We start from the raw sequence: 72,089 nt of genomic DNA, 5'->3' as shown, positions 1-72,089 counted from the left end.
GTATATATATTTAGTGTGTATATATATATATATATATATATATATATATATATATATATATATATAGTACTTTAACATTTAGAAACTGTAGTGTTTTATTCTTTCAAATAACTCTTTCTTCCTAAACAGGGCCAGACTTGAAGTAGAAAAGAAGTGTGAAATTCAGCCATTTTGATAGACACGTGGAATCCAGAATATTTTTCTCTGTAACATTTTAAGACTTGGACAGCCAAACTTGAATATAAGTTAACTGTGTAGTCATGTATAGCTTTTCTTTTATGGATATCAAGGGTGTCGTCACCTGAATGATGTCAAGGTCAGGTTGAGATGTGGATATCTTGGGAAGGCTAGATGTGCAGTAAAACCCTAATGCTGGAGAACTCACTGTAAGCAAAATTTACAAAGACTTTTCCAAGAAAATCTCACTGAGGGGAACAGGGTTAAGGCAATAGCATATTTTCTTAAAAGACAAACATTTGTGCCTCTGTTTGGAATTCATGACTCCTACTTTTTTTTTTTTTCTAAACAGATCACAACACCATCAAAAAACTACATTCTCAAAAATTGGTTCATTAAATTCATAATTAAATGAGAACCCTCATTTTCACTTTAAGTGCAGAGTATTCCATAGGGTCAATAGGGCTTTCTCATGGTGGAAGTGGGGAAATTGAAAGGTATCAAGGTTTTGCCCCGCTGTGTTCTTTCCAACTTTTCATTTACCCATCTGGACTCTCTTGATACTCTTTGGAATGGCTTGTCATGAAGAAAGCTTTAGGAAACCAAAATACACAAAGGTATCTTCTCCCAAACACCCTGTTATATTTAACAGAAAAAGATGGCAAGAGGAGAGATTAAAGTGAATATACCTGCATAGGGAAAATTTAATTCTGTATTTTAGAAGTAAAACTTTCTCTGGAAGTGTGTGTGTGTGTGTAAAGAGAAACATTCAGAAAAAATTTTGTGTAAGCATATAACACCTCCTAGTGACTGTCTTCCATGGTCTCCTTTCGTGAGGGAGGTGGGATTGACTGATACTGACCACTGTCTGCTCTCCCTCAGGGAGACTCACCAAGGACCTGTGTGGAAGGGCTGTATCTGCCTTGCAAATCAGCAGCTTTAAGTCCGCTTGCTCAGAATTTTGCTCTGTGGACTCTCATATCTTTTACACACATTAGAAAGAAACTCATTTTCAACATTAGAAAAAAGATGAAACAGGGTAACAAAACATATGTCATTAGAATTTCCACTGGAGATAATAGAAAAGTCAAGAATGGTTTTCCTAAATCCATCTCTTTCCCTCCCTATGCTGGTTCTTCTGATGGTCCTTGCAGAGGCTCAGTTACATCCAGGCAACTGCTAGGTCATGTGCCTGATTGAATGAGTATTGTTAAGGGCCTAAGTCTCTTAAGACACTTAAAACATATGACCATCACGGCAAAGACCAAGGTAATATGGGTATCCTCTAGGTGTCATTGGTGTCACATTTGAGAAAGAGTAAAAGATGACTGCAACATTTTGACCAGTCAATATTGCTTAAATATCCTGAAATTTCCTTTTAACTGCATTTTAAAAAAGGAATGATACCATCTTGCCCACAGAGGTGAGGCACCCCTAATCTAGACTGGCCCTTACATATTATCCACTAAGAGTATACTCAGTCCGTCCTGAAGCTGTGTTATACACATCAAGTAACTGCAATCTTAATAAGGCAATAACAATATGGAAAAAAACAAAGAAAATATTAGACAACAAACAAAAAGCCCGAGAGTATTACCAGACAATAATTCATATTTTATGAAAGAGACATTTAAAAAAAATCTCTTTGATTGGAAGTTGGAAGAAATGGTACCTCAGCTCAATTTTATAGTAATAGTCAGTTTAGTCACTGCAAATAGTAGTCTGAAGAAATGTCCCTTGGGCTTCCGTGGTGGCGCAGTGGTTGAGAGTCCGCCTGCTGATGCAACGGACACGGGTTCGTGCCCCGGTCCGGGAAGATCCCACATGCCGTGGAGCGGCTGGGCCCCTGAGCCATGGCTGCTGAGCCTGTGCGTCCGGAGCCTGTGCTCCGCAACGGGAGAGGCCACAACAGTGAGAGGCCCACGTACCACAAAAAAAAGAAAAAAAAGAAAAAAAGAAATGTCCCACCTGAAATCATCACATTTCCCTCTAGCATAAGTAGCAGCCCCTATCTCTGTATTCACATAATATTTGCTAACTTTTTTATGGCATATATCAAAATATTACATTGTTGTAGTTATTTTCTATTTGATGTTATAGGCCATCACTGTTTTTTATTATTCTCCACTGTAGATGGCCTTAAACATAATAAGTACAACATAACATTTTGTTGAACTTAGTAGAATTACCACTAGACTGGGTTTTCTCCAGTCAAAGTGAAGTGGAGACATAAGAACCAATAAAATCCTTTTGAGTTCTAGTATATCTAAGATATATGCTAATATTTCATCTTAAGCAATAAATCTTTCCGTATAAGATTGGTACATAGATTTTCAAATAAAAGCTTTCACCTGTCTGATGAGACCATGATGGTAATGGTGGTAAATGGAAAAATCTGAATCTGGAGCAGGTGGGCTATCTAGCATGTGTCTAGAGTCTGTCTAACCAGTGTGCTTTACTGTAATCAAAAGAAGAAAGTGGCAAGATTTAAAATCAATAAAAAAATTAAAATAGCTTTTGTGGGAAACTGAATTGAGGCTGTTTAGCAGAAAGACAGGGAAATAATGCTCCAATCTAATAAGGGACACAATTAGATAAAATCCTCTGTGGGGATTTATTAACCAGAACAGGCTGGGCAGAAGGAGAGGCCGAGCTGCACTATCAAATTTTGAAACCAAATGAGTGAGAATAAAGTAGGATATAATGGAGATCTGAGGCCAGTAGTTTCCAAATGAGCTGCTACTACTGATCAGTTGAGTATTCTTAGAAAAATTATCTGTTTTTCATGGATTCAGTTTAATTGTTCACAAAATATCAAGTTCATGTACTTGAAGATGGACTCCAAAATAACTTTCAGCTTTAAAATTCTTTGAGTGTATAACAAAGGCAAGACGATTTCTACAGTTTTAAAATCCATTCTGAGAAATAGTGCCATCTAAGATTAGTCAATTGGTTGAGTTTCTGAGAGAAAAATTTATTTCTGGGGACTAATTTGCAAATTGTACTTTATAAGAAAATGAAAGTTATGCATCATAATGTGTTTCCCTTTTTACTTTAGTTTCTAAGGAACTTAGGAATTAGATCTTAGAAATTTTATAGCAAAATGAAGCTTCCAATGACAGTAACAACTTCTCGAGAGCTTTCTTTTGCTTCTGGATATAGCATATTACACTAGAAGTGTATATATTTTTAATTTTCAATGTTGTTTAGCTTTAAAGTATCTCAACGTTTATGGAAAATGCATAATATAAATAAATGAATAATTAGTGTTTAATAGTTGGTTATTATAAAATGAATAAATAAAAAAGTCACATCACTAACATTGCTTTCTGCAGGTTTTTAAATTTTACCATTTTTCATTGAGATGAATTATTTAATGTACTAATAATGTTATGTTTTTGTAAGGGATCTTAAATCCACTCTGATCCAAATGATTTATTTTCAAAACACCACGAGCTTTCAAATCAAAGCTATAAATCTACAATGCCATGAATTACTTGATGGTAACTTCTTAGAAGTATAGCTATTCAAAATAAAAGATAAACAATTTTTGGATGGGTAGTTTGTAAATCTAAACTATTTTGATGATGAGAAAATTTGCTATTTGCTACAACCCTAGGTCTTTGCAAATAGCCCTTTTCAGCATATTGCATCACTAGCATCTGTAGCTCTACTTGGTTATTTTAGTTAAGAATTGAAATTAACATGTTCAAAAGGGACTGGCGGGCCCTATTGTCAATTCTTATGCTAGAGTTGTATATATCTTCTTTTCTTTTTTTTTTTTTTTGTTTTTGTTTTTGACAATTTGGCTGGCAACCTCCATAGAGATTCTACTCATTTAGGAACTAAATGGAAGTGGAAGTGATTACTATCATTGATATATGAGTGACTTGGAGAAATTCCATGCCAAGGAGATTATTTTGCTGGATTAGATTATTTCATTATCTACTAATTTCTTGTCAGAATTTTGAGTCAAGTTGTTTTGAATACAATGATATGTATACAAACTTTGTTGTCTGTGACCATTTATTATTTTGATCATTTTTAAATGCATAAGTTATTTTTAAAGTTAGCTTTCTCAGAAAATATTATTTCCATGAAATTATTTATTCAATGTATTTTCATCTAAATGATATATGTACACATATACAGGCAATTGAATTTATTAAACACCTAATGATTGGCCTTATTAGACATGGCACAGGAGCCAATGTCCTAACACTAAAGGAGGTCTAAGTGGAAAAGAACACGGCCATGTCAGGGATGAGGTCAGATTAAACTTATTATTTCATATATTTAGCGTGGCTTTTTAAATGGCACAATTAGAGTAGACTTTATATAATTTCAACATGTAAGAAGGAACACTGGAAACAGAAGCATTCTTCTCCAGTCTCTGGAGGGAATAAGGGAAGCCTCAATCTACAATTTTTAACCTGAATAAAACTTTTAAAACTCAACTCACAAGTAGTGCATTTGGCCTTGAAATATCAAGTGACTGATTAAAAAGACTTTAAAAATCAATAAAACTGGTTGATTAATCAAATCAATCAAAAGTGTTGATCTGGAATCACCCAAATGCCTTATCTAACCTACAATATGTTCCCATCTTCTAAATTTCAGTTTCCCCTACAAAAGGCAAAACCACCTAGAGTGCATTAATGACTGGACAACTTGAAATGCCTATATCTATGGCATTTTTCTCCCCAAATAGAAGAGTGCCAGGTAAAATAAAACTTTTTTCCAACTGTTGCTTTCAAGAATATTCACTGGATTTTCATGTTTCTCGGATTTAAGGGGGATTTATGAAAAAGAAACTGAAGGCGCTTGTTTTCAACACCGTTGATATTATTGATTAGCTGATAGTCCCGAGGCATTATTTTCATTGTGCAAAATAAGCATAAAAATACTACAAGCAATTAATTGCCTGCTTTTCGTATCGTGCTTTGCAATGGCCTATCAGCCTTTTATTAATATTAATGAGGAGAATTAGCACAGAAGATCAGGGAGCCACGATAACGCTGAGAACCTGTAAGGACCCTACGGCTCCCTTGCTTTATTATTTTTTAATCAAAGTAGCTGACTTGAAGGCACAAAATTAAAGAACAGAGTCTTTTATGACTCCACAATGACTCGAATTAAAATGATCTATACTTGCAAAATTCCCGGGAACCATTTTGTGCTTGTTAAAAACAGTCAAAAATTGCATAAATTCATGATTTAAGGGCTGTGGTTTCCTTTTCTTAATGAACAGTCCACTTTATGTGTTTCTCCCAACTTGCACATGTGGACATAGTAAAGCAAAAGAGGGCGGGCAGAATGAGCAAGAGAGAGTTTAAACTTACGATTTACACTGAGTAAAAGAGAAATGCTCATTTGTTACTTCTTCTAGGCGCACTACAAGTTCATGGCATTTACACACAGTTTCATTGAATGTCCTTGAAAAACCTGTGTAAAAGAAAAGAACTGGGAAAGCCACTTTTTGGATAGTAACACAGAGCTATATAACAGATGGCAATGGTTTTGTAATAGAGCGCTGCAGTGCCCAGCCCTTACCACTAGGCCATTGCTGCCGGAGGTTACCCCACACCCACTGTTACCAGGCAGCGGTTACCGGGAGACCATTAATGCGAGACAGAGCCACGTTACAGGTCCTGCTTAGCCATTGGTCAGTGCCGCAGTGGGCCCCGCTCCCAAACTAGCGTCAATGAATATCGTTAGAAGGGCATTGAGCCAATGTTCGGGGAATGGTCTTCAGGTGGAGAGTGAGGTAAGAGGCAGATCCCAACCTTCTCCCTGGGGCCCTCCAGCTCATCCTGCCAGGGCCCAGGCCCTGAAGCGGCAGTGAACCTTTCCCCCATTCCTGCCTCTATGACCTAATGACAGCGACAGTCTGCATGGGACACAGTCTAGGGGACCTGGCCCCCACTGTTTGGGCAGCCTGAGGAGCCTGAGGGCCAGTTGGGTCCTGGGCACCTGGCTCCCTCAGCGATGACAGCTGGGCAGGGTCTGGGGACCTGGACCTGAGGGAGCCACCAACTGAGATCTGAGTCTTCAGCTAGGCCTGGGCACTAGCGTGAGGACCCAGACTGGGTGCTGGATGAATGATCTGGGGCAGGGTAACTGCCCTCCGCACCCCCTACAGGGACCCCCTACTCTTGGCCACGCCTGGACCTCGAAGGGTGAAAGTTGTGCCTTGGGACCGTCCCCTTTCTTGTCAGTACAGAGAGTAACATTTGTTTGGTGGAGATTTACAGGAACATCTTACCTGACTTTGACCTGACCTCAAGAACAAAGGATCTGACACCAAGAAGTTTGCAACAACTAACCACACCCCTCCCTCACCTTTCCTATAAAAGGGCTTTGTTCAAAGCTTTCTGGGAGTTTTTTTTTTAAGGCAGGAGACACCCATCTCCTTGCATGGCCCTGCAATAAACCTTTCTGTTTTCCAAACTCCAGTGTTTTGGTATTGTTTGGCCTCACTGTGCATAGAGCACACTTGCATTTCAGTAAGTTTAAAATCCATTCAACCTGGAAACTGAAGTCTCAATTGAGGTGCTTAAGTGCATCTATAAAACTTATTTTCCTTTTGACAACCAAAAATTACAGTCTCTAAATAATCTGTATGTTGTTTCAAATATTGATGTTCCCATCAAATTTTGTGTTAAAATTATCATGCTGTACAAAACTTTTAAAACGAGTGACTTACATTAGACAAATGTGTAACTAGAAACACAGACAAATGACTCTTTCAAAATCATAATAACAATATGGATATGAACACAATGAAATATTGTATATTAATTTTAAGATGGCATAGGTCCAATCTCAATGAATGGAATTCAGAATTCTAAAACATTCATGAGCAAAGTCTCTTTTACATCATAGTGGCACAAATAACAAATTTCAAGGAGATAGAGTTCTCATATTGGTAAAAAGGTGGGAGCTGATGTTGAGTTTAGGAAATTCCTGTATGTCCAGAGAAGGCAAGGAGATCTCCATCAGATGAAGAGGGGTCCAGGACACAAGCTGAGTTGGAAGTGTTGGGAGTTAAGTATCAGAGTAATCTTAAAAAAATATATTGTCCTGAAAAGTATTTCTCAAATTGTGGTCTGGGATCACCTTTATCAATGTCAATCCAAGAGCTTACTTAAACAAAAGAACAAAGCAAAACAGATTCTTGGACACCCACCTCAGACCTATGAACTATATGTAATCTCCAGAAGTGATGCCTTCGCAATTTCAAAATGGTTCTGCTATGGGAAATCAGAATAATGGTGTTCACTGTTTTGTTTTGTTTTTTAATAGTAGATTTTTTGTTTTGTTTTGTTTTTCTTATTTTTCTTAATCATAAGAGGACTCCTTATCTATAACAAAAAGAAAAAGAAAACTGGAGTTGCTCTGCTGAAAGTATACTGTGAGAGCATTGATCTCCTCAATCTTGGTACAACATTGTCTTCAAACAGCTGTATCCCCCCAAACACTGAGACACTTCCCAGGAGTCATAATCATTCTCTACCTCAAGGATTTTTTTCTTCCTCCCCTTAAAACCCTTCCAGTCCTCTCTATCTTGTAGCAGCAGTCCTTAGAGAACATAGCTGAAATGTCTGATAAATCCTAACTTGATTTAAATTTGTTTTATGTTATTATTTGCACCAGCATTATAGATGCCATTCAAAATATTCTTGGGTAGAAGTTCAGAATGTGGACACTATATTGGCAAAGAGGTTTGTGTTATCCAAGTCACACAGTTTACTGGTTAAACATCTCCAGGGATAATCTACCTCTCACCTGGAGTTTCTTCTCTGCCTTTTGCCAAAATTGTGTCTGTTTTACCAGAAGCCCAGTTGTTCTTGATGAGTTTCTCCATAAAATAAAATAACTTTATTTTTGGTGTCTTACATTTATTTAAGAAAAAATAAGGATACATATGACATCTTATCCTGTAAGAAATTCTTACATTTAATTAAATCCAACTGAGAAAATTCCTCATTCTGATTTGAGTCCTTACCCAATCCTTCTTCAACCAACATCCTCCAGAAATTTATTATATCTTTTCTTGTTCCAAGTGTCAGCATCCACTTTCTGATTTGGATTGCTCTTCAACTGTGCTGATTGAGAAGATGTAATTTGTCTAATTCTTCATACCTTGTACACTAAAATTATTAACTTAAAGCAAACAAAAACAAGATTTTCACTACTAATAGGAAAACCATGTTTGCAAATGGATGTAAATGAGTTCATGTGAGTGGTTGTGAATGACACAGAGACCAAGGGAAGCTACTGGGAATGAAGAGCAGATAACAATCTGCCCAGATATAGAAGGAGTTTGTGTCTATAAAACAAGCTTATTACAGTACCTAGTACATGGCATATGCTCAACAAGCATCACCCACTGTTATTATTTACCTGTATTATGACAGATGCTTTCACATGTGTCCTCCACCTTCTAAATTAACCAATGCTTTTCATTCCGCATAAAACCTATAAGCTAATGCCCACTGTCTGCAGAACTGCTGTGGCCAGTTGGTTTATCTCTTATACTATCTGCCTTTCTGATCCCACCAGGTGAGTTTTACACTTACCAAGATTAATTTATGTTGATCTACAAAATTGTTAATGCCATCTATAATTTATTAATTTATTTAAAGTTTATGTAATATGTGTTTGAAAAGAAAACTCTAATTAGGAACTTCGGAAGAACTTTATCAAGTTTAGAGATTAAAAACTTTTTAGAAGTTGCGATAACATTTCCAAATGTTTTAAATATATATTTAAAATATATTTCCAGCTATAACTATCTTTTGTAATTAACTGATGAACAACCATAATGAGAGAACTTACACTCTGTTATTATCACCCTGAGGGCACTGAAACTTGGACTGACATACAACAAAGACAGGAAGTAGATGAAGCAAGGCTAGAAACCATACAGCCTGCTTCAGAGTTGTGTGCAGGGTCCACACTAAGCTTGCAAAACCCCACTTAAAGAAATAGAAAGTTTGCTTTATTTTAATTATTCTCAAAGTCATCATCATTATCAGTCACTCTCCTTAGATACTTTTTAAGATTCATTTCTCACCATTCACTGGTCCTAACAAATGCAGAATTAAGAGGATTTAAAAAATAGTTTCCCTGTTAAATAGTTTTTTCTTTTTTTAAACTTAAGAAAACATTGTATTGTGTTGCATTGTACTGTATTGTATCATATTGTATTGTACAATATCCTATTGGATTTTCTCACTTAGGATTTGTATCTAAAGTTACAAGTGAAAACATACCTTAGGACTGAACCAAAAATGGGAATATCCATGGTCCCCTCCCTCTAGAACACATTAAGTGAATTGGATGGCTGAAAGAACCACCATCAATTTGATGTGCAAAATTTTAGTGTGTAGTCATTATTATATTTAAAATTTGAAATCATCTGCATATTAGTCGAGAGTGGGAAACTGCGGTGGGTATGCATGGAGCTTCCCCTGCATGGAGAGGTTGGCACATTCCCATCCACTCCCGAGGTGGTGGGTAATCCATAAACACTGAGGAGTCCCTCCAACTAGGTCAGCTTCCTAATGCATCTGAGTACTGACAATACAAATAAACTTCATGATAAACACGCCAAGACCTAGTTTAATTTTTCAAACTGTATTTTTCATTTTGATGAGGGAAAAAATATCTGAACTGAGGGTGAAACAGGGAGAACAATGGTGGTGTGCATGCTACATTTTTCATCTTAAACAGCATGATTTTCTTTAGCCATTTCTGGAGTAACAAATCCAGTAACTGAAATTCATGCTTGGAATGCCTTAAAGGAATGCAAAGGCAAGTTGATTTTTCATCTTAAAAAGCTATTCTGGTTAATTTGGTCTTGAAAGGGGATGGAGAAAAGGTAGGAGATCAGATGTAGAGAGAATATACTCCTCTATCTTTGAGGTTACAGACTTGAATCTCATTGTATGTTTAAGGCATGTGAAAAATACATGGAGTATTCTACTGGGTGGTGTAGGCTTTTTCTTTTGCTCACTATTTATAGTAAGTACTTCTTAAGTAACAAGTTATACTCTGGGAAACACTGCACCAAAATCAGAATCTCATTTGCACCCTCTTCACAGGTGACAAAGATGATGATGATGGTGATGATGATGATAATTAAAATAACACAGTTAACAAGCTGTGAGTAAAAACCACCTAAAATTCTACCATCCTGAGAGTCACCATGAACATTTCCATAACCATCGTTTCACAGAGCCTCATAAACCTCATAAATGGGATAATATTATATGCACTGTTATCATCCAGAGCAGTTGGCTTTTTTTTTCCTTCTTACCTTCATGGTCATTATCTTCATTTGAAAGGAAACCATTATTTACTAATATATACTCATATAATTTTATTTGTGCATTTATGTATGAAGATAGGTTGATTAACATGCATACATATACAGAAATTTTCTTTGTTATTGTTTGTTCTTTCAAAATGGAATGTCCTACTGCCATCTTTATTTATTTTTTTAGTAACAAAATGTAAATTTTTCCCTCAAGTCAACAGGTTGAAATCTCATTCGTTCATTTAAAATATTGAATAATATTTCATGGTAAAGATTTACCAAAATTTGTTTAATATTTTATAGACATTCACTTTATTGTCAGTGGAACTTTTTATTTTTAGGATATATATTTCCAGGAGATATCAGGTTGAAGAATATCTATAAATTAATTTTAAGAAAGATTGCAAAATTGCATTGCCTATCTTGGTTTTCTTCAGAGCACTTATATCATCTATCCTTTACTTATTTTATGTTTCTCCCACTAGAAGAAATAAATCTATATGAACTAAGGTTGAATCCTTTGTTCATTGATATATCTTCAGAGCCTGGTACATATCAAGTGTGCAATTAGTATTTGTTGAATGAATAAATGATTATTTAGGAATTGCTAAAACAATGATAATTAATAAATATCATCATGAATGGAGGGCCTCTTCTTTGTATTCCTGATTTAATGGAAATGACAGAGTTCCTCCATTTAAAATAATGTTGAAATTATATGATAAAAACTATTCATAAAAAACTAACATGATTTTCTTTTGTTCCTCTTTGCTTAGAGTTTTTGTTGTTGTTTTAAAGACAAATGATTAATGTCATGGAATTACTTTTCAGCATTTACTATTTAATTATGTGTTTACTTCTCGAATTCACTTATGTATCACATACACTGATTGAAATATCCTTGTGTTTCTGGAATAAATAACATTGAGATATAGTATTTTTTATATACCATTGCATTATATTTTGTTAACAATTTATGAAGAATAATTCCCTCTATAATTATAATTAAGATTGTTCTGTAAGCTTTTGTTTGTTTGGGGGTTTTATTTTTGTTGTATTTTTGGATTAAAATTGTACAGTCTTAATAAGATGACTTGATAAGATATTCACCTTTTTATAACACCTAGAATACTTTAAATATTGCTGGAATTGTATATTCATTAAAGCTTAGGTAGAATTTACAGTGAAACCACCTGGCCTTTCACTGTTTTAATGGCAGACCTTAAATCAACATCAGAGTCTCTTCTAAGGTAACTGTTCTATAAAAGTTACCTATTTTTCTAAACTTAATTTTGTTAATTTTTTTGTATATAGAAAATTGTTGACCTTTTCTAGTTTTCAAAGTTATTTTCTAGAATTGTGTGTATCCTATTTCATAACTTTGGGTTTTTGGCTTTTTACATTCCAGATTATACTATGTCTGGTATTTTTGTTTTTCTCTTTTTTCTCCAAAGTAGGCTATGGAGGGTTATCTATTGAGTTGCTCTTTTCAAAGACCTACACTTTAAATTTACACACATACATACACACACATATGTATGTCTACTAAAAATAAGTTTCTGTAGCCTAACCTGTGTTTCAAACAGTTGGTGTCTATGTTTCCCTATATAGAGAGCCTATAGGGAGAACAAGAAGCCTGGATAATTAGAAGCACCAAGATGATATTATATGAGTGTTTTTTTTTAATCTGGACAGAGCCAGTGTAAATCCTTGGTTAGAGTACATCAAAATCACTTGGCCAGCATTTAAGTCAATAGGAGAGTATTTAGCTGACTTCTAAGCTAACCAAGCAGGGACTTCAGTGGCACACACAGCAAAGAATATAGTCTTTACACAGTTGGTTCAGAAAGTCACTAAACAACAGCAACTACAAAAGCAATAATGACTTCTAGATGGAGAGGGGTCTGATTTCCAGATTTTCTACATTACATTGTTTAAAAAGTTCAGTTTACAACAACAAGAACAAAAAAATACAAAACATGTAAATAAATAAGTATGGTCCATCCAAAAGAAAAAAAAAATCAATAGAAACTGTCTTGAGGAAGTGCAGACATTTTACTACATGAAGACTTTAAATCAGTTATTTTAAATATGTTCAAAGAACTAAAGGAAAGCAAAGAGCTAAACTAAAGCCTAAAGAAATTATAAGAATAATGTCTCACCAAATAGAAAATATCAATAAAGAGCTAGAAATTATATTAAAAAATAAAATGGTAATTCTAGAGTTGAAAAATATAACTTAAATAAAAATCACTAGAGGGCTTCAACAACAATTCAGAAGACAGAAGGATCAGCAAACTTGAAAATAGGTCAGTAGAAATTATCCAGTCTGAGGAATACAAAGAAAATAAAGCTAAATGAACAGAGTCCTGTGGCATACCATCAAGCTTACCAATATGCACAAAATGGGAGAAAATTTTCCAATTTTGATGAAAAACACGAACCTACACATGCAAGAAGTTCAACAAATCCAAAAAAAGTGGAATAAGCTCAAAAAGCCCTGTATTAATCAGGATTTTCCAGAAAAGCAGAACCAATAGGATTGGTGAGAGTGTCTCAGTCTGTCTGAGCTGCTACAAAAAAAATACTGCAGACTGGGTGGCTTATAAATAACAGAAGATTATTTCTCACTGTCCTGGAGGCTGGGAAATACAAGAGCATGGCACTGGTAGATTGGGTGTGGTGACTGGTGAGGGCCCACTACCTGGTTCATAGACTATGGCTTCTCACTGTTTCCTCACATGGTGGAAGAACATGAGGGAATCTCTCCAGAGCCTCTTTTATAAGGGCACTAATCCCATTAATGAGGGCTCTGCCCTCATAATCTATTCACCTCCCAAAGGCCCCACCTCCTAATACCAACACATTGGGGGTTAGGTTTCAATGTAGGGATTTTGAGGAGACTATAGCATTCCACACCTGGCTCCCCAAATTCATGTCCTCCTTGCTTCCCAGTAGCCCCCAAATTCTTAACTTATTCCAGCGTCTGTTCCAGCATCCACCAGTTTTTTTTTTTGTTTTTTTTTTATCAACTTAAAAGTCTAAGTCAAACTTAACATCTAAATAACATGTGAGTGAGACAATTCATTCTGAGGCAAATTGCTCTCCCACTGTGAACCTGTGAAATCAAACTTGTCATGTGCTTCCAAAATACAATGGTGGGACAAGATATAGGATAGAAATCACCATCACACAAGTGAGAAAAAGGAAAAAAATAAATGGGGTAATAGGTCCCAAGCAAGTCCAAAACATTAAGACCCACTGGGGTGGTGGGCCTGCCTTCTGGTCACACTAGGGTAGTGGCCCTCCTCCTATAACTTTAACCAGTTCCACCCCCATGACATTGCTAAGTGTAGCTCATGCTTCAGGTCTCATGGGTTGGAATCAACCCCAGGGCTGCTGCCCTGGTTGAATTTGCATGCCAGTCTGGGTTCACTGGGGCAGTCTCACCCCACAGCTCCACTGGGTATTACCCTAGTGAGGAAATCTGCATGGTGGCCCTACCCCTGCAACAGCCTTCTGCTTGGGTTGTACACCCATGGTTCCAGGAGGCCCCATCTTTTGAAATCTAGGTGGAGGCAGCTATGCACCCCCTGCTTCTTTGCTGGATAAAACACAAGCTACACCAGGGCCTTTGGAGCTGCATCTGGGGTGGCTGAGGAGCATGGCACTGGAATTCAGGGTGCAGAAACTTCAATGTGAGTGCCGAGCAGCTTTGGTCCCTTCTTTAAAATTGTTCTGCCCTGAGCAGGCTTTGTGTTCTCTCCTGAACAGTATTTCTCATTTCTTTCATTATGGATAGGTTGAGAATTTTCCACATTTTTAAATTCTGCTTCCCTTTTTTTTTTTTTTTTTTTGCGGTACGTGGGCCTCTCACTGATGTGGCTCCGGACGCGCAGGCTCAGCGGCCATGGCTCACGGGCCCAGCCGCTCCGCGGCATGTGGGATCCTCCCGGACCGGGGCACGAACCCGCGTCCCCTGCATCGGCAGGCGGACTCTCAACCACTGCGCCACCAGGGAAGCCCTCTGCTTCCCTTTTAACAATTCAATCTTTAAATCATTTCTCTCTTCTTGCATTTTACTTTAAGCATTTAAGAGAAGCCAAGCAATACTTAGATATTTCCTCTGTCAAATATTCAATTTTATTTTTTTAAAGTTCTACCTTCCACAAAACCCAAGGACACACACATAGTTCAGCCAATTTCTTTGCCACTTTATAGCACCATGGCCTTTCCTCTATTGTCGAGCAACATACACCTCATTTTTGTCTAAGACCTCATCAGAATAGCCTTTCCTGTCCATATTTCCACCAACATTCTATTCACAACCACTTAGTTATTATAAAAGAAAATTGAATAATGTTAGTTATTATAAAAGAAAATTGAGGTTCTCTTTATAGCTCTCCTCTGTTCCTTCTGGGCCTTCATCAGAATTGCCTTGAAAAGTCCAGGCATGGCAAGTAGACTTTTTCTAACACACACCTCCAAAATCTTCTAGCCTCTACTGATTACCCAGATCCAAAGCTGCTTCCACATTTTTAGTACTTGTTAAAGCAGCACCCCCACTTCTTGATCTAGGACCCAATTTTTGGTCTTAGTTTGTTTGTACTAGTATAACAAAATATCATAGACTGGGTAGCTTATAAACAACAAGAATTTACTTCTCACCGTTCTGGAGATTGGAGAGTCCAAGATCATGGTGCCAGTAGCTATGATGTGATAGCTGGTGAGTTCCCACTTCCTGGTTCATAGCTGTCACCTTCCCACTGTGTCCTCACATGATGGAAGAGTGTGAGGGATCTCTCCATAGCCTCTTTTATAAGGGTACTAATCCCATTCATGAGAGCTCCACCCTCATGACCTAATCACCTCCCAAAAGCCCCACCTCCCAATATTATCACCTTATCATCACCACTTTAATGGTTAGGATTTCAGTGTATGAATTTTGAGGGGACACACAAATATTCAGGAGATATGCATATATGTGTGTGTGTGTGTGTGTGTGTATTTTAAGGAATTAGCTCACATGTTTATGGACGCTGAGAAGTCCCGATATCTGTAGTCAGCAAGCTGGAAACTCAGAAGAGTGAATGGTGTAGTTCCAGTCCAACTGCAGAAGACTAATGTCTCAGATCAATAAGTCAGGCAGAAGAACATTCCCTCACTCAATATTTTTGTTCTATTTGGGCCCTCCATTGATTGGCTGAAGGCCATCCATATTTGGAAGAATAATCTGCTTTACTAAATCTACTAATTCAAATTTTACTCTCATCCAAAAATGCCTTCACAGACATACCCAAAATGATGTTTGACTAAATGTCTAGGCATCTCATGGCCCAATCAAAGTGACACATAAAATTAACTTTTACAACTTCATACCTAGCACATCACACATTTTTAAAAGATAAAGTGTCAAATGCCAAAGATAAATAATCTTGAGAGCATCAAGAGAAAAATGAATTATCACATGCAAGAGATTCTCAATAAGATTTTCAGCTGTTTGTTCATCAGAAACCAGAGAGGTCAGAATGCAGTGGGATGACACCAAGTGCTTAAAGACATATTCAAAGTGTTGAAAAGTGAATTCTATATCCAGCTAAAAAAGTAATGCATAGTTGCAAATACACATTGCTTACTAAAATAATCCCCACCCTTTGACATTCTGATGGCATTATGAGAAAGCTAAGCAAACTCTAAGGTATGAATAAGGGGTGTGGGGAGTTTCCATTTGGAAGTACATATTACTCATCTGTACACATCGTAACACCAACAATATATTCATCTTATTATATGTCCATTTGCTTTGGCAATACTAAACATTTATAGAGCAAATAATTTAAATGTTGAATTGTTTTGTTTTTATTTGCTAAAACTAGGCATGACTTTCAAATAAACTCATTTTAGTCTTTTTCTATAATCCTGTCAATATATTAGAAAACCTCTTTAAAAATTATAAAAAGTCACTTTATGCTGGTTTAATTGAAAAGATGTTAAATTATGACTTTTTTCCTCTTTGATTTAGCACAGTGATTCTTACATTCACACCAATTACAAAGTTATCCCCCCACCCCCTAGCCCAGTTCACATGTTCAATGTTAGATCATACAGACAATGGTTGTTCTTCAGAACACATTCTCAAAGATTACACAGATCATAAGAGCATCTTATTTTCTTGTATTTTACTGTATTAATTTATCAAACTCATTTTTAATCTATTCACATTTTCTGAATAGAGTTTTAGCAGTGTGCTCCATTGTGTTAAGAGAAATATTATTTAAACTGTGGAAAACTCATCTTTAAGAGTTAGTGTCTTTTCTTAGATTTGTTATTTCATGGTGAATTGATACTTCTAGCTTGCATGTCTTCTCTCTAGGCATTAGATCCAAATTAATTCCATTTATCCAATCACTAAGTTCAGGTACTAACATGAGACAAGTGCTGTGAAACTACCTGCATAGAAGGCATAGTCTAATTATAGAGGAAAAAGCCAGTATTCAGGCATACATCATTTTATTGTGCTTCCCATTATTGTAGTTCAAAGATTTTGTGTTTTTTAAAAATTGAAAGTTTGCGGCAACCTCACATCAGGCAAGTCTATCAGCACTATTTTTCCAACAGCGTTTGTTCACTTTGCCTCTCTGTCACATTTTTGTAATCTTCTCAATATTTCAAACATTTTTGATGTTATATGTTATGGTGATCTGTGATCCGTGATCTCTGTTGTTTCTACTTTGACGTGCTGAAGGCTCAATAATGATTAGCACTTTTTAGCAATAAAATGTTTTTTAATTAAGGTATACATGTTGTTTTTTAAGACATATGCTATTGCACACTTAATAGGCTATAGTGTAAACACAACTTTTATATGCACTGTGAAACCAGAAATATTTGTGTGACTGAATTGTGATATTTGTTTTATTGTGGCAGTCTAGAACCAAACCTGAAATATCTCTGAGGTATGCCTGACTCAGACAGGAGAGTGTTGATAAGTATTGATACTAGGAGGAAGAAACAGAGTGCTCTGAGACACAGTAACAAGTGACTCACTTTCTACTGGGCAATAGGGAAAGTCAACTGAGATGATGTAAAAATGATCTGAGATTTGAAGGATAAGGAAATCCAGTTGGGAAAGCAGTGAAATATTCTAGGATTGGCTAGCATGGGGTAGGATTTCAGTGTTTACTTGCATAAGCTTCAGCCATTTCCATGTTATTTTAAAGTCAAGAATAAATGCTGCTTTGCTTTAAAAATTACAGGTCATGATCTCACTGTTGCACATTCATTGGCAGGGAACCTGGTTTTCCTGGTGTTGGACAAGAAGTGAGAAGGGACATCTTTAATATTCCATTTAAGAAAATTAGGGCTGCTTCTATCTTCAAAGTGAAATACAAATATTTCAAAATTCTGGAAAGATTTCAAATGTTTCTAAAGAAGAGATCTGAAATTTTTTTCAAGAAGTTACTAGTAACCAATTATTTATCTGTTTGCTTTCAGGTAGTTGGCATTTAAAAAAAATTTTTTTTTCTAATTTTAGGTTGCTGGGGTATTTTCTTTGCATAAAGATGCAATAAGTTGAATGATTTTTTGAGAAAGAGAGGAAGTGATTTGAGGCCCAAGGTTTTCAGTTATCCCATGAGAATAAGTGCAGGCAATTTGTTATTCCACCTCAGTATCCAAAGGTATGAGATTTAAATGCTTATATACAGAAGCAACTAGGTGAGCATTCTAAATTTACAGTTCCTCCTGAAGTCACACAAATGTTTGAGATATTACTGTAAAAATTACTTGTTAATATATATTTGCATATCTTTGGAACAGTAAAAATTACTTTTAAAAGTTATTACAAGTTCCAAAGCTAAAATATCTGAAAAGCTCATTAAAATGAGATGCAATTTATTCACTAACTCACAGGTGAATATTTTTTTAGTAATGATAGAGGATCAAGGCTAAAGAAAAATACATCTTTCATGCATTGCTGTTGAGAGGCTAAATTGGTACATCTTTTCAGGAGAAACACAATGATAAGAGTTTAAAAATAGGCATGCCCTTTGACTCATAATCATATTTTTAGGAACTTATCCTTAGGACATTGATAAGAAATTCTAGGAATAGATGTATATAAAAGTGTGCTTTATGGTCTCATAAACTTGCAAGTGACTTATACCCAATTAGGGAACTTGTTAAATATATTATGGTATATTAATATAATACTATGCAAGTATTAAAATGATATAATTAAGATTTATTTTCATTGAAAATATTTATAATATAGGTTCGGTGAAAATTGATTCATAATCATATTAAGATGGATTTAGGGGGTTCTTGTTCAAAATGGCAACATAAGGGGATCATGAACTTACCTTCTCTCACAGATACGTGAATCTACAGGTACATATGGAATGATTCTCTCTGAAAGAAACCTAAAAACTAGCGGGGTCAATAGGAAAAAACACACACTGAAACAGGTAGGAGAGACTGAGACACAATCTCATCATAAACCCACCCCTAGTATGGCAACCTACAATCAGGAAGGAACACACAACTCTCAACTTCCCCCTAATAAGTGAAAGTTTTGAACCCCACATCCGACACCCCATCTTTTAAGACGCACCTGAGAGATGGGTCCCCACAACATCTAGCTCTAAAAGCCAACAAGGCTTGCATCCATGAGACCCTAAAGGCTATGGTGAACTGAGAAACAATTCTGAAAAGTCTCACACTGATCAGATTTGCTCTGGCTAATGCCCCAAGACACAGTGCAGAGACAGCCATCTGAAACTTGCCCAGTCTTTCTGTGAAAGAGGCCTATTTGTTTATCTTAAAAGACTTGGTGTGAGGGGCAAATGTCTAGTTTAACACACATATAGGAGTCAACTGAAATACTGAACAAAGATCATGGAGGCCAGCATGTGCCACCTTCCTTCTCTCCCTCTACCTTGCTCCAGGTTGCTGATGTCTCCCAGAAAGAGTCTTGTGCACACATCTGGGGCCCTGGTTTTTAATGGCTGCCACCCAGTGGACACCCCTTAATTATGTGGTTCTGGTAACCAGCAGGGCTTGCATTTGCAAGTGCACAAGACTGTAACAAATGGAGAAATAGTTCTTAGCCAGCTACTTCAATCCCTCCAACAGACAGAAACACCCAGTCTTTCCATAAAAGAGGTCTATCAGGTTATTTTCACAGCTACAGAGAGCTAATTAGACATATATCTAGGAGTTAATTGCAATTATCTCCAGAGACTTGTACCATCTTCATGCTCTCCTTCTGCCTCATACAAGATTGCCAGTGTTTCCAAGAAAGGACCTTGTGCATACATCTGGTGCTCTAGATATTAAGGCTGCTTCTTAGAGGACACATCCCTTGAGAGCCTGGCTCTGGTGGCCCAGGGGTTTTTGTTCACATGTTCAACAGCACTGTAGCAAACAAAATATTTCAAAACAAAATAGTTATTGTTTAAAATAGAACAAAATAGTACTTAATAGAAAAAAAGTACTTAATAGTACTTATTGTTTAAAATAGAACAAAATAATAGTCCCTCCAACAGACAGAAACGCCCATATCACAGTCTTCCTCTGAAAGCTGTATATTTGCATACTTTAAACTCTGCTTCCTGAGGGTCTTGCTTCCAATCAAACTGAATCTAGGTGCTCACTGAGATAATCCCCTCAGGGCACTGACAGGTCTTGGTAAACCCTCAACTACTGGGGACTACTTAGAGCAAAGTAGCCTTCTTGGAAAATCACAAAGTTTTGAGTGGCAATGAAGAGCGAGGGCAGGGTTGAACAATAAGTTTTATCTCTTACATAATTTAATCCTTCAAGACTGGGAGAAGTGGCTGTTTTTATGAATGCATAGAAATCCAAACTGAGAGTCAAGAAAAATGAAGAACAGAGGAATATGTCCCAAACAAAAGAACAAAATAAAACCTCAGAAAAATACCTTAATGAAATGGAGATAAGCAATTTGCCTGATAAAGTGTTCAAAATAAAAGTCATAAAGATGCTCACAAGCTCAGGAGAACAATGCATAAACAAAGTGATAATATGAAGAAAGATACAATACAATAAAACTTTGCAGAAAAGTGATGGTTGAATACTTTCTTAATCTGGGGAAAGGAAAAACACATTCAGATCCAGGAATCTTACAGAGCTTCAAGTAAGATGAACTCAAAGTGATGCACATCAAGACACATTACATTTAAACTGTCAAATGTTAAAGACAAGGAGAGAATCTGAAAAGCAGCAAGAGAAAAATGGCTTTTTACATGCAAGGTAACTCCTGTAAGTCTATCACAAGAGATTTTTCAGCAGAAACTTTGCAGGCCAGAATGGCAGTGGCACAATATATTCAAAGTGCTAAAAGAAAAAATAATAATAATAATAATAATGCCAACAAGTAATACTCTACCTGAGAAAATTGGTGAGGTTGTAGAGAAAAGGGAGCCCTTGTGCACTGTTGGTGGAAATGTAAATTGGTGCAGCCACTATGAAAAACAGTATGGAGGTTCCTCAAAAACAATTTAAAAAATAGAACTATCATATGATCTAACAATTCTGTTTCTGGGCATTTATCCAAAGGAAACAAAATCACTATCTGGAAAAGTTATCTTCTCCCCATGTTCACTGTAGCATTATTTACAATAGCCAAGACATGGAAACATCCAAAGTATCCATCAAGGGATGAATTGATAAAGAATTTTTGATAGGGCTTCCCTGGTGGCTCAGTGGTTGAGAGTCCACCTGCCGATGCAGTGGACACGGGTTTGTGCCCCTGTCCGGGAAGATCCCACATGCCGTGGAGCGGCTAGGCCCATGAGCCATGGCCGCTGAGCCTGCACGTCCGGAGCCTGTGCTCCGCAATGGGAGAGGCCACAACAGTGAGAGGCCTGTGTACCACAAAAAAAAAAAAAAAAAAAAAAAAGAATTTGTGATATATATACATACAATTGAATATTATTCAGCCATAAGAAAAGAAAGTTCTGCCAATATTATTTAATAATGTAATTTACTTGAGGACATTGTTAAGTGAAATGAGCCAAATAGAGATAAATAGATATTGTATGATCTCACTTGTATGTAGAACCTACAAAACATAAAAACACAAACAAAACAGACAAACAAAAAGAAAACCTAAACTCATAGCTACAAAGAACAGATTGATTGGTTGCCAGAGGCAGGGGCTGGGGTGGGGAGTAAAATGGGTAAAGTGGTCAAAAGGTGCAAATTTCCAGTTATAAAAATAAATAAGGGCTTTGCTGGTGGCACAGTGGTTAAGAATTCCCTGCCAATGCAGGGGACACAGGTTTGAGCCCTGGTTCAGCAAGATCTCACATGCCGCAGAGCAACTAAGCCTGTGCACCACAACTACTGAGCTTGAGCTCAAGAGCACATGAGCCACAACTACTGAAGCCCACATACCACAACTACTGAGCCTGTGTGCCACAACTACTGAAACCTAGAGCCTGTGCTCTGCAACAAGAGAAGCCACCAAAATGAGAAGTCAATGCACCACAACAAAGAGTAGCCCCCACTTGTCACAACTAGAGAAAGCTGGCATGCAACCATGAAGGCCCAACACAGCCAAAAATAAATAAATAAATAAGTCCTGAGGATATAATGTACAGCAAGGTGACTATAATTAATAATATTGTATCGTATATTTGAAAGTAGCTAGGAGGATAAATCTTAAAACTTCTGATCACAAAAGAAATCATTAACTAGGTATGGTGATGGAAGTTAGCTAGATTTATTGTGACAATTATTTCACAATATATACATATCTTGAATCTTTATGTTGTACACCTGAAACTAACATTACGTTATGTGTCAATTATATATCTATAAATGTAAATTAATCTTTTAAAAAGATGGAGTTAGTAAATAAGAATTGCAGAAAAACTTATAGAATGCTACACTCACAAAAGCGTTTGTGTTTATTTCTACATGATAAGATTAAAAGTGATTTGTTTTTTTCTGTTTTTGATCATCTACATTTTCTATAATAAAATATATATTCCTTTCTTATGAGGAGAAATAATGTATTATTTTTCAATTAAGTTTCTAAATGTAATTTACATTAACAAGTAAAATATCGCCACTAAATGTAAGGTCAAGAGGTTTTTAAATTTTGCTTTCAAAGTTTTGACTAAAGGTTTACCTGATAGAGATGCAAATTTCTAGAGTGACATTAAGGATATTTTTCTTATTTTTCCAACTCCTGAGTCGCATTTCTAAGTTAAATCCTTATTTATGAGATTTTATGACTGGCTATATAGAAAAGAAGCATTATTCAGGATAAATGATATTTGTTAAGGTTTTACAAAATACATACAAGATACAGATTTCATATGGAAACAATTTGGAAATAAAAATGATTATACACTGATTTTTAACTCTGTGAAGTTTCTTCCATTGGCATTTATGGTGGTTTTTCTATCATCAGATGGCAATGTCTATACAAATATTTATACTTTTAATGCTGGTTTAACTGGTAATATTTCTCAATATTGTCCCATTCAAGGTGACCTCAGAGATTATTCAAGTGAGTTGTATTCCTCAGAAAGAATTGAATATTTGAAGGTTGGTTGCCATTATTTAAAAATAAAAATTAATATAAAAATAATAATAAAATAAAGAGAAAAATTAGTGATCTGAATAAATTTTCAGAACCATTATTATGATCCTATGATTGTCTTTCAGAGACACAGAAATGCTACAGATGATCCTTTCTCTCTACCTGAATGTTTAGACTGGAGTCTGGACAAACCATTTAGTCTCTCTTCTTTTTTTTTTTTTTTGCGGTATGTGGGCCTCTCACTGTTGTGGCCTCTCCCGTTGTGGAGCACAGGCTCCGGACGCACAGGCTCAGCGGCCATGGCTCACGGGCCTAGCCACTCTGCGGCATGTGGGATCTTCCTGGACTGGGGGAAGAACCTGTGTCCCCTGCATCGGCAGGCGGACTCTCAACCACTGCGCCACCAGGGAAGCCCTAGTCTCTCTTCTTTAAATATCATTTCAAGGAAGGAGAAAATCTTCCAGATGAGAAACTGAAGATAACATGATGCTCATTTTCTCCTAATCCAAAATTCCTCTGGAATATTAATAAAGCATTTTTGAGTGCTATTAAATAAATGGGATTTATACAACAATTTCTAAAGCTAACAATGAAAACCAACAAATTCAGGTGCTTCAAATCATTCAAATATATCATTTAAGACATAGCAATCTCTGAAGTCAGCTGAGCAAATAGTGTTTCATTTACTGCTGAAGAAACTTCTAACTTATCCCAGATGATTCATGAGTGAGTGACTGAGTGGTGAGATGGAACTGCAAATGAATTGACTATTTTGTTCCATTATTTATATGTCTGTCTGTCTGCTTATCTATCTGAAAAATCAAAATCCCAAATAGAAGTGGAAATTATCTTTTTCATTAGTGTTCATAAATCCTTGGGGGTTTATTTTTGCAGAAAGTTGGAAGGAATATCCTTGAAAGCAGAGAGAGGGAGATAGAGAGGGATTAGCACATTGAAATTATTTGCTGGCAATTTTCAATCTCTTTATAGTTACTTTTCCCCTTGAATTGTCTGGCAAATTGTTGATTTTATTGTTCATATTTATTTCATTTTTGTCTCCTTGATTCTTGTTGTAAACTGCATATGAAATATGAAGAAAGCAAACAAGTAAATTTGGTGGATGGTCTATCTTTAGTCAGAATGACCCACACCAGAAAATTCCAGATGAGCTCATGATTTTAATTGGTGATGAAATGACATACATGTATAATTCTAACTTCCTCATTTTCTGATTTGTGATTTTTCACATGGGGCTGAATAGGGTAGGAATTCTTTTCAGAGGTGTGGCTTTTTCTTCCTGATAGGATTTTAGACATAGAAGAGGATTTCTAGGTGTACTGGTTAGATGCTATAGCTGAATTATAAGGGAACCAATGGCACTTTTGAGGGTCACCTATGTTGTAACTAGAAAGAAGAGTGAGCACACCTCATATACCAGTATAAATTATTGTAATTGTTACATCTTTAATTTGAGACACTTAAAATTTTTAACACTGCAATTAACTAAATATAGTAATATAGTTAGACTATTAAATTATCTGTGATTAGATGTGCTGTTAAAAATCATAAACCAAATCATCAAATCCAATCTTTCTTCTAGGATTTTTATGATTTCAGGACTTACATTCAAGTATTTAATCCTATTGAGTTAATTTTTGTGTATGGTATAATATAGTAGTCCAGTTTCATTCTTTTGTGTGTTGCTGTTCAGTTTTCCCCAACACCATCTATTGAAGAGACTGTTATTATCCCCATTATATATTCTTGACTGTTTGTCAAAAAGTAATTGCCCATGTATGTGTGGGTATATTTCTGGGCTCTCTATTCTGATCCACTGATCTGCGTGTCTATTTTTATGCCAATACCATACTGTTTCAATTACTATAGCTTTGTAACATAGTTTGAAATCATGAAGCATGATACCTCCAGTTTTGTTCTCTCAAGATTGCTTTGGCTATTTGAGGTCTTTTGTGGTTCCATACAAATTTTAGAATTTCTTGTTCTAATTCTGTGAAAAATGTCATTGGAATTTTGATAGGGATTATCAAATTCCATCTTGGTAACTTTTCATGGAATCTTTTTGCTGGATCCTATGAATCTTATATAAGCAATTAAAATGCAGTTAACATAAGCAGGAAATAGCTGGGAGAATATTAAAATATGGCACACAATGTTAGATTGGAAATGAACTTTGAAAATGACATGGCTGAACATGAATATCATTTTATAAGAGAAATAGAATCCCAGAAAGATCAAGTGACTTACTGAGGTCAGAGAAATTGTTTGTGCAATGGGTAGGTATAAAGACCTCTACCGTTTTTCATACTTCCTGCCACTTCCTTGAAATTACTAGCATTCACATCTATTTCTTGTAGCCATACACTTCTGGCCATGACACTTTACCATGTTATATTGATCTGAAAAGGACCTTCAGATCCTTTTCTGTTGTCTCACTCTCTTATACACTAACTGTATCACCTTAAAAATATAACTTAACTGCTCTGCCCTTTTGTTTCCTCATTCATGGTATCTATGATTATTAGTATCCATCTCATAAGATTTTTAAAAGGATTCAATAAAAGAGTTCCTCAAAACAGATTGACATATCAACTGGCATTGAACTTGGTGTTGTTTATTGTTTTTATTGTTAATAATATGATTGTTTTCAGATAAATAGAAGAGGGACACGATGATGAGGATCTCTCTATAAAAGAAAAGAGATATAAGGAAAGTAAGTCTGTCTAGAAAATAATATTTTTGAGGAAGAGTCTGTAATTTTGAATTCAGGTCATCAACACAATCTCCTTCAACATAGGCTGTGCTGATGAATGTTTGAAACATAAGGAATAGCTAAAATGCAGAAATAACTCAAATGTCTATCAACTGATAAATGGATAAACAAATGTGTTATATACATACAATTATGTGGTGTTCAGCCTTAGACACATTCAACAACATGCATGAAACTTGAGGACATTATGCTAAGTGAAATAAGTTAATCACAAGAGGACAAATTCTGTATGATTCTATGATACATGAAGTGGTCAAATTCATGGTGGCCAGGGGATGAGAGGAGGGAGGGAATGGAAAGTGTTGTTCAATTACTATGGAGTTTCAGTTTGGGAAGATGAAAAAGTTCTGGAGATCATTGGTGCTGATGGTTATACTACAATGTCAATGTACTTAATAGTAAATTTTAAAATGGCTGAAGTGGTTAATTTTATGTTATGTATATTCTATCATCATTAAAACAAAAGAAACAAAAAACATAAGGAAAGGGTGTTGCACTGAAGTATAAAAGTTTTGAAGATCTGTACCACAGGAGTCTTAGTAAAAAACTGAGATGGAAAGCCAGCAGTGTGCAGTGGCAGCACATAGTGTGAATGAGGGAAATATGTATTCCTCACTAGAACAGTGGTTATTAGCACAGGGAACAGAGGTATAAATGATTGTACTTCTTCAGAAATGCCAGTTCCCCACATTTTCCAAGCCAGCAGCAAAGGAAGAGGTGGTCACATCAGTTGTTGTCACCCAACCCCAAGGAGATAAATTATAGAATTTGAAAGACCAGAGGAATTATGACTGTTTATTTTCATTCAGATATTGAATATAAAGAAGAGTTGAAAGAAACTATTTAAAGCTTTCTATGTGTCAGAGACTACGGTGTTACTTTATGTAATCCCATCATATTTATTTTTAAGGATGTCTAATATTTTCTGGAATGGAATTGATTATCCTTCAGGAACAAATACTCATGCACAATTTTTTACCCTTCTACACTAATACATCGATTAAACATTTACCAGTAGAGCTTGAAGTGTGTGTGTGTGTGCATGTGTGATGTGAAGTATTATCTTTTAAAAGGATAAACCACTATAATTTTTTACAAATTTATTTATAGGCAGTGGCAACTTACAGGCATGATTTCCTGAAAGAGTTAAAAAAAGAGCTACCTAAATCTTTCCAAGATGCTAAGAAATAACAGCTTAGCACTACTTCTGTTATGTCTTTATATTGAAGGCCATAAAAACTAGATAGGCCAGATGTTAAAGAACCCAGCCCTGGAAATCAGACAGGTTCACTGATGTGGTCCACAGTCCTAGGCGGAGACCAAGTGGCAAATGTGGATTATTTCAAGGAACAGGACAAACAGAAAGAACTTGAAACTCAAAGTGGAAAAAGGCAGAGGATAATCTGTGAATAGGTCTGAGATTTACCATTTACTCTCTATCTAACCTTGACCAATTTACTTAATTTCTTTATGCCTCAATATTCTCATTTTTAAAACAAGGATTTCAATATCATTGATATTTAACTCATAAAGTTCAAGGGAAGATTAATTAAAATAATACCAGTATAATAAGTAATGCATAGTAAATTCATACAATGTGCAAATAATTTAGACATTAAATTAATAAATTAATACATTAGTAAGGAGGTTCTCAATAATAGCTATGACAATAATATTTAATAATATGAATTGATATAATAAATTAACATAAGTATAAAATTAATATTAATTATATTTAACCAACAATATGAATAATTATAATTAAGATTAGTTTTATGTAAGACTATTAATAAAATTAATAATGAAAATAAAAATTCATATTACTTTTGTGTCAGGCATAGTGCTAAATGTTTTATAGCTGTTACAGTAATTCACACTGTCAACAACCCTATGAGATCTGTATTATTATTTGTATACTCCTGCCCCCCACTGTGAATAGAACATAAGACACAGAGAAGATAAATAACTAAAGGACACTAAGTGGCAGAGTGAGGATTCCACCCCAAGAGGTCTGGTTTCAGAGCTCATGCTACTCACAGACACAGTAAATGTGCATGAATGGTAGTCAGTGGCACTAGCCATTGCATTTAACTCAGAAAGAGCACAGGGCACACTAGCATATGCTAATTGTCATTAATCAATTGATTTCTTCTACTTCTATCTTTTAATTTTACAAATGCTCTATTTTAGTTATATTAGTCCTCTTATAAGGTGAACAGTCAGCTCCCTTACATTACTACTGAAAATGGACCTGTTCTTACATATAAAAATGGAAGGTGATGACCCAGTTGGTGCAATAGGATTTCTCTTAAATACCTACCACATTAAACTTGTAAATTCAGATATCAAAACTGGGAAGAACTAGGGAACTGGTGAAAGAAACAATGCAGAGGACAAGCTTTAAGCACAGAAGAATGAGTGAGCAAGGGGGATAAGAAAGATTTACCTGCTCTAGAGTCATCTAGATTGTTGAAATAGGTAGATTTTATTTAATGTTCCAATCTAAGAACCAAGCAGATTCCCTAGACTGAAAAAATACAGATGTGGAAAATATTTCTAGGACAGAGAAAGAAAGGCTTCGGCATAGTTGTCAGGTTGGAGAACACCCATGTGGTTGGAACTATGGTTCTCCAAGCCAAAATTCCTACTCCTACAGTGGGATTGAGGCTTAGCTCAAGAAAGGCCTTCAGTTTTCATATGACATTCCAGCAAAGGGTGAGATTAGTCACCTCACACATAAAGTCTTATGCTGGAGGAGATCTTCATGATTAGATAGTATTACAAGAAAGTTCAAGAAGGAGACCTAGGGTGTTAAATAATCGGTCCCAAGTCACACAGCCCATGAGCTTGGTCTTAATGTCCCCATCTGGTTTTCCTTCTACATATCTGCTTTTATTTTATGTCTCATTTCCACTTTTACCACTTTACTAGGCAGCAGACATTTACCATTGAAGGGTGCCTCTTGCTTAATTTTCTATGTCAGAAGACTTCTTAAACCATAATCAACTGGGCTGACTGCATTTTGTTTCCCAAAGACAATTGTATTTTTAAGTATAGAAACTGAATCTACATTATAGTTGTGCCTATTTCTTTTTCTTAAACCAGAGTGCTGTCAACTAGAAAGCTGGAGGCTGTACTATCTACAGGCAGCCTTCTTTATTATATTATATTATATTATATTATATTATATTATATTATATTATATTATATTATATTTTATTTTATAATTTTTGATTGTCAGCCCCCTTTACCTTATCTCAATTTAAAGATGTCCAGAAATGGGCACCTTGTTGTCTACTGCAATGCCTTTTGGTATTTTGTTACTTAAGTGCATCCCTGCTAATAATATTGTGGAGATATTCCTTTTATTTTAATTTAATTTTTATTTTTTTCTCTGCCTAAAGAGGTTTTGTGGCAAAATCTAGCAAATGTCACTATCAGCTTGTAAATCATTATGTTAAAGAAGTAGAATCTATTAATGTATGAATGTGCAAGACAGTCCTAAGACATTCTCAGCAAGGCAGAAGGGAACAAAGGAAAAAAAAAATGGGTACTCTGCAAACTTTTAGCAAAGCCTACTTATATATAAAGCTGAAATGACTATAAAGAGTTATGAAGAAGCAGAGAAAATACATCATATTCTGGAAGACAAAGCTTGTACTGTTGAATTGCTTTGCATTTTAATGTGTAAATTTGCTCTTGGCTTTTCCATTGAAAAAAAATCAAACCATTTGGCATTCTGTGTGAGACATAAATGTATTAGAAATGTACAGCAACATTTATTAAAATATATAATGGAAAAAAAGGGTAAGATTAATTTTCCCCTTCTCTTTTTATTTGAGGGCCACCACTAGGACATTTAATATGGATTAAACCAGATTTGGAAAGCTTTCAACTAGCCAGTTAACACAAATGACTAAGAGCTTAATTGGCATATATCTTTTAAATACATTCAATAGAGGAATTGGACTGTTTATTGCATTGTAATTTATAGGTTTTTTGTTTTTGATTACATAAGGGAAATGCATTTTTTATGCCTTAAAAGCATTCTTTTGTGATGTCAAAAATGTATTACATTATTGTTCAGAAAAAGGTGTTTCAATTTGGTGTGAAAATCTAAAATCACCAGAGTGGAAAAGGTAACAAGTAGATTCTTCAAAGTCTTGCCATTTGTGATTTTTTTTTTTTTCTTCCAAAGTTATTTTCTTTTGGTTAGATAATGAGTGCAACTCTGCTCAATGGCATCTTTCAATTCTTTCTAAGTGTTTAAATCTTATATTTAGTATATTTGTGGAAAGTCAGTTTAAACAGGATTAAAATAAGTATTTAGTTACTATTTCAAACAGACATAAGGAAAGAAAATGACGTTGAAAATAAAGTTTGAGTTTTTTCTTTCTTTTTTTTTTACAATTGGTGGTAATATAAAAGTAATTCTGGGCTTCCCTGGTGGCGCAGTGGTTGAGAGTCCGCCTGCCGATGCAGGGCACACGGGTTCGTGCCCCGGTCCAGGAAGATCCCACATGCCGCGGTGCGGCTAGGCCCGTGAGCCACGGCCGCTGAGCCTGCGTGTCCGGGGCCTGTGCTCCGCAACGGGAGAGGCCGCAACAGTGAGAGGCCCGCATACCGCAAAAAAAAAAAAAAAAAAAGTAATTCTATCTCCACTTAGGTAATACCTAAGGTAACTATGTGGATCAGCTGTTCCATCAAAGATAATTATAAGAAATAAACTCCTAAAGAGGCAAAGCAGCTCTTCTTGCAGTAAAGTTTATCAGCATACTAAGGAGGATCATTTTCTGAAAGCGAGGCCCTTTGTAACCATTTCCACCTCCTCACATGGCAGCCCGTTTCTCTCCCGAGCTGGTCCCTGTGGCCCTGCCTCCTCTGTTTATCCCTCTTCTTATTGCCCTCCCCACATTCATCATACTCTTAACAAAGACAGTAAAGAATCACTGCTTATTCTGAAATTGTTGTGAACTCTTATCAGTCAAAAGGAAAAGGACACTTTCCTTTCCCTGGGAGTTTGCTGTAGTGACTGTTTTTGTAGGTCAGCCGGGAGGGAAACACTTTCTTTGGGATCATATCCTTCATTATTCAGAGGAGAGATAGTTATCATTCTGAGAAAGGAGAACACCCAAGCCATATATCTCCCCTCCCATTCTCTCTTCTCCAAAGAAAATGATTTGCATACATGTTTCCTTCTGAGCTTTGTCCAAGTCTGCTTTTGACATATGCTACCTGGAAAAGTGACTATAGAGAGAAAACGGGTACACTAATCAGGCATTGCCAATGTGGGTTGGAGCAAAGCAAAACTCTTCACTTCTGATGGGAAGATGGCCCCGGGGGAGATAGCTGCCCCTTTCCAGCTCCCGAAGACTTCTTTAGATGTCTTTTGAAAGCAACTTGCTCTGTAAACTCTGGTAAACTACGTATAGTTCCTATAGTTGCACTTATCCAAAATTAATTATAAATATTCTACATATTATGGGGCTCTTCTGAGGCAAATAAAAAATAATACATGTGAAATGGTTTTGAGATATCATTATGAATTCATGAATATAAGGAATTGCCGTCTTTAGGAAATCAACCAGAACTAGTCTCAAAAGTACTAACCTAAGCTTACAGTTTGATTTTTAACTTTAAAATATTCACATATTCACATATTGCATACTTATATATATAATATTTATTTAGATAATCTTCTCTCTTAATTCACATTTGATTAACCTGACCTGTGTAATGACACAGAGGTAAATGTTTTATAACTTTCTATTTAAATTATGCAGAGAACTCTACTTCTGACTTGCCTTATTCTAATGTCACATCCTATGTGCACCTACTTCTATTGCAGCAATTGTTATCATATTATAAATATAATATACTAGTCTTTAGACTGGTGCTTTTCAAATATTTTAAACAGTGCAATTTTTCTAATGATATCTCATTTAAAACTTCAAAGCATAAGACATAAAGTTAACAAAAGTGTTAGTTCCATTCACAAAAGTGGATTTTATATATTCAAACATGGCATTTATTTTTTAAAGATTCGACCACTGAAGCAGCAATACTATTTATATGAGGACAATAACCACAGCCTTTTTAAATCAGTTACTATGCTTGGCCTCTTTTTTATTCTATCTCTTGAACTTGTATCTACTGAAAAGCAATGACACACTGCCTGTTTCTTTATCCTTCAGAATCTGGCCTTTTTCTTTATTTACAAGCCAACATAAATCTTTTAGATCCTTACAGAGCCATTTAATGTGTCTCTCTATGGAGTATACTCAGTTTTCACTCAGCCTCTGATTATCATTTTCCTTAATACAGAGAATGCAAAATATAATATTTAGATTTGACTTTTTTGACATGGTATTGTGGTGCTTAATAATATTAATAAAACAGTAATAAACACTCACTGAACTCTTACTCTGTGCCAAGAATTATGCTAAGTAATTTATGCATAATGGATCTTTTAATTAAAAGAAAAAAGCTACAACAGAATATTAAATGATTATTTTATTACAAGCTTTATTACATTTTTTACTCTGTTAATAAATGTGCACCAGACATCAGTGACCCGTTTGTAGATAATGTGAGATAAGAACCAGTGAAACAATATTCACTAGGTAAATCAAAAGCACTCAACTCTAAGGAGGGTCATTTGTTGGGTAGAGAAGTAATTGGCCTCTATTGGGTGTAACCCATCAATTCTCCCAAAGAAGAATTAACCAGTTGAACAGGATTTTTATTTTTTTAACCACTGATTGATGGAAATGTCAATCAATGCATTTGTCAATCTTATTAACTCAGCCATACTTAAAGGCATTAAAATCACATCAGTGTTTTGCTATTTGCCCCTCTGCAACCATGTATTCATACTAAAAGGCGGGTACAGAAATACTGTCATAGAATCTATACAAAATGCTCAAATGAATCATATAATTAGAGCATTCAGTGTTATGTTACTTAATAAAGTGGTATTTTTGTATACGGTTAAGGGTACACGTCTTTATAAGTCTGTACGCATAAACAAAGTATGACCATATGTATTTATTGTATGTTTTATATATGTATGGGTGTATATGTGTGTATACATGTGTATGTGTGTATATATATATGATATCTATAGATAAACACATCCACATCTCTCCTGTTACTTGGTTGGATGCCTTAGGACACATTTTACTAAATGAATTTATATTATATTTGCATTAATATTTAAAACATAAAAATATATGGAATTTTCCTCAAAATACAACATAGAATGTGTAATAGTAATTAATAAATTAAATGAAAGAATACCTAGGATCTACGTATTGCTGAAGTGAAGGTCTATTAATTCCTGTTCTTCCTGTGCACAAAAGTGGGGGAAACTTTTATGGGAGACAACTGTAATTTTCATAATGTCTAGCTGCCAACATGCACTGGAAAATGAGAATGACCTTTATTTAGGGTAGTGAATGCTCATCAAAGCTCTCAGCCAAGGTGACTCAGTCATGCTGTTAACAGCTAGAAAGAGCCCCCAAAGGCAAGGTCATTATCTGATGATGGGCACTTCTCATCTAGATGCCTCCTTTACGTGCAGAAGTTGAGGGGAAAGTAGAAATATACTCCTTGTGAGAAGATCAGCTCTCAGATAAAGTTTTCTTCCCAAGAAGTGACTTTTCCAAGCTACCTCAATCCAAACAACTTGCATGTGGTGCATTTTGAAGATGGATTGTCAGCTGTGCTCCCACAGCTGTGAGAGTCTGGCACACTGGCTCTCAAGTCAGCTAGCAGGAAGACAGATACTGTCATTTGGGGGGGAATGGATCACCCACAGATGTTTAGAGGAGGAGGAGAAGTGTCTATGTCCTTTGGCAAACTCATCAAAATCAAACTCTTACACACAGGCACAGAAAGAACTGGAATCACTGCCTAGCCTGCCATCACATTACCCAGGATACTTTCAAACCATTCATCCTTAGGTGGAAAACAAAATTGTTTGAGATGAAATTCTTTGGCCCTCGAGCAGATGGTACCACATACCTCCATGTGAAGGAAACCCAGTACACCTGGATTTTTTTTATTGCAAAGTTTCTTAAGAGCAAATTCCTGCTCTAGAAACCCAAGACCTATTTTTTTCCCCTCTAGAAATGTTCCAAACTTAGAGTTAATGTTTGCTCATGAATACATTTTCATTCTTTCCTTGCCCTACGGTAGCAGTACTCTTTCTTTATACGCTACCTCTCACTTTGTATGCTTGAACGGACCAATAACGTAATTGTCAGGAGTCATTCTGACTAGCAGACATGTGGTTTTGTAGAAACATGCCACTTCAGTCCTTTTTGTTTGTGTTCTCTCTTCTTGCACACTTTTTGCTCTTCTGCTTTACATAACCCAAACACTACTACTCCATTCTCAGCTCTACTATTGTTATGTCTGCTAAATGATCAAGTCTCAGTCTCTTTTATTTTTCTTTTTCCAAAAGATAACTGAGTACCACTAATTCAGAGAAACAATAAAAGAGTGACTGGTCCACATATCAGTGAATCTTTTATTGTGAGAGTAAGCGGTATCAAATGCCTTTCTTAGGTGAAAACATGGGTTATGATTGAACAATGGCAGACTGGAAGAATTAGCCTTTTGAAATGGACATGATCTGGAAAGGCAAGTTTCCCATCTATACATCCCCCACTTGCATCACAAGCTATTTATTTCTTAGTGTTTACATCAGATAAGAGTTTTAAATAACAGTTGATGTAAACTAAAAGAATGCTTTTAAAAAAGTGATCATTTGCCTTAAACTCATCTCTTCTGTTTATAATCTCTTTGGCAAACGTAAAATGCTCAGTTATTAACACAGAGAGGAATGCTTTAAGGGTGATCAATAAGATTCTTTTAAAATAATGTTTCATGCCTGAAGTGCTCCCCTTAAAAAGGACCTTAGTTCAATTGTTTTATCACTCTGCCTTGTTGAGTTTACCATTATTCATTTGCTTTGAATTACCTCCTTCTATCCATTCACCTAGACCAAATTCACCTAATTCACCTAATCTTTCAAAGTCATATGTACTTCTCACATCTTCTATGAACATTTTCTGGAATAATGAAATTGCATCTTGATTTTCTATAGTAATTTTGAGCTGTACAAAGGTTTATTTGGAATTATTATTGTAGAATTTTAGAACTACAATGCATATTAGAGATTGTCTATTCCCATTTGTAATTTTACAAAGAAAAAACTGAGACCCTTAGGTTCCCTCCTGTTCTATACCTGTCTGGCAAAGCTCAATTTTGTGAATGTGATACATTAGCTTTTATTTTAAAAGTGATCATCTACTATATTTATTTCTAAAATGCTTTTCTTTGAATATTATTACTCTTTCTTTGTGAGATATATACACGTTGTACACATATACATTGTATGTATATATATTTGCATGTATATATTTATATAAAACACTTCTACTATTATGAGGATTTTCTCATTGAGTTAGGGTTCCCATTATGTTAGTTAGCAATGAAAGTCTCACATCTCAAGAAACCCCTCAGACCCAGGAATCGGATTGTTGGTCACTCTACATCATGTTATTTTGTCTTCTTTGTAAATAAAAATTTAATGTCTATAATATACAATTAACCATTCCTTTACTGCTAAATATTCAGATTGCTTCCAAGGGTCCAATATACCCATATTTTTATATTTCCCTGAATCTAAAACCTCTACCCTGGATGGCATGGACAATCCAAGAGCAAACATTCATCCCCTAGACCTCAGCAATCTAATGCAATAGCCATGAGACATATGTGGCTTATGAACATTAAAATGTTACTAGTCCAAATCAATATGTACTGTAAGCATTAAAATATAGCCTAGACTATGAAGACTTAATACAGGAAAATTGTAAGATATCTCATATTTTTATACTGATTATACATTGAAATGGTAATAGTTTAGCTATATTAAATATGTTGTTAAAATTATTTTTTCTAGGTAAAATTATAGAAATGGAAGATGGATAATTTGCTAGGGGTTAGGAATGCGGGACACAGGAGATAGGAAACTGAGATAGATAGGGATCTTGGTGGTGACTGAACTGTTGTGTTTTGACTGTGGTAGTGGATACATGAACAGACGTGATAACATTGTAAAAAAACACATTCACACTCACATACAAATGAGTACAAGTAAAATGGATGAAATAAGAATAAGATTGATGGGATAGCATCAATGTTAATATCCTGGATGTAGTATTGTACTCTAGTTTTATAAGATCTTATCTCTGGGGGAAAATGGCTAAAGGGTACAGGGATCTCAATATATTATTTCTTACAGCTGCATGTGAGTTTACCATTATCTCAAAATAAATTATTTAATTAAAAATAATTTTACCTGCTTTTAAATTATTTGATGTTCTTACTTAGAAATTTTTAAATGTCATATGTGCTATGCATTATATTTCTATTGAGAATGCTGTCTTAGGAAAATGGTATATTTACCACCAGTAATTATGCAGATATTTTGTTGACATAAGGCGTCCTTCCTTTATTTTTACCACTCAACACACTCTATGAAGAGATATATAATAATTCACCTCCCTATCAACAAATCACTATACAAGGTGAGGGGAGATATTATTATATTACTGTCAGTCCCCACCTTTTATGTCAGTAAATCAATATCTTTATTTTTCTCCTAAAACTTCTAGAAAAGGGGACCCTGAATTCATCACTGTAGCCTTACACCTAAATTTCTATACAGCCCATCTTATACCCCCTGCAATTTTGGAACCTCCCTCCACTGAGAAGCCTCATGTTTAGCCAATCTAGAAGAGTTTCTGAGATTTCAGAGGTAACCCCTTTATCTTTCAATAGGAAAAATAACAAAATCCTATTCTGGAAAGGCTCAAGTCCTGCTTTGTGAGCTGACATTTACCCAACATGATGCTATTCCTGCCCCAAAGCTTCCTGTTCTGAGGACCCATTACCATGAGAAGCTAATTTCTTTGGTGTATAAACTCTGATAGCCTTCCTCATTAAGTGGCCATATGTCTCACCATTATCTCACAACCTGAGTCTTTTCAAACTCCTCCTCTACTGGGGGCTTTGATTCTTTGGCTTTTTCTTACAATATCCCCATTAGAATTGAATAGGCCTATATCTTCAAGTAAACTACTTTATCTCTCCTATCAAAAGAGGTTTGGGGACCTCCTTTATATTTCAGTTGAAATAGACTACACCAACTCTCTAATTATCAGTTAAGCATCATCCTAAATATTCCTAAACATTTAAAAATTGCCTCCTCTCAGACATGATATATTCCTGGAAGATAGCTCACAGTCAGTAAAATTATTATTTTGAACAATGGCAAAATAATGCAAAGATTCTGACCCATTACATTATTTCTCTATAACAGACTTTGGACATTACTCATTGATACTCTCATCTTCAAGACAATTTAACATTTTTTCTTTGTAAGAAATGTAAGGCAGAATGAAACAACACAACATAAAATATATCAAAACAACAACTAAACACCCTATGGCAAAGGAAAGGATAGCTATATTATATTTACATCCGTTAATAAGATTCCAGGTTTATTGAGTTCCTACTGTATTAATTTTAGAATAAGATGGGAATGACATGAAATAAAGTTCATGTTACTCCTGAAAAGATATATAAAAAAGTTTCAAGGTATATATGAAATGTCAAAACTGTCTTTTCAGACTTCTGACTTTTAAATCCTACTTGTATCCAACAACTGATTATTAATTTCAGATATCGAACAATCTGAGTTGGTAATGACTTGGTTGAACAGGATTTTTATTTTTTTTAACCATGAACCACGAGAGGCTAGAGTGGAATAAAATTAACTCAATGATATGTTGTGCTTGAAGATAAGATGCTACAAAGGGCCCCAAAGATGAGTATATAAGCAGAAAGTAGGTGAGTGTCAAGAAACCCTAAATAAGAGAAAAGAAAAGATGATATGGGAAGGGGTAGAGGAAATTCACAATTGTTGAGTGTCAGTTAGTGAGCTAAGCATTTTAACTTTTTTTTTTCCCTCTCATTGAGTCATCTCAGTCACACCATGAAACAGACAATGCTAAATTAGTCCAGAGGTGAGGAAATAAGACTCAGATTACCAACAGGATCCAAATAATATTTACTCATTTGAACTCAATTTCTGCATGAATTCAAAAAATTGTACTTTATCTCCTCTACCACAAGCCCTCATGGGAATATCATTTTGAAGTTCAGTCTTTAAGAAAAACAGGATTTCTTTCTGTTCTGGCTGTGAAGGAACTAGCAGCAAGGTTAAATGAAGTTGACTGGAAGAAGTAGTCGCACAACACCTGGGACTATGTAGTCTAGCAAACAGGCAGCTTCATCAGCAGAAAGAAGCAGAAGCAATGACCTCTAACAGGTGGTGGTATGTTCTGTCCACCCCTGCCTTTCCCATCCTGCTGGTTACACTGATAGATGCTTTTACCATCTCAACTAATGGGAGCTAAACAAAAAGGGTATCAGCAAGCTCATCTCTCTAAACAGTAGACTCTCTGGCAGTCCAGTGTGCCAGGAGTAAAACCTTGGTAACCATGAGTACCTAAGTCACAACATTTAGGTACTTTCCTGTCACAATGGACCACCTATTTTGATTCAGTTTTCTCCTTGTTTTCTTGCATATCCCTCTATTCTAAGAATAGAGGTTTTGACATTCTGCTTAATTTTCATAAATCCCCTGAACAAAGCCATTGTTTATACTTTCTATACTCATAATAGCACTTACAGCATCACCATTGGTTTGGCTTTGGGTGTTATTTAGCATTTGGATTTCACTCTGTATTGAACCTTCTCAGACGTTAACACTTAATCTAATCAAGCAGAATTCACAAAATTTGCACACCAGTTGGCTACCTTTAAGGGGCCACATCTATAACTAGACTAATTTCCCCATTCATCATCCTGTCCAATTCAAATTCCATCTCTTCCTTTCCTTGCTCATGTGGCTGAGGTCCTAACAATTCATGCAGTCGTGCCTAAGAAGAATAAGGCACGGTCAAATGGATCCACTGGAAATATTATGTTCAAAAGGGGAAGAAAACTGACAGCAGTTAGCTATAATCCCGCTTCAGTGTCCCCTGACATAACACCGCAGATAGACTGCCATTGGCAAAGCCACAGGCAATGTTGTTAAATTTTTGTTTTTTAAGGTTTTAGGTGAATTAATCTTAAATGCTTTCAAGTGAGAATTACTCAATAGTCTAATAGTGCTTTGTTTTCCATTCCCTTTAGATATTTAGTTAAAGACTTCAGCAAGAAGACATGCAATAAACCTGTGAATGTAATGAGTTTTTAGAGTACAGATTTCAGTGATATTCAACTTTTGAGGGGAAAATATTATCTCCAAGAAAACTACATGTGGTATTCCATAGAAATATCATGGCTGCTTCATGCTTTAATTTTAATCCATTCAATTTTCCTTTTCTTTCAATATTTTGGTTACAGTATTAGAGTTCTTTAGAGAAACATAACCAACAGTAGATATAGATATATAGATATAGGTATGTAAGAGATTTATTGTGGGAATTGGCTCACTCAATTATGGCATCTGAGGAGTCACATGATATTCCCTCTGCAAGCTGCAGAACCGGGAAAGCCAATGGTGTATATTTCAGTCTAAGTCCCAAGACCTGAGAACCAGGACGTCAATGGTATAACTCTCAGTTGGAGACTGAAGGGCTGAGAATGTAAGTCCTGGAGTCCAATGTCCCAAGAATCAGGAGCTCTGATGTCTGAGAGCAGGAAAGGAACAATGTCCCACTGCAAGAAGAGAGAGAAAGAGTTTGCTTTCCACCATTTTGTTCTACTTGGGCGCTCAATAGATTGGATAATTCCACTCACATTGGTGAGGGAAGATCTTTACCTCAGTCTACTGATTCAAATGCTTTATCTTTTCCAGAAACACCCTCTCAGATACATCTAGAAATAATATTTTACTGGAGATCTGGGCATCCCTTAGCCCTGTCAAGTTGACAAAAAATTAACTGTCACAGTTCCTGGTCTATTACCTCCCAGATTCTTACCACTGCTAACCCCTGGCCTCCTCTGTGTAATATGCCTTTTCTCACACTCATTTGATCTGCTTTCTTACTTCTTCCTTTGTCTTAACTCCCTGGATATGATAACACTCACACCTCCAAAAGCTATGGGATTTTGGTTATCCTAGTACATCCACCTTATCTTTCTCCCAAATCTTTCTCCTTTTGTAATGGACAAGCTGAGGTAAAATACAGCAAAGAGTAGCTGAAGGCAAAAGTACCTCCAGGGCCTACATCCTCTTCCTCCCCGTAGTTTGCTCTTTTCATTGCGGGCTTTGTCTGTTATCTTTTCCTCTTAGAAATAAAGACACATAAACTTGTCAGGGTTAAATTTATTTTCTTCATTCATCCGGGACATTCTTCCTATCCTGAACAAACAGATAGTCTTTTTCCATGGCTCTGTAAAATGAATTATTTGATTTGAGAGTCCATAATGAATTTTTCTTGGTCTTAATTAGATCATTAAACCAGGGGTTGAGATCAAAACATGTCATCCTAATGATATCTGTTTAATAAAAATGTCCATTTGTTTATATTACACCAAGTTTAGAGAGCAATTCCAAAGTGCTTTCCAGGGTGTTAATTGCTCTTTTAGGTTTCTTTCTTTCTTTTTTTTTTCTTTTTTAATGTGGAGGTGAAGAATGTGCTGCAATGGACAAGAAATGATTTTACTAGGTCAGTCACTGGTTCTCCTTTTCTGTCTCTCATTGTCCTCTGTTCTTCAATGTTCACCCTAAATGTCAACTTTTCTAAGAAATCTAGACAAGGTTTGCCTATGATTTTTCAGCATGCTAGGTAATCCCTGTATCTCCATTTATCTACCTATATGTAAAGGAGTTAGTAAAGAAAACAGTCCCTAGCCAAAAAAACAAAACAAAACAAAAATATAACAAAACCAACACACCTTTCTTAATGTATTTTTTTAGAAATGGCAACAGATCACAGCAGCTATCACTAGCTCTCCCAGCGGGAAAAAGGAGGACTGCCAAAGTGGCTGACAAAGGAGTTTACACAAAGAGGTGAGTCTTGGTTATCCTCGTGAAATAAGATATAATATGTGCTCTAAAACAGAGTTTCTCAAAGTTTGGTCCCAAACCAACAGCAACAGCATCCCCTAAGGACTTGTTATAAAGTTCCACACCTGAACTGCTGAATCAGAAACTCTGAAGATGGTTCCAGGTGATTCTGAATGCACACTGGAGTTTGAGAATGCTTAGAAGATAGACGGTTAAGCACTCCCAGGTTACTTAGAGCAGGGGCCCCCAACCCGCAGGCTGCAGAATTTATGTGAAAAAATAGCATTATCTGTTTATCAATAAATAATCATATATGGAACAATATCTATGAGCCAAGCATTTAATATTTTTGCCAACTTTATTAAATATGTATCAATAATTCCATTTCCCAGATGAAAACACATTAAGTAATTTAGCCCAGAAAAATAACTTACCCCAGTTGCTTTATAGCAAAGCCAGGTTTCAAATGCAGGCTGTCAGACTACAGAACTTGAACCCTTAAGTGCTGTAACATTTTGACTCCATAATATAAAGATGGCATTTCTCTTGTTCCCACCTGTGTCCCAACATACATATATTCCTGGCAAAGATAGACACTTGGTATGTTTTTAAGAATGAGTGAAAAAATGGAACTAATTTGAGATGGGCATAGAGAGCAAGTAAAGAGTAATACTCCTCTGTTTTCTTATCTACCTAGATTTTCACCTGCCCACTTTTCATCTACTTTTTATGGGATTCTTCTTTGTTAGGAAATAGTTCCATTACTACACAACAGAAACAGAAACCCAAAGCTGTGATGCTTTGTTCTAAGTCGATATCCTCCAAATACAGCCAACCTTTGAACAACACATGCTTCAGCTCCATTGGTCCACTTATCTGTGGATTTCTTTCATCAATACATACTACAATACTACATGACCTAGATTGGTTGAATCCCAGGGATGCAGAACCAGGGTTATGGAGGGTCAGAGGGCCAACTATAAAATTATAAGGGGATTATAACCTGGTGGAGGGTTGGGGTCCCTAACCACCTACCCTTGTTGTTCAAGGGTCAACTATGTAAGTTCATTCCTATGTTTCTCAGGTATTGGTCTACATTTGAATCACCTGGTGAACTTGTTAAAGTTACAAACACCTAGACCCCGCCATTGAAGATACTCATTCCCTGGTTCTGAAGCAGGATCTGAGTTCTGTAATTCTTTTTTAACTGAACCCCTAAGAGGTTGCTATGGAAGCCAGTGAAACTTTTTTTTTAACATAAGGAAAAAATTTTAATAGATTTACATAGACAGTTGTTTTAGCCCCAAGGCAAATAAATATAAGCAAATTAAATAAATATGCAATTCAAGTGGGGGAAGATTGTAGTCCTTAGTGCTGTAGTTGATATTATACATAGATTTTTCAGGACCAAGTTACAGTTTCTTAGTGATCTTTCACTGAGTTATAAAAATACACTGAAGGTTAATTTGAGAAAATAAAATTGAAAGACTGAGAGAAAAGAGTCCAGTGTTAATGAGGTGTTGATTATATTTGGTATCACTTGCACTGTTTGAAGTACACTGGTCTTTGTTAACTGGGTCAGCTAGAGGTCAAGAGAACAGGTGGTTGAGCACAATTACATAAGTGCCTGTTTAATATTTGGCTCTTCAATTTCCCTAATGTTGATCAAAGTGGAGATATGATCATTACCCAAAGATTGTTTAGAGAGACTGAGCCTTGACTGATGAGAAAGGAGCTAATTAGAAACTCACCTTTCCAATCTGGAAGGTGATCAATTTTAAAGAAGAATGGTGAGAAACAGACTGACCTGATAAAATTGGTCTCTTGCCACTGTTCTTGTCCCTCCTACCACCAAACATTTTTTGTTCACTTTTCCTAATTTAATTATCCCCTGGCTCTGTTAGAACATACACATTTGTTTTCTATTCTCACTTTTTTCTCCTTCTTTATTAACTGGATCTAACCCTGTCACAAAATCTTTAAAATCCAAATAGATCACATACATTGTTTGTCCTTACCTACATGTAGATTTATCTTCTTTAATAGTCTCAGTAGATTGTGTGCACAAAATTTTTCTTTATAGAACTCATATAGCTTTGATTTGGAACAGTGTGCTACCTATACACCCTACATAAATCACTTGCTGGGAAGAACTGTAGTGGTGGGTAATGTGGGCACATTTTAGGGCACAGATCTTGCCTAACGAATACAGGTATTGGGAGTACCTAGATCTGGAATTCAATATATAATTAAATCTAGTGAAACTAGTGAAACTATTTTAGTTTCAGTAACTACATAGGGAAACATTTTGAGAATGAGATATTATGAAAGTATAGAGCATTGATATCTCAACATGAGTTTGAAAATTAAGTAAAAGAATGAGTGACAGAAGACTAAATCAAAGATTTTCATCTTTTCTCACTAGTATTAATGTATACTTTAAAATAAGCATTATGCAATATATGATTTAAAGTAGCAAATAATAGTTTTTCTAAATAATTAGAAAACATTACAGAGGTGGTAATGCTATTCTGCTTCCATCAGCTCCTGAATAAATTCTTAAAGTAATAAGTATACTTATCAAAACTTTCTAGGTTGTAAGCAAGGTAACCATTGGAAAAAGAGCAAACTTATATTTTTAAACTTTTTAGTCGAAAATCATATGGTAAACCCCCATTATGGGAAATTGGAGATAATAGATAGATGCATAAAGAAGAAAATCACCATCACTAGGGTTACATACATAGTTAACAACTTCAGCATCTGGCATCCTATCTCAGGGCTGAAGGTTGGTGACTGCTACAAGAATATACAAACAAATAAATAAATTTATCATTTTATTTTTTCCTTTATTGCTTATACACCTAATTCAACAAATATTTATTGAGGACCAGTCAATAGGGCTACATAAGAGAATCAAGAGTAAAAATCCTGCCCTCATAGTACTTACATTCTGGAGGACAAAAGGGAGTGAATTTTATATAGATGAAGATGGAACATTTTCTTATAGATTCTCTTTCTTACTCATCATGTAAGCACTCAGATGCAGAACAACCAGCCTGGTGAAGGACAAAAGTGGCCACTAAACTAGTAGGTGAACAAGATAACTCAAGAGACTCTGACACTGGTCAAGATCATAAATTCACATGAGGAAAGGATATATTTCTGGTAAATGATGAGAAGACTGTATACTCATTCGAATCCACTACAAGAAATTTTCTCAGGTATGGAAGACCTTCTATGGTTTTTGCATAGCCAAAGATGTAAACAAACCACCATTTATGCATGGAAAATTGTCTTATTTGCTGCCCAAAAATCCTAAATTATATTCAATTAGCAAGAATTTTGTGGCACTGTATCATATGGTCTAGATTGAAATGAAATGCTATTAGGAATATAAGTCAAGTATAGAAAGTGATCTCTGATATAGAAATAGTGTACATTTACACTTTGGTTCAATGTATAGGCATACTTGTGGACCAACACTTTTTTTGTGTTAAGGAGGTATTAAAAAAGCCAATTGTGCCAGGCAGACAAATCTCACATTAAAAAATATATATATATATTAGAGTATAGCTGATTTAAGATGTTGTGTAAGTTTCAGGTGTACAGCAAAGTGAAACAGTTCTTCTTCTTTATCCATTCCTTTGTTGATGAACATTTATGTTGCTTCCATGTCCTCCTGGTTATTGTAAATAATGCTGCAATGAACACTGGGGTGCATGTATCTTTTCAAAATATGGTTTTCTCCAGATATAAACCCAAGAGTGGGATTGCTGGATCATATGGTAGCTATATCTTTTAGTTTTTTAAGGAACCTCCATACTGTTCTTCATAGTGGCTGTACCAATTTACATCCCCACAAACAGTGCAAGAGGGTTCCCTTTCCTCCACACCCTCTCCAGCATTTACTGTTTGGTTTGTAGATTTTTGATGATGGCTGTTCTAACTTGTGTGAGGTGATACCTCATTGTAGTTTTGATTTGCATTCCTCTAATAATTAGTGATGTTGAGTATCTTTTCATGTGCCTTTAGCCATCTTTATGTCTTCTTTGGAGAAAGGTCTGCTTAGATCTTCTGCCCATTTTCTGATTAGGGTGTTTGTTTTTTTGATATTGAGCTGTATGAGCTGTTTGTATATTTTGTAGGTTAATCCCTTGTTGGTTGCTCCATTTGCAAATATTTTCTCCCATTCTGAGGGTTGCCTTTTCATATTGTTTATGGTTTCCTTTGTTGTGCAAAAGCTTTTAAGTGTAATTAGGTGCCATTTGCTGATTTTGTTTATATTTTCATTACTCTAGGAGGTGGATCAAAAAAATTCTTGCTGCAATTTATGTCAAAATATATTCTGCCTATATTTTCCTGTAAGAGTTTTATAGTATCTGGCCTTACATTTAGGTCTTTAATCCATTTTGAGTTTATTTTTGTGTATGGTATTAGAGAGTGTTGTAATTTCATTCACTTACATGTAGCTGTCCAGTTTTCCCAGCACCATTTATTGAAGAGACTCTTTCTCCATTGTATATTCTTGCCTCCTTTGTCATAGATTAGGGGACCATAGGTGTGTGGGTTTATCTCTGGACTTTCTATCCTGTTCCACTGATTTGTATTTCTGTTTTTGTGCCAGTACCATACTGTTTAGATGACTGTAGCTTTGTAGTATAGTTTGAAGAAACGGAGCCTGAGTTCTCCAGCTCTGTTTTTCTTTCTCATTATTGCTTTGGCTATTCATGGTCTTTTGTGTTTCCATGCAAATTGTAAAATTTTTTATTCTAATTCTGTGAAAAAAGCCATTGGTAATTTGATAAGGATTGTGTTGAATCTGTAGATTGCTTTGGGTAGTATAGTCATTTTCACAATATTGATTCTTCCCATCTAAGAACATGGCATACCATTTGTTCCATATTGATATAGCATGTTATATCTCTCCATCTGTTTTGTCATTTTTGATTTCTTTCATCAGTATCTCATAGTTTTCTGAGTACAGGTCTTTTACCTCCTTAGGTGTGTTTATTCCTAGGTATTTTATTCTTTTTGTTGAAATGGTGAATGGGATTGTTTCCTTTATTTCTCTTTCTGAACTTTCATTGTTCATGTATAGGAATGCAAGAGATTTCTGTGTATTAATTTTGTATCCTACAACTTTACCAAATTCATTGATGAGCTCTAGTAGTTTTCCGGTAGCAACTTTAGGGTTTTCTATGTATAGTATCATGTCATCTACAAAGAGCGACAGTTTTACTTCTTTTTCAATTTAGATTCCTTTTATTTCTTTTTCTTCTGTTTGCTGTGGCCAGGACTTCCAAAACTATGTTGAGTAATAGTGGCAAGAGTACACCATTGTCTTGTTCCTGATCTTAGAGGAAATGGTTTCAGTTATTCACCGTTGAGAATGATGTTTGCTGTGGGTTTGTCATATATGACTTTTATTATGTTGAGGTAGGTTCCCTCTATGCCCACTTTCTGGAGAGTTTTTATCATAAATGGGTGTTGAATTTTGTCAAAAGCTTTCTCTGCATCTATTGAGATGATCATATGGTTTTTATTCTTCAATTTGTTTATGTGGTATGTCACATTGATTGATTTGCATATATTGAAGAATCCTTTCATACCTCAGATAAATCTCACTTGATCATGGTGTATGATCCTTTTAATGTGTTGTTGGATTCAGTTTGCTACTACTGTGTTGAGATTTTTTGCATCTATATTTATCAGTGATATTGGCCTTTAATTTGCTTTTTCTGTGACATCTGTGGTTTGGTACCAGGGTGATGGCAGCCTTATAGAATGAGCTTGGGAATATTCCTTCCTCTGCAGTTTTTTGGAGGAGTTTGAGAAGGGTAGGTGTTAGCTCTTCTCTAAATGTTTGATAGAATTCACCTGTGAAGCCATCTGGTCCTGGGCTTTTGTTTGTTGGAAGATTTTTAATCAGAGTTTCAATTTCAATACTTGTGATTGGTCTGTTCATATTTTCTATTTCTTCCTGGTGCAGCCTTACAAGATCTTACCTTTCTAAGGCCTCATCCATTTCTTCTAGGTTGTCCATTTTATTGGTGTATAGTTGCTTGTAGTAGTCTCTTATGGTCCTTTGTATTTCTGTTGTGTCAGTTGTTACTTCTCCTTTCTTCATTTCTTATTTTATTGATTTGAGTCGTTTCCCTTTTTTCTTGATGAGTCTGGCTAATGGTTTATCAATTTTATCTTCTCAAAGAACCAGCTTTTATTTTCATTGATCTTTGCTATTTTTTTCTTCATCTCTATTTCATTTATTTCTGTTCTGCTCTTTATGATTTCTTTTTTCCTACTAACATTTGGTTTTGTTTTTTCTTTTCTCTAGTTGCTTTAGGTGTAAGGATAAGTGGTTTATTTAAGATTTTTCTTGCTTCTTGTTGTAAGATTGTATTGCTATAAACTTCCCTCTTAGAACTGTTTCTGCTGCATCCTGTAGATTTTGGATCATTGTGTTTTCATTGTCATTTGTCTCTAGGTATTTTTTGATTTCCTCTTTGATTTCTTCAGTGATCCATTGGTTATTTAGTAACATGTTGTTTAGCCTCTATGTGTTTGTGTTTTTTACAGTTTTTTTTTTCCTGTAATTGATTTCTAATCCAATAGCATTACGGTCAGAAAAGACGCTTGATATGATTTCAATTTTCTCAAATTTACCCAGGCTTGATTTGTGACCCAAGATGTGATCTGTCCTGGAGAATGTTCCACGTGCACTTGGGAAGAAATTGTATTCTGCTGCTTTCGGATGGAATGTCCTATAAATATCAGTTAAGTCTATCTAGTTTAATGTGTCATTTAAGGCTTGTATTTCCTTATTAATTTTCTGTCTGGATGATATATCCATTGGTGAAATTGGAGTGTTAAAATCCCCCACTAGTATTGTGTTACTGTTGATTTCCCATTTTATGGCTGTTAGCATCTGCATTATATATTGAGGTGCTCCTCATTATATGAGGAGCACCTCAATATATGGGTGCATATATGTTTACAATTGTTATATCTTCTTCTTCTTGGATTGACCCCTTGATCATGTAGTGGCCTTCCTTGTCTCTTATAACAGTCCTTGTTTTAAAGCCTATTTTTTTCTGACATGATTATTGCTACTCCAGCTGTCTTTTGATTTCCATTTGCATGGAATATCTTTTTCCATCCCCTCACTTTCAATCTGTATGTGTCCCGAGGTCTGAAGTGGGTCTCCTTTAGACAGCCTATATATGGATATTGTTTTTGTATCCATTCAGCCAGTCTATAACTTTTGGTTGGAGCATTTAATCCATTTACATTTAAAGTAGTTATTGATATTTATGTTCCTATTACCAGTTTCTTAATTGGTTTTGGTTTGTTTTTGTAGGTATTTTTTCTTCCCTTCCTCTTTTATTCTCTTGTGGTTTGATGAGCATTTTTGGTGTTGTGCTTGTGTTGCTTTTTCTTTTGCGTTTGTATCTATTGTAGTTTTTTGATTTGCTATTCCCATGAGGTTTTGATAAAGTAGTCTATATATATACAAGGTTGTTTTAAGTGGTTGGTCTCTTAATTTCAAGTGCAATTCCCGTTTCCTGCATTTGTACTTTCCTGTTCTCACAGTTGCTGCTTTCGATATAGCATTTGTGTATGGATGATTTTCTACTTTCACTGTATGTTTGCCTTTACCAGTGAGCTTTCCCATTTGTGATTTTCTTGTTTCTAGTTGTGCCCCACCCACCTATCTTGAGAAGTTTCTTTAGCATTTGTTGTAAAGTTGGTTTGGTGGTACTGAATTCTCTTAGCATTTCCTTGTCTGTAAAGCTTTTGATTTCTTTCTCAAATCTGAATGAGAGCCTTGCTCGGTAGAGTATTCTTGATTGTAGATTTTTCCCTTTTATCACTCTAAATATATCATGCCACTGCCTTCTGGTCTGTAGAGTTTGTGCTGAAAAGTCAGCTGATAACCTTATGGGAATTCCCTTGTATGTTATTTGTTGCTTTTCTCTTGTTGATTTTAATATTTTTATTTGTATTTAATTTTGTTACTTTGATTAATAGTGTTTCAGCATGTTCCTCCTTGGGTTTATCCTGTGAGGGACTCTGTGCCTCCTGGACTTAAGTGACTATTTCCTTTTTCGTGTTAGGGAAGTTTTTGACTACAATCTCTTCAAATATTTTCTCAGCCCCTTTCTCTTTTTCTTCTTCTTCTGGGACCGCCATAATTTGAATGTTTGTGTGTTTAATGTCCCAGAGATCTTTGAGATTGTGCTAATTTCTTTTCATTCTTTTTTCTTAATTTTGTTCTGTGGCACTGATTTCCACTGTTTTGTCTTGCAGCTCACTTATTCATTCTTCTGCCTCAGTTATTCTGCTATGGATTCTTTCTAGTGTATTTTTCATTTCAGTTTTTGTATTGTTCACCTTTGTTTGTTTGTTCTTTAGTTCTTCTAGGTCTTTGTTAAACATTCCTTGTATCTCCTTAATCCATGCCTCCATTCTTTTTCTGAGATCTTGGATCATCTTTACTATCATTACTCTGAATTCTTTTTGGGGTAGATTACTTATCTCCTCTTCATTTAGTTGTTCTTGTAGGTTTTTATCTTCCTCCTTTGTCTGCAACATATTTTTTTGTCATATCCTTTTCTTTAACTTACTGTGTTTGTGGTCTCCTTTCTGCAGGCTTCAGGATTGTAGTTCTTCTTGCTTCTGCTGTTTGCCCCTGGTGTGTGAGGTTGGTGCAGAGGCTTGTGCCATTATCCTCTTGTTAGGAGGTTTGACTGGTGTTGTGGTGACCAGAGCCTGCCCTGGATATTGAGCGGGGCCTCCCTTTTGCTTTGTTGTTGTCATGCCCTTTCAGGGGCAGGGTCTGCTCCCTAGTTGTTGGAGTAGAGGTTCCCAGATCTGTTTCTTAGGTTTCTTAGCTGTGTTTCTGATCCGTCATTCAAGGTAGGTGGGATTGGAGCACTCACACTGGGAGAGAAGCCACTGAGTATTCTTCCTATGGAGATGTTCACCTGTGAATGTGCTCTGCTGTGTCTCCTTTTGCCCACTATGTGGGCTCACAAAGTACACTGTTGTCACTGCTCTTGGTTCCACCTTAACTGTGAGTATGCTGGCAGTTGGACCTGGTGACTCTTAGGCATTGTTTTCACCAGGCCACTGTCTCAGATCCACTGATGTCAGGTCCCAGGACTGCAGTAGTTGTGCACCTAGACCTGCTGTGGGAAGTATGGAGACAGCTTGAACTCTGGCCTGGCCCAGGCCCCACATGTACATGCCCACAAAGCCCACAGCTGCTAAAGCCAGACCTGTCCCAGCTGTAGGAGCACTTGCTGTCCTTTCAGATGTTTCACAGGTGCTGAATTTACGAAGCGGTCAGTGGAGGTGTAATTCCACAGTTCGTGTAGCTGTGAGGAAAGATTTCAGCTCTTCTTCCCTAATCACATGGCTCCTGGTGCTCAGCTGGGTTTTCAGCCCCACCTCTGTGTGTGTTCCTGTCACCAGAGTCAGCTCCAGAGTTGCCAGAGCACAGGAACCTGTCAGTGAGGAAGGAGCCAAGGTGGTGATTGGGGAAAGCAGACCACCCAGGAGGGAGGGTGCTGGGGTAGCGATTGGAATGCACAAGATTGTCAGTCGGCAATCAGGGTGAGTGGGTCACCCAGGTTTGGAGGGAGGGCAAAGGAGGTCATGGCAGGGACTTTCAAGCTGTCTCTAGTGGTAGCCGTCTCCTAGTGCCTGTGAAGGCAGGGGCAGGCCTGTGAGGAAAGAGGCTGCAATAGCAACCCCGCTCTTTGTGCATCACTTAACAATGGCACTATGCTTCTGTGGTGGTCTGGGCTTCCTCCAGGATCATTCCCAGTTGTGGAGCTCAACACTCCCATTCCCTCAAGCTGTCTCCTCGCAGCCAACAGTAGTCCCCTCCCCCAGTCTGCTCTCTAAACCCTACAATGTAGCACCCAGTCCCTGTGCACACTGGCAGACACCCATCTCAGGCTTCTGTGTGCAATGCTGTGGCACGGACCATCCGTTTAGGTCTCACTCTGTCTTGCCTGCCACAGATGTGTTGATGGTCTCTCCTCCAAGCCCCTGAATCTCCCCTTATATCCCAGCTGCTCTTCCTGCCAGTGAGGGGCATCCCCAGATGTGGAAACCTCTCCTCAGTTTCAGCTCCCCACCAGGGGCTCAGGTCTCGTCCTGCTTCCTCTCCTCTTCCTTTTTCCTCCTTTATTTTGTCCTACTCAGTTATGTGGGGATCTTTCTTGTCCTTTTTGGTGTCTGAGGTCCTCTGCTGGTGTTCAGCAGGTGCTCTGTGAGAATTGTTCCATTTGTAGATGCATTCTTTATGTTTGTGGGGAGAGAGCAACTCCACATCCTCCTACTCAGGAACAGAAACACAGACATAGAGAATAGGTTGGTGGTTGCCAAGGGGCTGGGGGTAGGAGAGTGATGGATTGGGAGTTTGGGATTAGCAGAAGCAAACCAATATATATATATAGAATGGATAAACAACAAGATCTTACTGTATAGCACAGAGAATTATATATCCAGTGATAAACCATAATGGAAAAGAATATGAAAAATAACGTATATATAAAAATATAAATATTTATAACTGAGTCACTTTGCTTTAGAGCAGTAATTAATACAACATTGTAATTCAGCTATATGTCAATAAAAATAAATAAATAAATCACAAGAGAAAAAAAATGAAAAGACCATCCACAGCCTTAAAGACGATAATACACATATAAAGAATATATATATATATATATATATATATATATATATATATAAAACTTTCAAAGCTCAGTAATAAGAAAATAATACAATTTTTAAATGGGCAAAGGATTGGAACCAATATTTTACCAGAGAAGATATATTTATGGTAAATAGCACAGAAAAAGATAACATCATCCATCACTGGGGTAATGAAAGTTAAAACAATAATGGGGTACTGCTACACACCCATTAGAATAGCAAACATTTAAAAAGCAGACTATATCAAGTTTGGTGAGGATGTGGAGGAATTGGAGCTCTCAGACACTGCTGATGAAAATGTAAAATGTTATATACACTTTGGAAAAACACTTTGACAGATTCTTAAAAAGTTAAATGTTTACCTACCATATGATCCAACTATTCCATTCCTAGATATTAAACCAAAGAAAAGAAAGCATATATTCATAAAACCATTTGTACATGAATACTCATAGAGGCTTTATTTGTAATAGCTAAGAACTAGAAACAACTCAAATGCCTTTCAAGAGGTGAATGAATAAACAAATTTTGGAGTATCCATGCAATTCTAATAAGCAATAAAAATAAATAAACTCTTGCTATACACAACAGCTTAAATGTAACTTAAAACAAAAATGTTGAATAAAAGATGCCAAGCCAAAAATAAATAAATAAATAAAAAGGAATACAGAGAACGCACAGTGTGCCTCAGGCTGCTGCAACGTCCTGCTGGCCTCTGCTGCCACAGGCTCGCCCTGCATCCGTACCCCTCCATCCCCCCAGGCCTGAGTGAGCCAGAGCCCCTGAATCAGCTGCTCCTGTAAACCCATTCTGTCTGAGCGAAGAACAGATGCCCTCAGGCGACCTAAATGCAGAGGCAGGGCGAAATCCAAACCTGAACCCCGGGAGCTGTAGGAAAAAAGAAGAGAAAGGGAAATCTCTCCCAGCAGCCTCAAAAGCAGTGGATGGAGTCTCCACAATCAACTTGATGTATACTGCATCAGTAGAATACCTGAATAGACAACAAATCATCCCAAATTGAGGAGGTGGACTTTGAGAGCAAGATTAATTATTTTTTCCCCTTTTCCTCTTTTTGTGAGTGTGTATGTATATGCTTCTGTGTGAGATTCTGTCTGTATAGCTTTGCTTTCACCATTTGTCCTAGGGTTCTGTCCGTCCATTTTTGTTTGTTTGTTTTTTAGTTTTCTAAAAAAAAATTTTTTTCTTAATAATTACTTTCTATTTTACTAACTTTATTTTATTTTATCTTACTTTATTTTATTCCCTCTCTTCCTTCCTTTCTTTCTTTCTTTCTTTCTTTTCTTTCCACTTTTTCTCCCTTTTATTCTGAGCTGTGAGGGTGAAAGGCTCTTGGTACTCCAGCCAGGAGTCAGTGCTGTGCCTCTGAGATTGGAGAGCCAACTTCAGGACACTGATCCACAAGAGACCTCCCAGCTCCACATAATATCAAATGGCAAAAATCTCCCAGAGATCTCCATCCCAACACCAACACCCAGCTTCACTCAATGACCAGCAAGCTACAGTGATGGACACCCTATGCCAAACAACTAGCAAGACAGGAACACAACCCCACCCATTAGCAGAGAGGCTGCCGAAAATCATAATAAGTCCACAGACACCCCCAAAACACACCATCAGAGGTGGAACTGCCCACCAGAAAGACAAGATCCAGCTTCATCCACCAGAACACAGGCAGTAGTCCCCTCCACTAGAAGGCCTACACAACACACTGAACCAACCTTAGCCACTGGGGACAGACACCAAAAACTACGGGAACTACAAACCTGCAGCCGGCAAAAAGGAGATCCCAAACACAGTAAGTTAAGCAAAACGAGAAGACAGAAAAACACACAGCAGATGAAGGAGCAAGAGAAAAACCCAAAAGACCTAACAAATGAAGAGGAAATAGGCAGTTTACCTGAAAAAGAATTCAGAAAAATGATAGTAAATGTGATCCAAAATCTTGGAAATAGAATAGAGAAAATGAAAGAAACCTTTAACAAGGACCTAGAAAAACAAAAGAGTAAACAAGCAAATATGAACAGCACAATAAATGAAATTAAAAATACTCTAGAAGGGATTAATAGCAGAGTAACTGAGGCAGAAGAACGGATAAGTGACCTGGAAGATAAAATAGTGGAAATAACTACTGCAGAGCAGAATAAAGATAAAAGAATGAAAAGAACTGAGGACAGTCTCAGAGACCTCTGGAACAACATTAAACACATCAACATTCAAATTATAGGGGTCCCAGAAGAAGAAGAGAAAAAGGAAGGGACTGAGAAAATATTTGAAGAGAATATAGTTGAAAACTTCCCTAATGTGGGAAAGGAAATACTTAATCTATTCCAGGAGGCACAGAGTCCCATACAAGATAAATCCAAGGAGAAACACGCCAAGACACATATTAATTAAACTGTCAAAAATTAAATACAAAGAAAACATATTAAAAGCAACAATGGAAAAACAACAAAGAACACACAATGGAATTCCCATAAGATTAACAGTTGAACTTTCAGCAGAAACTCTGCAAGCCAAAAGGGAGTGGCAAGACATATTTAAAGTGATGAAGGAGAAAAACCTGCAACCAAGCTTACTCTACCCAGCAAGGATCTCATTCAGAGTTGATGGAGAAATTAAAACCTTTACAGACAAGCAAAAGCTGAGAGAGTTCAGCACCACCAAACCAGCTTTACAACAAATGCTAAAGGAGTTTCTCTAGGCAAGAAACACAAGAGAAGGAAAAGACCTACAAAAACAAACCCAAACAATTAAGAAAATGGGAGTAGGAACATACATATCAATAATTACCTTAAATGTAAATGGATTGAATGTTCCCACCAAAAGACACAGACTGGCTGAATGGATACGAAAATAAGACCCATATATATGCTGTCTACAAGAGACCCAATTCAGACCTAGGGACACATACAGAATGAAAGTGAGGGGATGGAAAAAGATATTCCATGCAAATGGAAATCAAAAGAAAGCTGGAGTAGCAATTCTCTTATTAGACAAAATAAACTTTAAAATAAAGACTGTTACAAGAGACAAGGAAGGACAATACATAATGATCAAGGGATCGATCCAAGAAGAAGATATAGCAATTGTAAATATTTATGCACCCAACATAGGAGCACCTAAATACATAAGGCAAATACTAACAGCCATAAAAGGGGAAATCGACAGTAACACATTCATAGTAGGGGACTTTAACACCCCACTTTCACCAATGGACAGATCATCCAAAATGAAAATAAATAAGGAAACACAAGCTTTAAATGATACATTAAACAAGATGGGCTTAATTGATATTTATAGGACATTCAATCCAAAACAACAGAATATACATTTTTCTCAAGTGCTCATGAAACATTCAACAGGATAGATCATACCTTGGGTCACAAATCAAGCCTTGGTAAATTTAAGAAAATTGAAATTGTATCAAGTATCTTTTCCTACCACAACACTATGAGACTAGATATCAATTACAGGAAAAGACCTGTAAAAATACAAACGCATGGAAGCTAAACAATACACTATTTAATAACGAAGTGATCACTGAAGAAATTAAAGAGGAAATCAAAAAATACTTAGAAACAAATGACAATGGAGACACAATGACCCAAAACCTATGGGATGCAGCAAATCAGTTCTAAGAGGGAAGTTTATAACAATACAATCCTACCTTAGAAAACAGGAAACATCTCGAATAAACAACCAAATCTTTCACCTGAAGCAATTAGAGAAAGAACATAAAACCCCAAAATTAGCAGAAGGAAAGAAATCATAAAGATCAGAGCAGAAATAAAAGAAAAAGAAATGAATGAAATGATAGCAAAGATGAATAAAACTAAAAGTTGGTTCTTTGAAAAGATAAACAAAATTTATAAACTATTAGCCAGATGCATCAAGAAAAAAAGGGAGAAGACTCAAATCAATAGAATTAGAATTGAAAAAGGAGAAGTAACAACTGACACTGTAGAAATACAAAAGGTCATGAGAGATTACTACAAGCAACTCTATGCCAATAAAATAGACAACCTAGAAGAAATGGACAGATTCTTAGAAATGCACAACCTGCAAAGACTGAATCAGGAAGAAATAGAAAATATGAACAGACCAATCAGAAGCACTGAAATTGAAACTGTGAATAAAAATCATCCAACAAACAAAAGCCCAGGACCAGATGGCTTCACAGGTGAATTCTCTCAAGCATTTAGATAAGAGCTAACACCTGTCCTTCTCAAACGCTTCCAAAATATAGCAGAGAGAGGAACACTCCCAAACTCATTCTACAAGGCCACCATCACCCTGATACCAAAACCAGACAAAGATGTCACACAGAAAGAAAACTTCAGGCCAATATCACTGATGAACATAGATGCAAAAATTCTCAACAAAATACTAGCCAACAGAATCCAACAGCACATTAAAAGGATCATACACCATGATCAAGTGGGGTTTATTCCAGGAATGCAAGGATTCTTCTACATACACAAATCAATCAACGTGATACACCATATTAACAAATTGAAGGAGAAAAAACATATGATCATCTCAGCAGATGCAGAGAAAGCTTTCAACAAAATTCAACACCCATTTATGATAAATACCAAGCAGGAAGTAGGCATAGAGGGAACTTTCCTCAACATAAAAAAGGCCATATATGACAAACCCACAGCCAACATTGTCCTCAGTGGTGAAAAACTGAAACCATTTCCACGAAGGTCAGGAACAAGATAAGGTTGCCCACTCTCACCACTCTTATTCAACATACTTTTGGAAGTTTTAGCCACAGCAATTAGAGAAGAGAAAGAAATAAAAAAATCCAAAGTGGAAAAGAAGAAGTAAACCTGTCACTGTTTGAAGATGACATGATACTATACATAGAGAATCCTAAAGATGCTATCAGAAAACTAATAGAGCTAATCAATGAATTTGGTAAAGTAGCAGGATACAAAATTAATGCACAGAAATCACTGGCATTCCTCTACATTAAAGATGAAAAATCTGAAAGTGAAATTAAGAAAACACTCCTGTTTACCATTGCAACAAAAAGAATAAAATATCTAGGAATAAACCTACCTAAGTAGGCAAAGACCTGTATGCAGAAAATTATAAGACATTGATGAAAGAAATTAAAGATGATACAAATAGAGAGAGAGAGAGATATGCCATGCTCTTGGATTAGAAGAATCAATATTGTGAAAATGACTCTACTCACCAAAGCAATCTACAGATTCAATGCAATCCCTATCAAACTACCACTGGCATTTTTCACAGAACTAGAACAAAAAATTTCACAATTCTTATGGAAACACAAAAGACCCTGAATAGCCAAAGCAATCTTGAGAACGAAAAATGGAGCTGGGGGAATCAGACTCATTGACTTCAGACTATACTACAAAGCTACAGTAATCAAGACAGTATGGTGCTGGCACAAAAACAGAAAATAGATCAATGGAACAGGATAGAAAGCCCAGAGGTAAACCCACACACATATGGTCACCTTATCTTTGATGAAGGAGGCAGGAATGTACAGTAGAGAAAAGACAGCCTCTTCAATTATTGGTGCTTGGAAAACTAGACAGGTACATGTAAAAGTATGAGATTAGAACACTCCCTAACACCATACACAAAAATAAGCTCAAAATGGATTAAAGACCTAAATGTAAGGCCAGAAACTATCAAAGTCTTAGAGGAAAACATAGGCAGAACACTCTATGACATAAATCACAGCAAGATCCTTTTTGACCCACCTCCTAGAGAAATGGAAATAAAAACAAAAATAAACAAACGGGACCTAATGAAACTTCAAAGCTTTTGCACAACAAAGGAAACCATAAACAAGACCAAAAGACAACCCTCAGAATGGGAGAAAATATTTGCAAATGAAGCAACTGACAAAGTTTTAATCTCCAAAATTTACAAGCAGCTCATGCAGCTCAATAACAAACAAACAAAAACCCAATCCAACAATGGACAGAAGACCTAAATAGACATTTCTCCAAAGAAGATATACAGGTTGGCACCAAATACATGAAAGAATGCTCAACATCATTAATCATTAGAGAAATGCAAATCAAAACTACAATGAGATATCATCTCACACTGGTCAGAATGGCCATCATCAAAAAATCTAGAAACAATAAATGCTGGAGAGGGTGTGGAGAAAAGGGAACACTCTTGCACTGCTGGTGGGAATGTGAATTGGTTCAGCCATTATGGAGAACATTATGGAGGTTCCTTAAAAAACTACAGATAGAACTACCATTTTACCCAGCAATCCCAGTACTGGGCATATACCCTGAGAAAACCATAATTCAAAAAGAGACATGTACCAAAATATTCATTGCAGCTCTATTTACAATAGCCAGGAGATGGAAGCAACCTAAGTCTCCATCATTGGATGAATGGATAAAGATGATGTGGCACATATATACAATGGAATATTACTCAACCATAAAAAGAAATGAAATTGATTTATTTTTAGTGAGGTGGGTGGACCTAGAGTCTGTCATACAGAGTGAAGTAAGTCAGAAAGAGAAAGACAAATACTGTATGCTAACACATATATATGGAATCTAAGGAAAAAAAAATGTCATGAAGAACCTAGGGGTAAGATGGGAATAAAGACACAGACCTTCTAGAGAATGGACTTGAGGATATGGGGAGGGGGAAGGGTAAGCTGTGACAAAATGAGGGAGTGGCATGGACATATATACACTACCAAACGTAAAATAGATAGCTAGTGGGAAGCAGCCACATAGCACAGGGAAATCAGCTCAGTGCTTTGTGACCACCTAGAGGGGTATGATAGGGAGGGTGGGAGGGAGGTAAACACAAGAGGGAAGAGATATGGGAACATATGTATATGTATAACTGACTCACTTTGTTATAAAGCAGAAACTAACACACCACTGTAAAACAATTATCCTCCAATAAAGATGTTAAAAAAAAAAAGGAATACATACGGTATTATGTTTTTATAAAACTCTGGAAAATGCAAACTAATCCTCAGTGACAGAAAGTGAATGAGTTGTTACCTGGGAGGGCACTTTTCACAGACCACTAATCTTACCAGTCTGATTAAGAGCCCAAGCAGGAACAGTTTCAGCCTCTTTTGATGTAATTAATGCAATAAACCTCTTTCCCTTTCCTAGTCATCTTTCTAATCCATGATTCTTCTGTGATCAAAAGGTCAGGAAAACACATTATTTAAATGAACAATCTAAGTATTTGTTGATTCCTCTGTCAGTGCCTCAAATGAGAGATGGGCAAAAGCTTACCATTAAGCCCCATGTCCTAAATGTCAGTGGAACCAAACAACTCATTTTTGGAAATACTAGAATTTGCTTAATCTGAGTCTGTGTCTACACGCAAGATATGCAAGTGATAATAAAGACAGTCACATTAGAAAGAAGGTTAAAACATGTTTACTTTTATGTAAGAATCAACTCAAGTAGGTTTCCCAAAGACAGTGGTCCTTCATTTCACCTGGGGAGGCATTTTAAGCACTTTCATATATAACAATTAATCTGAACTTTCTCTTGTTAAAGTTGGAGAGTGGTCCCTACTTACGGATGAGAAAGCCGAGTGTCAGAAGTAAATTCTCACACAGGCCTCTGTCCATGGAGGGCATGGAATTAACGCTCAGTTGTGCCAATTCTGAGTTTTGGACTTTAGTATCTCACTTCCCAATATGAAATATATTTGCTAAAATAAATGCACATTAATTCCACATGGTTTATTCTGTTTCTAAGGATTGGGTACCTGTGATATTGTAATATAATAAGAAATGTATATTTGTCTTTTCTCCCTGGTTTCTGGAACAGAGCTACTAAAATCCTTGTAATTATCTGAGTGGTAAGGGAGAGGGGAGCATATTTTGCTATTTATAACAAACCCTTTTTAACCATATTTGAGTTTTTGCTAATAACATGACTTTTGGTGGGCCCCTAGATAACTTTAAGATGAGGGCTGCCTGCCAGAGGAAGTAACTATATGATTAGAGGATTGGAATTTTCAATCCTCCTCCCTGACCTCCTAAGAGGGGAGAAGAGCTAAAGGTTGGATTAATCACCAATGGCCAATGATCTACTCATTGTTCCTATGTAATGGATCTTCCATAAAATCCCTAAATAAAGGGGTTCAGAGAGCTTGCAGGTTGGTGAATGCATCCACGTACCAGGGGAGTGGTGCACCTCAAACCCCAAGGGCACAGAAGTTCCTGTGTTCAGGCTATTTCTGGACCTCGTCTTATTTACCTCTTCCATTTGGCTATTCACTTCATCTTTCATTTTATGAATCTTTTATAATTTCCTTTATAATAAACTGGTAATCATAAGTAAAGAGTTTCCGTGAGTTATTTTAAGCTGTCATAGCAAATTAGTGAAACTGAGGAGGGTGTCAGAATTCTGAATTTGTAACACAGTTGGACAAAAGTTGTGTGTAAACTGGAGACCCATATTTGCAACTGATGTCTGAAGTGAGGCAGTTTTATGGTACTGAACCCTTAACCTATGTTATCCGCACGAACTCTGGATAGTGTCAGAATGGAATTAAATTTCAGGACACCCAGTTAGTGTCCACAAGAATTGGACAATTGCTTGGTATAGAAAACATACATTTGGTGTCAGAAGTGTTGTGAATAGCCACATAATTTTCTGGTAGTAACCTTTAAGGAACTCGAATCCCTAGTACCTTTAAGTCTATAGATATTTGATCTTTTTTTTTTTACCTTTTTGAAACTTTTAATTTTAAAGGAATTTCAAACTTTCAGAAAAGTTGCAAAAGTAGTGCAGATAAATGTTTTATTTTCCCCTTGACACCAGAGAGGAAGCTGTTGATGTGATCTCTTATCATCCTCAAATATTTCTGTTGCATTTCCTACAAACAATGATATTCTCCAAAATAACCAACATAGAACTGTCAAAATCAGGAAACTAATACTGCCTTATTACTGTTATGGAATCCACTGATGCCTATTCAAGTGTTTCCAATTGTCCCAACAATGCCCTTTTTAGTAAACTATTCCCATCCAGTATCATGTGTTGTTTTAGTTATAATGTGTCTTTAGTCTTCTTCAACCTGAAAAACTTCCTTAGTTTTTCCTTGACTTGCATGAGCTTGATATTTTGAAGATTACAGGCCAGATATTTTGAATAATGTCCTTCAGTTTGGTTTTATCTGATTTTTCCTCATGAAAATATTTAGGTTATGTATTGGGGGGGCAGGGATGTCACAAAAAGAGATGTTGCATTCTTCTAATTGTAGTCTGTTGGTTGGCACATTATTTCCATTTGTCTCATTAATCATGATTCTCAATTTGATCACTGATTAAGATGATGTCCTACCAGGCTTCTCCACAGTAAAGTTTCTGTACTAACTAACTAACTAAATAAATAAGAAAGAGAATGAAAGAGTGAAATAAAAGACAGTACCACCCATGAGGGGACCCCTGTCATGCAGGTGGTCCCCATAATGTTTCAGACCCTGGCAGAGATCACAAAGCAGTGCAAAGAAGGCAGTGCCAAGGTGGCTGCCAGTCAAACTTCAGGGCTTTATTCAGATGACTTTTAACCTTAAATTTAACCTTTTAATCAACTGTTAAATTTAGTGACATCTAGGACTTTCCAAAGTATTTAAGAGATTCTCTCAATCCTCTAGAAGCCAGGGCGCCTGACATGAAGGTTGTTTCTGAGTCAGCACTGTCAAACCAAACATTTGCACCCTGTTTCCATTTTTCACGAGAGCCACTAAAGACCTCTTTTCCAATAAAGTTTGTCAAATTTATAATTACTTAGAAAGAAGAAAATTCCTCCTTGTTCTAGACTGGCTTTGCCAGTACTGACTTAAGCATTATATCTTTTTTTTAAGGTTTTTAAAAATAAATTTATTTTTCCTCTTATATGCAGTCCATGCAAGCCATGATTTCTGTAATATTCAATTAATTAAAAGTTTATTTAATATATAGCATAGATAAACAACAAGTACCTACTGTATAGCACAGGGAACTATATTCAAAATCTTTTTTTAAAACTTTTTATTTTATATTGGAGTGTAGCTGATTAACAATGTTGTGATAGTTTCAGGTACACAGCAAAGTGACTCAACCATACATATACACGCATCCATTCTCCCCCAGACTCCACTACCATCCAGGCTGCCACATAACCTTGAGCAGAGTTCCCTGTTAAGCATAATATCTTTAAAATAAAATATCAACAAAAAACCCTGAGCTGTAGGTCCCAGACTTGTCTGCCCATCTAGACATCCAGAGTCCCATATATGCAGAGTAAACTACCAAAATTGATGTAGGAAAAGAGAGTAATCAGGATGATTTCTTCTGCTCTAATCTAATCTTGACCTTACTATCCCAACCTGTGCTCAATGACATCATGCTGCTGGCTTTGGGGAGAAAGGAAAATGGAAAAGAAAAGGCAAAGTGTGAGAAAATGAAATCTAAGCCTGCATTCTACCTGTTCCATCTGGCCCTGACTGAGTCTTCACTCACCCCAAAGAGGTGGCTGCAGCAAAGTCTCAGAGACTTCAGCACTGCTAGAATTGAACACCTGCTGCAGAAGACCAGACTTACCCAACCTCTTCTGCTTACACCCCACAAGCCAGTTGTCTCTAAAACTGGGTTCAGGTGTCATCATAGGTCAATAATGAACTCACTGTGGAAATTATTTTCCAGCAGCAACACCACCTTCTGGGAGAAAATCCTAAATATTATTGTTGATCCCAGACCTTAGTCCTCTCCTCTGCCTTTACCTATCTAACCCTTGAATGACACCTACATTGATTTAATGCTTCACATTATCATCCTTACCACCATCATCCCTTGCTGACTTTCTCGAGGAGGGTTTACGGCTTATTTAATGTTTCTAAGTTTGAACGGAGTGCTAAGTACCTGGCTTATTTGGCTTCAACCCCTCTTAGGAGTATAGGACTTGTTGGACCCCTTTGAGACCCCCAGCCCTCTAATCACCTTTCCTGGATGATGACTGACTCATAGGTCTCCCACAGCAAAGGGGCGTGAAGAGGAGAAAAAATGGGACAGGAGGATGTGAGCTTCTGATACTGTGCATGGCAGCTGAGGAAGAGAAGGAGGAGGAATTCAGTAATTTAAACATAAAACTGATAATTCAACAAGACAACAATGGGTTGAGTTCATCTTGAAGCCTCTACCTTCAGTATTAACTCTAAAAATATCCTAAGTGAGAAAAGTAGAGTTGGAAGAGTCTTTACAATTTCTGTAAATCAATCTTTTAATTTTCAGGTTTAAAGTGCAGACACCAAGATGTCTAAGTTTGAACAAGAAAACCTAGGGAGTTTGCAGAGAAGGGAGGCTTCAATTTCTGAATCCAGATTTCTTCCACTGGACCACCCCTTGTCTAAGAGCAAGAGGTGAGAAGGGTAGGAACACCGAGCTCCAGGAAAGGGAAATAGCATCAAAATGGAAGTGGTGGGAGGGCACTGAAGACAGCTTGACTTATTTGACTTTATTTACTTATTTACCTTATTCCCTAAACTCCTGCTGCTTGAAACTTCATTTTTGTTACAGAAGCTGGGAGGGAGCCTGCAATCTCACGTGTTGGAGTCAGTAACATTTAGCTATCTTCATATTTCTTCTTGGCAGAAACCACATAAAAAAGGCCCCTCTGTGCCTCCAGTACAATCGTGGAGGGGTTACTGTGGGGCATCGTATGGCTTCCATCACTGCCTCCAGGCATGGGGCTCTACAGCACTCCTCTATGAAAACATTCTCAGGACATTTAGGGCTTCTCAATGGCTTAACAAGTATCTCTGTTTAAGCTAAATATGCTACTTTCATGTTAGAATTCCTTTCAACTTCTCTCTCTTCTTCCTCATTGCCCTCTCCCCACACCTACCTGCTGGAAAAGTATGCTTAGCAACTGTCATCTTTACTTTGCTTAAAATGGACAGTAATATTGTTTGTAATATGTCTTAGGGCTCAAAGTTTCAGTTCATCCCTTCAAGATTACCATTCAGAAGTCATCTTTACCAGAAAAAGTAAAAAGTGTCTTCTTCCTTACTTAATTTTATCTGTTAGGGTTATTCTCAGAATCATCATGATTTAAAATACAGAGATACTTCCAGATTCAAGAACATTTAAGTATTTTATTCCAAAACATCATTAGAAAACTTAGGAGGGAAAGAAATATAATAAAGTTAGTTTTTTCATATTCTAGTAGAAACAAACAAAATGTTTTGCAGTGTGATAAGGTCTTTAATAGGAATGTACCATTAGGAGATGCCCAGGTAGGAAAATAAGGAAATAAAGTTTCCTGAAACAAAGGAAGCCTGAGACAAGATTAGTTTTCCTAATGGAAAAGGGGAGAAAAAACTTTCAGGTATTGATAAGTTCCATGGCGAGTGAAGGGACTTATGTGTTTGTATGAACTGAAAAGTCAGGTGCTTTGGTATAGTTTGATACAGTTTCATCCTGGAAACTTTGGTGTTTTGTACGGAGTGGTTAAGGATGAAACTGGAATGGAAATTTGGAATCAGTTTTTCTTTGCTCTCTCATTCCATATTACAGTGAGTTATTTTTGACTTGGATGTTTTTTCATGGCAATTCTTTCCAAACATGAATCATAAAAGCATAGCTTGAGAAAGGATCCATTCGACCATGATTTACAAAGAATGGGTTTAGCTCTGATGGGAAGCAGAAATGAGGCCAGTCAATCCTACTTTTTGCATCTTTACTTGCTTTTCACTTTGCTTCCTCCACTAATTATGTTATTAATTTTTTGAAATTTATAAAAGTAATATATGTTCTCCAGTTCATGTACCTTCAGTCAATATATATACTACAGGGCTTCCTTGGTGGCACAGTGGTTGAGAATCCGCCTGCCGATGCAGGGGACACGAGTTCATGCCCCGGTCTGGGAAGATCCCACATGCTGCGGAGCAGCTGGGCCCGCGAGCCATGGCCTCTGAGCCTGCGTGTCCGAAGCCTGTGCTCCGCAATGGGAGAGGCCACAACAGTGAGAGGCCCGCGTACGGAAAAAAAAAAAGAGAGAGAAAAGAAAAAATATATATATACTACAGATCAACCAGACTATACACTATCAGATAACCTTTATTAAACAAAATATAGTTGGCTGTCTTCCATTGCTAACAAAAAATATATACATTTTTAAAGTCATAACTCCTTGGCCTGGTATCAGCTTGGTCTGGCCTCATGGTCAGCACCTTACAACAATCCTTAGACAATCCATTTGCTTGATCCTTAATCAAGATGGGAGGGATTCCCATTGACCCCCTTTCCTGCAATCTGCATTTCTTTCCAGTTTCCATTTGTTCAATCATACATTTTCCTTAATTAAACCATCTGCATTTTCACCTCTCCAAACTTACCCATCTTTCAGGGCCAGATTAATTCCTTACATCTGGTGTGAAGTCAACCTAATTCCAGTTTGTTTAGAAATTGATTTTATGAAATTACATAGTATTTATCTTCTACATCAATTACATTGTCATTAAAAATACATGAGAGACAGAATGACAAGTTGGAAAGGGAAATATCTTTGAAATAAGATCCATGTTTCAATCTGAACTCTTCAAATGCATGACTTCCTGTTCTTCTTCTGAAAATAGGGTAATATCTTAAAATAATAAGAACCTTAAAGCATTATTGTAATTGTTAGATGAAATAAATATGTAAGTATTTGGCATGAAATAGCCTCAATTCTCCTTTCTTCAAAATGTTTTCAAGTTTAGTATCACAATAGTATTGGTATACACAATTGTCATGCACTGCTTTGGATTCTTATTTTTCATGTATCATCTTTCAAAACATATTTTAGTGTCTTAAGGGTAATAACTGTGTCTCTTGTCTAGTATCTCTATATTATCTAATTCATAATAGGTTCTAACTAAATATTATTTTTCATTACCAGTATATTTTATATGAATGCCAAATAGTTATTTGGAATAAAAGCATCATTTCTTACACACATAAAATCATATATTGATGTTTTTACTAATTGTTTGGTAGGAAATGTCAGTTAAACAAGCTCCTTTTTTCTCAAATCTTATCTCACTGTTCACATCTTTTTTAAAGAGTAAAATCACTTTTTTGCACCCAAATCCAACATCCCCATTGTGGAGCCATGCTTAGGAAATATTAAAATGAAGTAGCCAGATGGCCAAATCCAGGTGTGACAGAGAGATTTGGAGAGGTTCTTATCAGAATGCAGTGAAGACCCTTCAAATTAGTCTGCTAGCACTTGGGAAATCTTCTAAAATCACTTCATATATATATTTCCCCATAAGTCTCTCTTTCTAAAGACCATCTCCATATTGGGTCAGATTATGCATATTAAGGGATCTTCAAAAGCCATGCTAAATTAAGCTGCAAGCACTACACATTACAAATGACCCACACCAATAAAGCCTCTAAGTCTCTGTGTGTGTGACTCATCAGCTTCCAGAAAATCAGGTCAGAAATTACTCAGTTTAGCAATTAAGGCTCTGAAATGGAACAATAGCCATTTAGACAGAATGCTTAGTATTATCATAGGACTGCAACAAATCTTAAAGCCTGAGTCTTTTCCTCAACTTGCATCTAAAATCTAAGCAAGATAGTTGCTGTTGTTTTTTAGATAGATCATCAGAGAACACTCTACCTCCAACCCTCGGCTTATAATGTATTATTCTGTTATCATGTTAGTTCTATATTCTTTCTGTGATTAATGCTATCAACATATATATAATTAACTAGTGAAAACAAGGATATAGTCTGAACTCTAGTCTGACATTCAAGGTCTTTGGCAATGGGACCCCAAACATCTTTACCCCAAGCATTCATTAAATATTTAACTGCAGATATTGCATCCCTACCAGTTGCTCCAAGTTGCTTAGAGTCCAGTGGAAAAGACAGATGAGTACTCAAGAAAGTACAATGTCAGGACAAACACATAGAAGATAAGATTGAAAATAATGTTAAAATAGCCCAGAGGAAGGTGCCTAATGGGAGCTAGGGTTTTAAAGAGAATTTAAGATAAAATATCAGCCAAGCTGAATCTTGGAGGAAGAATTGGGCATAAGAGAGGGGTAAATGGTTCATATTCCAAACAAAGAGATGAACATGTGCAGAGTTAAATATACTAAATGTGTTATCTATTTTGGAAATTGCAATTAATTCAACAGAGTTAAAATATATATAGCAATGTCCATTTGTCAAACAATGGAACTGTGTGTAAGATTAGCTTCCCCCAAAATAGCAACAGTAATATTTTGGACCCCATGTACTCTTCCAGAAACTTGCCTTTCTCCCGTTAAGAAAGGGAATCCATTTCCCACCCCTTGAAGCTAGGATGGTTTGTAACTAACCCATACAGTGTAGAGAGAATGACCTTACAAGACTGAGGCTAAGTCAAAAAAGGCCACAGGTTCCACTTGGCTCTCTCTTTTCCCTTGCAATCTTTCCACTGTATTGTGAGAAAGCCAAACAGAAACTTAGAAAGTCCATGAGTAAATGTTCTCACTGACTGCCCAGACTGTGTGAGTCTTCCCAGCCAACAGCCAGCATTGACCAATAGAAATGTGAGTCTGCCCTCAGATGGTTCTAAGCCTCAGCCTTTGAGCTGCCTCAGCTGATATTGACTGAGCAGAGATGATCTGTCCCTGCCCAGCTCTACAAAATTTGTACTTTATGAACAAAATAAATGGCTTTATTGGTTTAAGCCACTATATTTGGGGGTGGTTTGCAACACAGCACTAATAACTGGCTCAGATTGGAAGATAGCTAGGTCCTACACAGTTTTAGGATCTTAGGCAATGATTTTAGAGTTTAATATGAATGTTATGGGGAATGCTTAATCAGGGAGGTGTTTTGATTCGATTTTCCTTTCAGCACAATTATTCTAGCAGCACAATAGAGACTGAATTGGAAAAAAAAATGAAACAAGAGTCAGGAATACCTGTTAATATCATAGTTTAATAATTTAGACTAGACATATAAAGGTTTAAAACACTTCAGTAATTGTGGAAATGGAAACTTGGAATAGGTATGAAATATATCATAAACAAGAAATACCAAAGGACCTGGCATCTATTGAATATATTGCAGAAGATGAGATTAATTTCTAATTTCTAATTTGTATGACAGGATGAGTGACAAAGTGATCACTCAGACAAAGAATACTAGATGAAAATCATGTTTAGTGGGGAAGGTACATGCTGAGAATAACAAGAATTTGAGGTCATGTCTAAAGTTATAATGTCAAGTGGAAATATTTGGAGGTAACCTGGATATATGATCTATAAATCAGAGTATACATTTGCAATGAAAATATAGATTTGGGAAACATTAACATAATGGTGGTAAGTGAAGTCATGGGAATGGAAAAGATTTTCCTAAGATATTTCATAAATGGAAAAGAGAGAAGATAAAAAATGATGACCTGGGAAACAGCAACAATAAAAAATGCAGAGAGAGAGATACACAAAGGGAACCAAGAAGCATCCAGAGAAGGAGGAAAGGGATCAGAAGAGAGTGTTAAGAAATCCAGGTGTACAGGTTATCTAGTACTTTGTAAACTATTACACAATGGCTTAGCAAAAACAACAATAAGAATGTATTATCTCACAATCTGTAGGTCAGGGATTTTGAAACAGTGTAGCAGGTTAGTTTTGACTCCAGATCGTCTCATGATGTTGCTACCACGATATCATCTGGGGTTGCAGTCACTGAAAGCTTGAATAGGGCTGAAAGATATGCTCCCAAGACAGTTCACATATGTGACTATTGTCAAGAAAGCCTCAGCTTTTCACGTCATGAACTTCTTCATAAAGGAGAGGCACAATATGGCAGCTAAACTTCCTGGGAGTGGGTGATCCAAGAGAGCAAAGGAAGAAGCTATAGCATCATTGTGACCTAGTCTCAGAAGTCACACATTATCATTTCTGCACAATCCTATGAGTTACACACGTCAGCTCCATTCAGTGTGTGTGTGACTATGAAAAGCACAAATATCACAAGGTGGCTCATCTTGGAGGACTGCTCCACTCCAGGGAAGGTGACTATCTAAAGAAGTGAGTGGTCTTCAGTATAAAAGAAAAATTTTATTCTACATGACCACGCATCATTTTTCCATTCCAAATAGTTTACCCACTTTCTTTAACTATACCATGAACTTTCTCTTTTTTGATCTATTGTTTATTCTAATTCTCTCAACTAAAAGTTCTTCTATTTTTCCTCTCCTTCCCTATCTACATTCTGTAAATCCTTCTCTATTTCCAGTCCAGCTTGTTAAAAAATTCCTTCTTGTTATTTAGTCTGAGAAGCCACTATGATCTCTTTCATCTCTGAGCCACCCTGGCATCTCATTTATCAGGCATTTATTCACAAATAGTTATTAAGCATTTTCTATATGCCAAGCCCTAATCTAGGAAGTGAGGATACAGCAATAAACAAAAAAAAAGTTCCTCTTCTCATGGATCTTATATACTAATGAGACAAAGGGAAATAAATAAATAGACTCATATAATAATTAAAGTAGAAATGCATCCTATGACAAAAAATAAAGCAAAGTTATAGGGAATAGGTAGCAGTGTGTGACTTTAGGTAGGATTGCCAGAGAAGATCCCTCTGAGGAGTTAAGTTTGAGAGAATTCTAAATGAATTTAGGGAGAGAAAAGAATGTAGAAATAATAACAACAAAACAAAACTTGGTGCTGTACTTACCTATTGTTACCTAATAAGCCATCTCCAAATTTAATAAGTTAATATTTTAAAGAATCTTTTTTTTTTTTCCTCAGAGATCTGTAATTTCCACAGGGCTTTGTTAAAGTAGCTTATCTGTGCCACACCAGTGTCAGTTCAAGCAAGTCGCCTGGGGCTGGAAAATCCATTTCCAAGATGGCTCACTCATTTAGCTGGCAAACTGGTCCTGGCTGTCAGTTGTACATTTCAGCTCGGAGCCTTAGTTCATTTCTACATGAGCCTATCAGTTGGGCTTTTGGAAAACCCTCACAGAAAGATGGCTAGGTTCCAAATTTGAGTATTTAAAGAGGGAATGTAAACTTCCTACCTCTTAAAACCCATGCCCATAAATTGGCACAGAGTCATTTTCACTGCATTCTTTTGGACAAACAGCCACAGAGGCTACCCGGATTCTAAGGGGAGTGACATTTAGCTATTTTTAAATCTACTGCAACTCTTTTGTGTGTGTGTGTGTTACACAGGCCTCTCACTGTTGTGGCCTCTCCCATTGCAGAGCACAGGCTCCAGATGCGCAGGCTCAGCGGCCATGGCTCATGGGCCTAGCCGCTCCGTGGCATGTGGGATCTTCCCGGACCGGGGCACAAACCCGTGTCCCCTGCATCGGCAGGCGGACTCTCAACCACTGCACCACCAGGGAAGCCCTGCAACTCATTTTTATGTATTGTTATTTATCATTTCTAATCAGAAATAGATCCAGAATTAAACTAAATATTTTGAAGGTAGACACTGTCTTATATTCTCTTTAAATGAGCACTGAGATAGCTTGGAAATAATATAAGAAACACTTGTTTAAATAAATACAAGAGCATTATAAGGTCAAAGGGATATATACCTCAAACATGTGAACATTCTTAAAAGTATTTATTCATATCTTCTTATTCCAGCTCCACCGTATGGACAAATATGGGAGCATAGCACTTGATAAGCAGTTCATCATTTAACAAGGTTAGATTCCAATTACGCACAAAGGCATAATAAATAGGGAATTAAAAACTGGAGATTGTATTAGGACACATGCAAGGCATCATTTAGAATTAGTTACAATATGGCAGTATTTAGAATATAAATTAAACTAATGTCAACTGAGCCAGCAAGTATCAATTATGTATCTGGGTGTCCTGAAACAGGTTGAGGGGAGGCCAGGATTTGCACTGAGGTTGGAGATAGTGAAATGGCGAGGCTAGCAGACCAGCGATGCTTTCATGGAATTTACTTTCTGTTGAATTTAAGATCATAAGAAATAAACAAAAATAAGTAACAAAATGCCAGCCAGAGATAAGGTACCATGAAGCACAGGTTATTGGTTAGGCAGAGTGAAAAATACTGGTAGGTTGTTAGGACCTGATGTAAGGGAAATTTTTACTGTGGAAGAGAGACAATGGTTAAGGAAATGGAAATGAGGTCAAGGAAGATGAATTTTGAAAGTGTTATAGCTTGTCCAGAGAATACCCTATTCAGGTTATGTTGGGTAAAGAAAATAGGTATTTTTCAAAGGGGAATTTTAGTTATATAATCATAAAATATATCTCCTGAATCTGTCTTTATTTTTATTTTAAGCAAAAGATTCTTGACCTATGTTTTCTCAAAGTAGCACTGTACTTGGATTCTTAAACTAAACAACATTTAAGTCTCCTTTAGCTTTAAATGTGTAATTGTGAGATTTGGGTTCAAGTCCTGATTATGATGCTTAACTTTCTTTGAGATATTGGTAAAAATCCTTTAATTAGTTGGTTTATAATTTTTGATCTGTAAGGTAGAAATTATAATAGAATCCTATCTCAGAGAGTGGGATAAGAAACAGATCAGTTAAACAATGTGACTATTCTAGTAATCAACACTTTCTCTAGTCTTTCCGATTCATCTTCCCCAACAAGTCACTTGTATGCTAAGGCTGAGAATGAAATTAAGTGTACTAAGTCAGAATTCCCATGACAGTCAGGGTTCTCCCTAGGTTGACTCTACCCTACCTATGTAACCTATAGTCTCAAATTAAATATTCCATTGTCCCTAGGCATCTTATGCATATGTGGTAATGCCCTTTTTGAATCTAAAATGTTATACTATACAATTTAATTCTTAAATATAGGCAGTTGAAAAAGTTAAGATTGAAAATGTCCATAGAGATCTTTGTCATTATTTCCCTATATTTTACAAATTAAAAAAAAAAAAACAAAAAAAAAAAACAAAGGTAACAAAAGAAGAGAAGCTCAGAGATACTGAGTCATCCAAGGCCAGAAGACTAGAATTTAAATCTCCTAATTTCAGGAACGGTGCTTTTTCTATTATAACATGCTGTTGATCTGTATTTCCTGCTAGGATTGTATGTAAATTCTTTCAAATAAAATTTAAAAAGTAAAGTAAATTAAAATAAAATACAATATTTAACTAATTGCTATTTGACCTTTTATTTTAGAAACAATTTGTGACAAAATTATGGTGATGATGCTCAATATTAAATATGTATACCTTATGGCAGCACCCACTGCTTCACTACCTGCTCTTCAAATTGGCCTCAAATAATACTGGCTATCCTGTTTTTTACACACCAGCATGAATATAAGCTGTTGGAATGTGATACTAGGGAAAAAAATATTTGCACTGGGCTTCCCTGGTGGCGCAGTTGTTAAGAAT

The sequence above is a fragment of the Leucopleurus acutus genome (genome assembly GCF_964270905.1).
Source record: "Leucopleurus acutus genome assembly, chromosome: 13".
NCBI classification, from domain to species: domain Eukaryota; kingdom Metazoa; phylum Chordata; class Mammalia; order Artiodactyla; family Delphinidae; genus Leucopleurus; species Leucopleurus acutus.
The sequence above is the reverse complement of the archived record's forward strand: the minus strand, read 5'-3'. Positions refer to the sequence as shown.